Below are 72,089 nucleotides of genomic sequence, written 5' to 3'. Positions count from 1 at the left end.
AAGCGAGAGGAAAAAAAGGTCATCAGACGTTATTATTGAGGGGGGGGGGACACAAGCATATTAAAGCTATGTTTTCTATAGTATTCTAGCTATATATCGGCAAAATTATTGGGGGCGCCCCCCCCCCCCTCCGGTTCCTACGGCCATGATAAAGTGATGTTATCCAGAATAGGCTTAGTTCCTACCCTATCATAACAAAATTTCTGGTTTGAGCTTTCATACCCATTTTAATTCAGTTTTCAGTTTTATTGCCCATTTAAAAATGTTGATAGTTACTTTGCATTCCTTTTTAAAACTTGTTATTTAGTATTAAAGGGTAAGATTGGTCAACTTTGATTTTGTGAAAGAAACCCATTGTCCAAAAATTCTGTAGACAGGCTTTGTTTTGTAGGAACTCAGTTCCATATATTAATTAAACCTTGTACATAGATTAAAGCAACAATAAGTAATAAATTTATGGACAAATATTCAGTAATTATACAGACTAACCCTATTTAAATTAAATATTTCATTGTCTGGTGTAGGAAGGCGGCGCGGTATCCAAAAATTGCAAAGAAAAATCGGTCGATTATGTTTAAAATCCTAATAAAAAGTATTTACTTTAGAAAATTTCGAAAATAAAAATGAAAATTCTTAAATTTGTGTTGACAACAACTTTTTGAGATTTTGTTGTATATACTCTAATTAATATAAATTTTATAAAATGTTTGGTACACACGGGTAAGTTCTCTGGCCCTTAGTGTATGAAAATGACCGAGATGGTTTTTCTAAGTATGTGAAGGAGGGCAACTAACAAGAGAGACCGCCCGAAGATTCGGGCAAGAGTGACACTGCAACTGAAAAGACAAATGAAAAACCCAAAGATACAGAGTTTTTCAAAATATTATTTATATATATATATATATATATATATATATATATATATATATACATACGTACTTTGTTCACACATTTTAATATTAAATAATTTTAGAATGATTAAGATACTTCAAATTTCTTTCTATGATCTTCATGATGAATTATAGAATTTCATTTAAGTAATAAGTGTATTACTTGATAAAAGTAATTGTCATAATCAAAACCGATAAAGATTTTAAAAAGTACGAAAACACTTTTATATTTTCAGTTATATTTCATTTATAAATGTCAAACTGTCGGAAAGACAGACACTAAGATTAATTTGGCTCTATCTTCACGATTGCATCTCTGAGACGATGCTCGATTGACTGTTGTATATTTTCAAGATTGAGATCTGAAAAGGTCATTTTTGATAGATGATGGTTTGATGATGGAATTAGACAGAACACAAGACCTGAATAAAGAGGTATAGGGGCTATATGAATTATGACAAACTACAGTTGAACTTCTGTATCTCGACTTTCGATATCTCGATTACCACGGATATGTTGACGTGAGGAGGAAATCCCAACTTGAGTCCATATTTTTTTTTTGTTTGTTTGTTTTTTAGCTGTTTTTTTTCTGTTGTTTTAACTTCGATATCTTGAACTCTCGGATATCTCGATGTTTTCTCTCGTTTAAATTCGAGATAATGAAGTTTGACTTATCTGGGTAGTACATGTGTACAAATGCCAACTGTAATGTTTCTATAACCCCAGAGAAATTCCAAGGGAGGGACACAGAGTTAAGCAGTGCTCAGACATGATGAAGTATTATTGTTCGCATTAAGAGAACTTGGAAGTCAATAAAACGACAACATTCAAAACTTCCAAATACAGCATTTTGAAAAAAAAAATATGTTTAGGAATCAAACAATTATCTCATCTGATAAACCTTATAAATCATCGTCAATTTTAATCCATACCTCCAATTTTAATAAAGAGCGATGAAAAAAATCTTATTCATTTAACACATTTAAAGATATTTATATGTATAATTCAATATGACCTCAATAAAAAAAACAAATATACAGTACATCAAAAAGGATTAAGAAAGAAAGAGTTCTATAGCTTTAGTTGGTTGATGATAACTCAAGTGCAGAAAAAAGCCATATGGAAAAATACGCTTACAGTTGATGATTAAAGAGTTTTCAGACTTTGCAGCAGCATCTACAACCTTGATATCTAAGAATATTAAAAATTCTATTGGCGAATTCGTCAAAGAATTCATCACGCGCTAAAAAAGCCTCGAAATCGTCCAAGAAGTATGCCATTGTAAAAGGTGTGGGAAAGTGCTTGGCATACATTTTTTTACAATGAGCTTCATCAATATTTGCAAGAATGGCCCAGAACTTAACGAAGTCGCCTTGGTTCATGATAAGATTTTTCTTCCTATATTCTTCTGTCGAGAAAAAGTTGAAAAAGGCGGTGACCATCGGCTTAACTTTTCCAGTTCGTTCATGTGGAGGTGCCATTGCAACTGTTCCTTCGAGGTAGCTGACGTAATCATCAACTGATATGTCTTTTCCGGGACCGCCCTTAAAAATGTTGTCATTCCACCATTTCTTTTGGTCTTCAGCAGACAAGGCTGAATCTTTGGCACGAAAAAGTTTCCTTATCTGTTCCAGGTTGGTGTTAGTTTTTTTCATGTCGTCTGCGCTGATGACGCCATCTTTATCTGCATCAAGGAGTCTGACCCACTGACGCCACTTACGTCTCAGAAACCATTTTTCTGTTTTAAATAAATTCAAAGAAATTTAAATCTAGTTTTCGTAGTTCGACTTCTTTTTATATGATTCAAATTAAAGAAATAAAACTTTAGACAAAAGGTGAATAAAATATTTCGTTTCCTATAATAATAGACTTGTTGGCTGAAAGTGAAAATGAAAGTGACCTAAATATTTAAACCTGATGTTTTTCTTTGTTATTTCTTTTCAATCCAAATTGCAAAGCGTTAAACCAAATGTCAAAATAAACTTGATGTTTTGCATGTAAATGAGACTGAGAAACTACAGTGTTTGGATCTAAAATGAATTATAATCTTAACTTTCCTTTCCTCAGTACTTTACAGATTTGTAACTATCTTTTTAATTTCACTTGACCAAACTCATCTTGTGTAAAAAAAAAAAAAAAAAAAAAAAAAAAAAAAAAAAAAAAAAAAAAAAAAATTAAATCGCCATCTCCCGTACCACTTTACATTTGTAAACTTACAGAACATATAAACAATGATCATGATTAGGAAAAGCATATAAAAAAAACATGTTTAAGATGGAAAAACTTACTTTGGATTGCAGGCATGACAATCAAGGCGATCAAAACGTAAAGGGCGTACGGCATCAGTACAACCAGTTCTCCTACCTTGGCGTAAAAGTAATAGTTCTTAAACTCTGAAGCACAGTTTATTCTATACGTTCCATTGGCTGCAATTTTTTCATCTAAAGGAATAATCCTCGTGGCTCCTGAAATAATTTGAAAAAAAAATTAAAACAATTTAAAAAAAAAAAAAAATAACTTCTAAATCTATGTCTTAAATCTTATTGCTAAAAAAAGAATTAAAAGCTCTCGACCAACTTATGATAATTCCATTTTCTAAAACATCTCCTTTGACTCGTAATATGCAGCCCGTAAGAAGCAATTTCACTTTGTTGAGGCATAACCATGCATTTTCAGTTGGGAGGAGGTGCACTAATCAACTACTAAAATTCCTTGACAAGCAAAAAAATAAAAAAGGTCATCAGTCGTTATTATTGAGGGGGCACAAGCATATAGTAGCTACATTTTCTACGGTATTCTATATATCGGGAAAAATTGGGGTGCAAGCCCCCCCCCCCCCCCCGTTCCTATGGCTATGACATGCAGACATAAAGGCAGACGTACAGGTATAGAAAATAATTTTAAAAAAATTCCATATGCACTTTTGAAATTCCCAATGTGTGCAAAATATTTTAATGATTGATGAACAATATTTGAAATGGGTTGATATCAGGTTCATAATTTACTAATTAGTAAATTGTTCTAATTTTGTAAGGTTTATCATTCCTCACAGGTGTGTGTACTGCTATAAAATGCCTTGATACATACATGTACTTATTCATCAACAAATTTCGTTTTTTTTAGCTTTCAAAGAAGCCGCGATTGATTTATCTGACTCCAGTACCAGATGATTGAACAAATTCTTTTGATAAAACTAATACATTGGGGAAATTATTTATAAAAAATATGTTTAAAAAAACGGCTTTAAAATTTACAATTTTAATACCAATATATCACATGCAATATGCACTTACCTACGACACAAACGGCAAAATTAGCGATGTATAAGGCCAAGCCAATAAAAAACAAATTTGCTCCACATTTCTTCTTTCCCTCGAGTTCGCCTCGAGATTGATGATGTTTTCGACACATATCCAACACGGCGAAAAATCGGCACAGGAAAGCATACAGAACTGTGGCGCACACAAGTCCACCTTCTGCTCGCATAAATGCTGAGAGGTCTTGTTCCTCTTGAACTTTTCCTTTGGAGTCCACTTGCTGCCAAGAACATCTTCCATAGAATTTCAAACCTTTTTAAAGAGGAATAAACAAATTTTTGGTGTTTTTTTTTTTTAACCAAAGCCTTGCATACATTGAAAATTATGGAAGTGGCAATTTGAAAAAAAATCTTTCTTAAGGTATTGTGTAATACATAGCACCCTGCTGTACATGCCAAAATGCAAGATAGCTGTGTCTAAATTTAGCTGCAGAACTAACTGTAGCGTTATGGTTTTATATTTTAGTCTTTGACCATGATAACGCGCGTTACTCAATTCTTTTGCACACACCGTTGCAGTTACATCTTTCAAAAAATAATGATTCAATGCTTATATTAATATCAATTAATATTAAATAAATATAAATAATGATTCAATGCTAAAATATATATATATTATTATAACAGTAACTTGATCCGAAGAGTCGTATCACGTCAAGTTGACAGGCGCGGATCGTCAGATCAAACGAGACGCGAAGCGTCGAGTTTGATCTGATTATCCGCGCCTGTCAAGGAGACGTGATACGACTCTTCGGATCAAGTTACTGTTATAATGATAAATTTATTATATACCCCTTTCCAACTAGCAAAATATAATAAAAAGATACTTTTTGGATCAATTACATAACTTTTATCCATTAAACAATCCATTTTGTCAAGGAACTTTTTGATACGCGAGAATAAAAACGTCATTTATCTGTGTACTACGTCATCAGTTTCAGAGAGGGGTGATATGGATTCAGAAAACCACAGTGTGGTGATCCGGAACGTCGGATCACACCGTCTCATGATTGCATAAATTCAACAGTAAAACTGAGTGACAAACAGTTGGTTATATAATAATAATTAATATTGATTAGTTATTTGGAGATAATGATTTATGAAAATAAAGTGAATTAATTTCACAGATCCCCAGGACTCTGCTTAAACCGACTTTGATGGTCAAAGACTAAAATATAAAACCATAACGGTACAGTTCTGCAGCTAGTCTAAAGTAAACTACTAAACACCTCACCCTGTGACAACTGTGTTCTCTCTTGTGTATATAATAAATGTCGCAAGAGAATGTGTATAATAGATCCAAGGTAAACGAAACAAGGTAGGCATCATAAAAGAGCACAGAATAAATTTTGAAAAATGTCTACATTGTTAAAATTTCTTTTTAACATCTGTAAAATAACGTAGATTTCAACTAACCGTAATATATAAAGGAAACAGAAAAAGCCAGGGCTCCCAGCCATATAATCTGTTGTAAACCTGAAAAATATTAACATATAAAATAAGTTTTAATCTATCGAAAATGTTTTTGCAACATTATGAGGGGTGATTTCAATCAATTGATGAAATACAATCTTAGATTTTTGCAGATTTTTTTTAAATATAGGCAAAGAATTGTTTCCCTGCTTCCAAATTTGTAAATTTATACGTTTGAAATATTACCTGAAAGATTGATCCTTGGCAGTAATAAATAATTTAACAGGAGCAACCTGTGAGTAACACCCACCCACCCCACTTTCTCCCTGGCCAGTAGAAAGAAACGGGTCGAGGTGGTCACTTTTTCTATCTAACGTTAGAAATAAACTTCATGTCAAAATGAAATGAAAAAGGTAAAGATAACGAAAAGTGATCTCAAAAAAATTTACAAGCAATACGAACCCAGTCTGTGAACAGGGCATAAAACACAGACCCCCGTGTAAATATTTAATGTGTAAATATGTAGTCAACAATACAAATCTGTGAACAGGGCATATAACACAGACCCCCGTGTAAATATTTAATGTGTAAATATGTAGTCAGCAATACAAATCTGTGAACAGGGCATATAACACGGACCCCCGTGTAAATAGTTAGTGTGTAAATATGTAGTCAGCAATACAAATCTGTGAACAGGGCATATAACACGGACTCCCGTGTAAATATTTAATGTGTAAATATGTAGTGAGCAATACAAATCTGTGAAAGCAATACAAATCTGTGAACAGGGCATATAACACGGACCCCCGTGTAAATATTTAATGTGTAAATATGTAGTCAGCAATACAAATCTGTGAACAGGGCATAAAACACGGACCCCCGTGTAAATATTTAATGACATTGTGTAAATATGTTGTCAGCAATGCAAATCTGTGAACAAGGCATAAAACACGGACCCCCGTGTAAATATTTGATGTGTAAATATGTAGTCAGAAATTATAATGCTACTACATACATGTACATGTACCTTGTCACAGGCTGCATACTAGCTACCTACATGGTGTTTTCAATATACTACAAAAGCTTTATCACATAGACAAATTTTAGGGGAAAACTTTCGATTTAAATCTTTGATTTGGATTCCCTCAGGATTTTGAACCAAAAAAAAAAAAAAATCCAATAATGTAGAGTTTGAACGCGCGAATATGTCATTTGGTTCAATTCGCAGATTTTTTTCTTTAATATTTCAATTGCCTTCACTCTTATTACACACTTTCGACTAAAATATAAAGGAAGTGTTGCGATAACCAGGAAAATTGCACGCTTTACAATTTTACAGAAATCTACATAATTTGCATGAAACGGAAATTATACAGACGTCACATACATACATGTAAGTATAAGGAAAATGTATAGGGATATCTTTATATCTATACTGCCACTGATAATAATGAGGTGACTTGAGACAAAGGTAGGCCACAATTGACCAAAGTTGGATATATATAAATTTGTAAACAAAAGGAAAGATGGCTGCAGCTGGAACAAATCATGGAGTATTGAACAGCTAAAAAATATATATAATTTATCTAAATATTTCGTATATTAATCGGCAGAAATAAAACCGTTAATACATGTACATGTACGTATAATTAAATACCACAAATTATCATTTCCTTGCAAGAGACAATAAATCATTTACTTTCTACAATAATTCATTAAATTGTTGATGGGATACAAATCGGTCTATATGCTTTATATTTCCAACGGTCGTGGATTATGCAAACTGCATGACTGTAGATTTGAATGATTTTCAAAATGTAAAGGAAAACTTACAGGACATTTCAAAGCATTCGTGAAGTTGTTCCCAAACAGTTCTGTCGTCTTTAACATATGGATTGGATTTTTGTCTCTTAGGAGTCGCTGATATCTTCTTTGCAAAGATTTCATCATAAGAAGGGGGAGCATCTGAAAATGCGTAAAAATATAGATTAGTATTATCATTTCAAAAACAATGTAATTATATAATTTATTTCAACAGCATTGCCTTCTTGTAAATGATAGTAATATTAACAGACTGTGATCCAGGATCCCCCCCCCCCCATTTTTTCCAGGAAGGGTCCACCCCAGTCAAAAAATTTCAAACCCAGAAATTCTTGTGGAGCAAAAAATAAATTTATTTAATAAATAAAATCGTTAAAAAAAACCTCTTTCGTGTTGGTGGTAGAGTTCACCTTTCCTAGGGGGGTCCAAAGTCATTTTTCTATATGCATCATTATTATATAATTTATATAAATCATATATTCATTCAATAACTGCACATTCCAGGGGGGGGGGGGGGTCCCGACACACCCCCTCCCGACTCATGCACGTCTTTAGTAATACAAGAAAGAAGTAATGTTATAGATGAAATAAACCTACTGGTTTCTTGCGCTTCTTCGTTTACAATAGAAACCGATGGTTCAGCAAACGCCATATTAGCTTTGGTTGGATACTGATTAGGTTGGCCAGAATATCCTAATGGCGGTGCTGACGGGGATGGACCATATTCTGGATATCCCATTACTCGCGGAGCGGATGGAGAGGGGCCATAAGAACTCCTCATTGACAAACGGCTTTCCTGTTCCTTGTCCATTGCAGATAACTTATATCAAAGACAGAAATATTTATTTTATGATTGCTCATGAAAGAAAAAAGGTGAAAGGCCAAACTTTTTTGAAATAAAGATACAATACATCATATATATCTAAGTAGCAACTATATCTTTCACCAGCTATCTATTTCAATCTTAATATACATGTATATTAACTTTTTTTTATTTATTCATTTCAATAATATATAGGGATGTCAATTTTGTCAATAATTAATATTCGAATATTCAATGAAAGTATTCGAATATTCGATAAAATAAATAAAATCTGGTTTATTTTAAATATGCATCATCCTACTCTCATGAAAGGTTTAGCGTAGGTATTCTTATAATGGACGTAAAATTATATGAAGACTTTTGTAAATGTACAATAAGGAATTCCATTTGACATTTGTCAATGTTTGAAATAAATAATTGATTCAAATGTAGAAAAGTATAATTTTAACGAATGAAACATGTGTTTTTATAGTAGCTCCGAGACCGTTCACGGTAGCTCAGTCGGTAGAGCGCTCGCTTCGTGATCGGGAGGTCGTGAGTTCGAATCTCGGCCGCGACTGACCTAAGTCGATAAAAAATGGGTAGCAACTGTTCCTTCGCCATGCGCTCGGCACTTTGAAGTGAAAGTTGCGGGTCCTTCGGATGAGACCTTAAAAACCGAGGCCCCGTGTCACGGCAGGCGTTGGCACGATAAAGATCCCTCACTGCTCAATGGCCCTGAGTGCCGAGTAAAGGTCAAAATTTGAAGCCCTTCACTGGTATATGGTGACGTCTCTATATGAGTGAAAAATTCTCGAATGGGACGTAAAACAACATACAATCAATCATATAGTAGCTCCGAGGAACTAGACGTCTTACCAATGGCAGGATAGTCGTATACTGTTCAGATTTCAATACATGTAATTAATTACAATTATCAACCTAATAAGAGATATGATTATAATCTTTGATACAATAGTTTTAAAATATAAACAAATATTACCATAGAAATAATTTTTCTAGGTAATTAACTAATTTCCTGATAATGAATATAAAATTCAGGATTATGTACAACCCGAGATAATCAAGTGATTTACATAATTATTTATTCTGAAATTGAGCCCTTTACAATATTAATTACAGACTAATTCTATCGGAGAATCATTCAATGATGAATTAAATTTATTTTGATAAGTATACTCTTCAGGTCTATTAGACATTCTGCGAAGGTTTTCATTTTGTGTCCTCGATTCTAGATCCGATCGTATTTATTTAATAAAAACTATGAAAATACGTTTTGTATTATACATAAAGCATTGTTGTATAATTCTTTAATACCTTACTCAAAATAATTTAGTAGATATATACGAGAAGAAAGTACTGAGAGAAATCAGGCGATCGAAATTGATCGCTAGTAAATTAAACAGGGATAATCCAAGCACTGTTCTAATCAAAATTTATTAAACACAGTACTTCTTTTTATGAAATCTGAAAAAAAACACCGAATATTCGAATCTTAAATTCATATTCGAATATCAACTCATCGAATGAATATTCGAATGTTCGAATATTCGTTGACATCCCTAATAATATATTATGCGATACTCAGATAATTGCAAAATGTTTATTGTATATCCTTGATCTTTGAACATATCACACTTTATCGTAGACAGGCATTATTTAAATTTAGATTTTTTTCCATACGTGAAACATAGGCTAATACTTGAGACGTTAAAAAAATATTGCTTACGATTTTTTTAGTATTCAATTTCATCTATACTTAGATATGTTTTAGTGACAAGAAAAAACTCGTAGATTAAGAAAAATAAAAAAAAAAAAATTACCTCTTTTGGCTATCTTATTCCAAGATCTTTTTGCTCCGTAATCTTTGCTAAAACATATCCCTGGTTAAATGGTGCAGAGACTGTACAGATACTGACTGTGCTTTTATAACAACTATTTCGCCACTTGATCAATTTCGATGTTGCAATTGATTATTACAAAAACCGGATATGACATCATAGATTATGAACATTACATACACATACATTGACACTTAGCAGCACTGTCTGTACATGTAACCCCATCCTGTTGATTATCATTTCTCTGATTGTTGGGATTATGAAATTTATTTGGATTTCTGTGAAATAATTTGCAATTTTCTTAAATATTTATAAATTTCATTACGACTTACAGACGTAAAATTTGGCAAAATTATTATGAAGCAGAATTTATATTAATGAGGATCATAAGTATTTAGTAATAAAATAAAAAAAACGCGAAAAAATAATTATTATATACCAGAAATATAATGTGAAAATTCTATTAGAATAAAAGAAGGAAAGATTACAGAATTTATAGGTTTCAGGGGAAGCGTAACAATTGTATTGCTTACTCGATCGCAAAGGATAAAAATAGAAAGAAATCAAGGGTTTGAACTTCTCACCTTTTGGGCTCCATGAGTTTTAATGCTTTGTGTGCATGTATTTTAAGTAACTTGTTCATTAAAAGATAAATTTGGTTAATATGAAGGGACAACCAATCGTAGATGTAATAGACCACAGGTCAGTCATTTGCATAAATTATCTACAAGGATTAAAAAGTAAAGATTGTGCAAAAAGTCGATCAAACATGAATTTTTAAGTGCAATTAAAAATGAAAGAGTGTTGAAGGATAGAATAATGTAAATGTAAGCTTAATTTCAAATTAACATTTAAGATCATTGTTGCAAATTCTGAAATATAAAATACTTGTATGGTTAGGATTTTAGAAGCTTGTACACATACGGGGGTATAAATGTGGTGTAGAAAGACGCATTCGTTCAGTGGAGAACCAAATTATTCTATATAATTAAGATCCCCTTTTTGGTATAACGTTAAATTTTCAGATGGCTCATTTTATTTACAGGCTAATACTTTTTATAATATTAAATAAATTTTATTACATTGTCTATTGTGTATCTTTGGTAATTGGGTTGACAAATTTAATAAAGGGTGGCACAATGAATTATGTCTCTTCTGTTCAGTAACAGACCACTATACTCATAATGTTTTTGTCAGGAAGGTCATTAAACACCGAACGTTTAACTTCGAATTTGGAGTGTCATTTCTGATACAAAAATAAAAAGGAACATTGATTAAAATATTTCAAGAATATTAACTAACTTCAGTCACTTGGGCTTGTAAGAGTTGTTCCCCGTTGTCTATAGCCTATCACTAGATCCATATCTTGGACCATATTTGTAAACAATAAGCAAAGCAGGCCGAGAAATATACTCAGACTAACCCATATTCAAATATATACATTTGTGGTATCTCTCTATTATAGAAACATACAGAGAGCAAATATTCATACCTGTATGAAGTTTTTAGGTCATAGGTCATTACGTAACCTAATCACACAGCGCAGTAATATCTACATAAAAAGACTTACTCTACTTAGCAATATAGCATGTTTTTTTCATGCATAAAAATGTACAAAATACGCAAGTAAAACAATAGTCATTTTATTTACAATGTAAACGAGTATTTAATACAGTTCTTGATCGATTTTACAAAGAGAATAGAAAACTACGTATTATAAGTTTCATGTCGGAGCTGCATAGGCTCAACGTTTACCCTTATTTTTCTTGTAGACCTTGAATGCAATATTTTTTTTTCATTAAACTTTACGCACAATAAATTTGAAAATCTGTTGGAAAATATCAATGTAATGCAATCACGCCACAAACAGCTGACAAACACTGCACTTCGGAAGTTCGGTAGGCACACCTCCATCATCGACCATCGAGATTGTTGTCTTAACAATGTAAGCTGTCGCCAGTGTCTCCGTGTCAACATCATAATAAATATGCCTTACTGAAATCGTAGATTTTATGTTTCTTATCAAATTTTACTTGATTTCAAGTTAACTGGTCCGGACAAGTGTCTCCATCCATCCCTTTCCGACCGAAATTCCTCCAACTTTTTATTATCAAACATCGGACGTGTTTCTTGTGTTTTTTAAACATCGAATATGGGTTCTCATGAATACAAAAATTCCCAGACACCAATATGCTCACGATAATTGATCACAAGTAGCCTTTCACAGAATATTCCCTTCAAAACAGAATCCTTTGCCAGATGAATTTGAAGCGTAACCGCTTTTCATGCCGATTTACACCTTGCGTACTTTGTCAAAATCTACGACGAACAGTTAGTGCAATATTTATATTCGATTAATATATTCAATTGTCCGTCTCAAATGTATATATAAGTAATAAATAACAAGTTTAAAAACTTCACTGGGAAATGAAGTGGCTCGGTACGGGATCAAATCTTCTGAGAAGGCCTTCAGCCTTCACAGGATTTGATCACGTGACCGACCCAATTCATTTCCCAGAGAAGTTTTTAAACTTGTTATTTATTTCTTAATTTATAGTAGTATTTGGGAAATTCGGGTACAGATTTCAATGTCCATTATGGTGCTATCTCTCTTACGATACTAGTAATTCCATCCATTACAAATATTGGATAATTATCAAAGAGCCAATCGAATTTTCATAAATTGTAAATTGTTACTAAACATGTTTGTACATGTAAGTGACTTATCTAATACAAAATAGCTGGGCCTATATAATAAATGCCTTTGTCTCCTTTTCAAAAGAAAAGTTCAAATTCCTTTGAAAATCCAAATAAAATTGTCCATTATTTCACGGAAACTTGAAAGAAATCACGAAAAGAACACGGAATTCTGTCTTTCTTTAGATACATATTTAATTTAGGTACATGTAGCTTATCAATTTTTAAATTTTATTTGCTATTTTTTTTTAAATATTATACTTTCTTAAGAATAGGTTCAATCTGATTCGTCGAAAAGCATTAAATTTTCTTAAAAAACAATATATCCCTTCGAATGATGAAACCATGCCCTTCAGAGTGATAGACTAGTGTCAACCTAGTCCGAAATACCTGACGCTTTCCAGGCTTTTTTTTTCACGATTTTGATATTTTACGTGGAAGTAAAACGTCAGAACCAGCGCCATTACGAAAACTGGGTATTCGCCGCCTGCAACCAGAGGCGGCATTCTCGGGTTGATTTTCGATACTTGCAAAGCGAATGAAATGTCAAACTCACAATTTATCAATAGTACAAAGCTTTTAGTACTCACCAACATCGTTTTTAGGGTTTGTTTATAAAATATTCAATCCGATGAAAACATTTTATCTGACTGTCGAGATTTGTTTTCATTTCGTGCATTTTAAAATCTTTCAAGTCCTGTATCGAAATGATGAGTGATGTTTTCTTTTCATCGATATTGGTGAGTACTAGAAGTACTAGAAGCAATGTGCTATTGTAAAAACGGAATTTAATTCGGTTCCCAGGTATCGAAAATCAACTCCGATTGGAGACGGCGCCCGCTCTGACGTTTTCCTGGCATATAAAATACATAAATAGTAAAAAAGCCAGGAAAACGTCAGATATTTCGGACTAGTGTCAACCAAGACGCAGGCGTGTTTTGGAGATTATAACATATAATAATCACACAATATATTTTTGTTCAGTGAAACGTAGGTGAGATGCGACCGCATGTGTGCGTGTTGGTTATATGTTTGTTATAATTTGCAAATTTTTTTATATATATATAAAAAAAAGGAACAGGTTAACTTTTGCCTATATTTCTAATTTTTTTTTTTAATACTAGAGGCACTTTCTCGTCAAAGTGATATTATTCTAGAGAGAGAGAGAGAGAGAACTTTATCGGTGCATGAAAGTGAAAACTCTTCCCAAAATTGTATGTTTCATCAAAATTTGGAAACCTATAAGCTTCTTGCATCATATATATATTCTATATTGCCTATTTTTATAATAATAATACAAATAATTTTAGGGGAAAGGAAACAGTTGGACTTTAGCCATTTTTTATCTAATTTTTATTTTATTTCAATACTTAGGGTATATACACTGTAGCAGAGCATATATAGAAGAGTAAAATACCTTCGAATTCCTAATCATTCAATGCGTGATTCTTCACAGATGGGAAACGTATGCTTTGTGCATCACATATCATCTCGATTTTGCGGAAAAGTATTTAAAAATACAATTTATTTGAATATATACTAAGGTGTGGTGCAATAGCGTACAAGTTGTATATCAACATTGTTAGATGATAATCTTTTTATACTTCACAGCATCGGCATCGAGTGTCTTGATATCGAAGTACATTGAAAACCCTATAGCTGATTTCGTCAAGAAATTCGTCATTTGATAAAAAATTCACAAAATCCTCCAAGAAATATGCCATTGTAAAAGGAGCAGGAAAATACTTAAAAAACAGCTTTTTACATTGAGTTTCATCCACACCAGCAAGAATAGACCAGAATTTAACGAAGTCTTTTTCCCCAATAATGAGGGACTTCTTCCTGTAGTCCCCCGTTGAAAAGAAATCGAAAAAGCCATTGATAGTTGGTTTTACTTTCTTTGCCCTCTCAGTAGGAGCCACCCCTCCAACAGTTCCCTCCAAATAGTGGATGTAATCATTAACCGATATGTCCTTTCCAGGCCCTAGTTTAAAAATGTGGTCATTCCACCATTTCTTCTGTTTTGCAGCCCCCAAGGCTGAACCTCTGACACCAAAGATTTTCCTTATTTGTTCCAGTTTAGCATTGGTTTTCTCCATGTCGTCTGCGCTGATGACGCCATCTTGATCTGCATCAAGAAGTCTAAACCACTGACGCCATTTTCGTCTGAACAGCCACCTCTCTGTTTAAAGAAACGGAATTATAAATATATACTAGCATTAATTTTAACATTACCCACTAGAGCTTTGTAACCCAATGGGGGGTTAAGAGATTTTTTTTTTTTTGCAGATCTGCGATGAAAATAGGTGAATACTGAATAACGAAGACCGAGCTAACTTACTTTGATGCATAGGCATTACAAATAAGGAGATCAGAATATAGGCAGCATACGGCATCAACACAGACAGTTGTACTATTTTGGCATAAAAATAAAAGCTGAAGAAATCTTGATTGCACTTCAATTTATACAAGTCATCATTTTTTCTGGTATATGCAGGGATAACTCTGGCAGCTCCTGGAATAATTTGATACGAGTTTAGTTTTGAAATTATTATTTTTTTTATTACATACATGAAAATGATTGCGATTTTTTACGTGTATCTTTATACAAAAGAAATATATATTTTAAGTTTAATGATAACGAAGCAGTGGAATTAATAAATGTAAATTATGTGCAACTTATGTGTATTCTTTTCATGTCACATAGAACAAAAAAAAAAAAAATTCACAAACTTGTTGCATCCAAAAAAATTCGAATTTTTATAATTTTATGTATAGTTATCATGTACCTGCTATGCACAATGCAAAATTGACAATATACAAGGCAGATCCTATCAAAAACACATGTGCCATACATCTTTGCTTTTCCTGGATATTACTTTTAGACTTGTGCTTGGGCTTTCGATTTTCCAGGAAGGATAGAAATCGGAAGAAAAGTACATAAATGATAGTGGCACACAGGACTCCACCCTCTGCCTGTATAAACGTTGTGAGATCGTGTTCCTCTTCTGTTTTCCCGTCTGAGCCCAATCTCTGCCAAGTACAGTCTCCCTTGAATATTAACCCTTTTAAAAAATTTAAAACGACATTGTTTAATTTCAATTCATTCCTCACGATAGTATATTAAGGAAGTTCTACACACTGCACACTGAAGAGTTCTACATCAATGGTTTTATTCAGTTAAAGCGATCTGTCGTAAGGACTCCCTTTATGTAAGATACATATATAACTAACATCTACAGTGATTGAAAAAAAAAAATACATGTAGTAATCAATTTCATAAATTATTCTCATTATTATATTGGAACATGATAAATTAATCAAATAGATTATTAGGATGCATTTCTCCAATGTCGGTAAACAACAGTAATTTCTTTTCATTGCTTTAGAACATATATTTTTTGAAGTGAAATCTTTGTTGAGAATTCAATTTGTACATCTATATATGACGTAATTCTCTAAAAGTCCAAAAACATTCAAAAAATATTTTTTTCACTAGTGGGTGCATCTACCTTCGGTACACGATGTCTGGGACAAATTCTGAGGTGGGTCACGCTTTAAAATCAGGGACAAGTTTACTTTCTTACATTAAAAAAATGTTTCTGAAATCTAGTTCTTCTATTGCAGTAATCATTTTTCAAAATCAGGAGATTGGAAAAAGGTGTTCAAATTTTTTTCTTAACATTGTAGAAATTATGATTTACATAAACTTTTGAATTAACTTACCAAAAGTGATATAGGATATTGCAAATGCCAAAGCTGTCAACCAGACCATCTGTTGTAATACTGAAAAAAATAATAATTCATCAAAAGGGCTTTTATCGTCATGGTCGTCGTCAAAAGGACCCTTCAAGAATTGATCGCTCATTCTGGAGTGCTATAACTTGCCAGAGGAATGCTGCATTTTAAACTCGACCCAAATGGCCGTTGAGCTATGACACTATTTGGTGTCAGCATCTACTGCGACACGGAATCTCGGATATTTCAAATGTTTATGATGTGGCATATAACATAAAGCCCTAGGTTTACTTTGGGGTTATAAATTATCCAAAACACATAAGTTAAATGAATTTTAAAGGTTTCATTTCAGACATCTTGATAATCTTTTTAAACATTGTAATGCACGATAGTTTGTCTGGTCTCATGTCGAATTATTCTGACCCCTTCCTACTTCCTTTCAACTTGATACAGATTACATTGTTTCCGACTGGTTAAATAAATTTAATTTGAGAATTGACATATCTATCACAGTGTAAATTTTGATAAAAACAATTTTAGTGACATGTTTTACCTGACTTTGAAATATACTTTTAATTATCTGTAATTACTTTAAATATCACGAAAAACTTTAATTATGCTAATTACTATGTTACTCAAAACGCGCCAATTTAATCAATTTACTCAACATGTCATGAGTTATTCTATCTAAGCCATCTGTCACTCATGTTCAGAATTGTGCTAATTGTCATTGTTATACTTTATTATTTATATGTTACATGCATCATTGTTAATCAGTTAAGTCCTAGGCTTCGGATTATTCGGGTGCAATTTTTGGATTTCCAGAATTCGCCCTACCGACCTAAGTTATAATCAAGTGCTATTCCATCGTTAGCATTTTTATGTTTCATTGTTGCCGGAAAGTTTTGACACTTATTTTCCCCGGTGATAATTTGGTGGAGAAATCCTAAGGGTATAACACCCGGGACTGCTGCATATATTTTGTAGCAGTTTGATCCTGAGTACCAGCAACTAAGCGAGTTTCCTCAAGACGGCCAACAACTATAACCTCAACCACACCATGCAAACCCGGAGAAAAGGTTTTACCGCTCCTCCCCAGCATCTTTCCAGCGCCATTGTCTTTCGCGTCCTTGGATCACACCAGGACCAGCACGAATTTTCTCGACACCGGGATCCATTCCACGGTGCTATAGGTGCGGGAAAACTTTCTTCTACGGCCACCTTTTCACGTGTCCAGCTACACGTTCCGAGTGTTTCGTGTGCGGAAAACTTGGTCACCATGCGAAAGTATGTTTCTCTTCTGCAACTACACCTTACCGTTCCTCCCAAAGGAATACATTTCCAGTGGCGTCCATCGATCATTCAACGATCAAAAAGGATCAGGCCAAGGGGTCAGGACGGGCCTGCTTGAAGACAAACCCGGGAAACCCGTCTGTAGGATCGCCTGACAACAAGTCGTCAAAATGCGATTCTACTGCAGGTATGTGTATTTCTCGGACTGCTTCCAAAAGTAGTTCGAAGAGTGTTGCTGTTGCGGAGATGCAAAGGAAGAGTGTACTTTATCTGCAGACTAAGTCCGTAAGCAAACGGCGCAGGGATTCAAAAAGAATAAAGGACTATTACGATAGATTGCAGTTAGTGAAATCTTTACCATTCCAAGACCTAAGTTCCGAAGATATTCGTAATTTATTTAAATCAACAGGCCATACCATCCAACTAACTGCATTACAGAATAAAAATAAGACCTTAAAGACAAAAATTAGTGAACTAATACGGAAATGTGACAATCTTCAGACCGTAACATCCACTCTTCATAAACAAATTTCAAAGTTACAGAACAGACCAAACGAACGAAGACCATACGACTCAACTAGACGTGTCGACAAACAACACCCTTTCCTCCCGCTACCAACACCAACCAAGCGTTACTGGTACCAACAACCTAGTGTTCCACATGCCAGTCCCCGGTGATTCCTGAGACGAGGACGTCTCATTTTTCGAAGCGAGAGGGAATTATCACAGTGTAAATTTTGATAAAAACAATTTTAGTGACATGTTTTACCTGACTTTGAAATATACTTTTAATTATCTGTAATTACTTTAAATATCACGAAAAACTTTAATTATGCTAATTACTATGTTACTCAAAACGCGCCAATTTAATCAATTTACTCAACATGTCATGAGTTATTCTATCTAAGCCATCTGTCACTCATGTTCAGAATTGTGCTAATTGTCATTGTTATACTTTATTATTTATATGTTACATGCATCATTGTTAATCAGTTAAGTCCTAGGCTTCGGATTATTCGGGTGCAATTTTTGGATTTCCAGAATTCGCCCTACCGACCTAAGTTATAATCAAGTGCTATTCCATCGTTAGCATTTTTATGTTTCATTGTTGCCGGAAAGTTTTGACACTTATTTTCCCCGGTGATATATCTTTAATTTCCAGTGATTTTTCTTTTCTTTTTTTTTTTATTCTGGGGACCTTAGAAATTATCCATAATTTCTAAAATTAATATCTTATATATTGTAATTTATTTCATAACAAGTATATTACTTTTTTTATGTTTTCAAACATAAACTTACCCGACATTTCAAAGCATTCATGAAACTTTTCCCATATATTTCTGTCATCCTGGATATAAATATTTGATTTGTTCTTCTTTTTTGGAGCTTTTGAAACTTTTGGTTTAAATATCGCATCATAAGCTGGAGGAGCGTCTGGAATATTGAAGATTGAATTTTGTACATATAGTACTTGTAAATCTCTTTTCTGCTTAAACTTTCAGTAAGGCGTGAAATTCTCCGCAAAATACATAATAAGCGTCTCTCAAATGGTGACCTAGATTCTCATTGGTTTTAGAAATTAATAACATTAGCAACTTTAGATTATTGATAACAAAGGATGAGATGACATACATGTAAGCCACACCTCTTTACCGTAAGAAACGGTGTAACTGGTTCCTTGCGTCACTCGTTGACTCTAACTCATTTTTATCCCATGTGTACACTGTATTTCACCCGTGAATGAAAAGCTTTGTAAATTTCAGCATTGATGAGCTAATCCGGCAGCCAATGAGAACCTAGGTCACTATTTGAGAGACGCTAAGTATGTATCGCCGAGAATGTCACGCCTTACTGAAATTTTAAGCAGAAAGAGATTTGTACTAATATGTATATATTCCCGAAAAGAAAAACCACATCGTCTTTTTTAACGTTGAAGAAAATGAAAAGATGAAATATAATTATAGCTGATTATACATTAGATGTAAGATGCAATATACGGCATTTCTACCGAGAGAGAGAAAGCATGCATCGATTTAAAATGGTCAAAATAACTCGATTATTCTATCATGTTGTAAATTTTGAATTTACTAGGGGAAGGTAAATTCAAAATTTACAACATGATAAGTCTCTTCTAACACTTATACAATACATGTATATGTCACTATTTAAAGGAGAATCGTTGAATTCAAGAAAGGGGACACAACGTGCACCTGATCGATATACAGTTTTCCCAAATCCTATTAACTTCTTAGGGAGACCTGGGAACATTTATAGAATTTCCTATTCAGTAATTTTTATGAACACTTTTGTATTATTCTATAGGCGCGTACATATAAATATGACTGATCATGGCTTCGCTGTTCTTGAGAAGATTTTAACAGATTTTTTCCTATGCATTCCTATGTAAAACTTTGATTGCCCATTGTGGTCCCACCCTAATCCCAGGGGTTTTAATTTTAAAGAAAATGAAAACATAAAGTACCTGAGGATGATTTCACTTAAGTTTCATCTTTCTGGCCCAGTGGTTCTTGAGAAGATTTTTTAAAAGATGTCACAAAATTTTCACGAATTCTTAATTATCTCCCCTTGAAAGAGGGCGTGGCACTTCCTGTGAACAATCTTAAAATTCCCTTCATCCAAGAATGCTTTGTGGCAAGTTTGGTTAAAAATGGCCCAGTGATTCCGTAGAAGAAGATGAAATTGTAAAAAGATTTCGTCGACAATGACGACGACATTAACGACGACGACAGACAAGGACAAGATCAGAAAAAATCACTTAAGCTTCAGTTCAGGTAAGCTAAAAAGGGATCCGGGTCTCTTTGAATCCCCCCTAGCTCCCCCCTCTCGTCAGGATTCACCATTTTTAACCAGTGTGTTGTGACGTCAATTTTTAATTTAGTGAATATTTCAACACTTTTTTTAAAATGTAAACTACCGATAGATTTGTGATAGTACATTTTATTGTAGATACACTGACTTGTTTCCTCTTCCTCGGTTACAACAATTGCAGGTGGACTGTTAGCGAGGTCGGATTTGCTTGGATACCCATCACTGGGTCCTGAATATTCCGGAGGTGAGGAAGGAGATGGACCATTCTCCTTCATTTCTTTTAATAAATTACTACTCTTCTCCATTCTTCAATACCTATATCATGGACCGAAATATTGAAAAGATATTATTATCACGAAATTGATCTAAGAAGAAGCTCTATACATTGTAGTTCAGAATGAGATATAAAGAAATTTCGTTGTAGCAACCATTTATATAAATTTATTTTGTTGTAAAAATAATACATTATCATTCTTCTCTTTTAATGGCACGCAAATCCGCCCTAATGACCTAATTATGACCTTAATTACATGTACCAAACAATTTCTTCGTAAAGATCTCTTATAAAGATACATTTTGTAGAAATATATAGCCCTCTAAAACAGATGCATACAAAGTAGCAATTTTTTTTTTAAATCTTACCTGTACCTTTGTTTAGTTAAAGTATCCAAGGTATATGTAGCAGCAGTGACTCGAACTTAGCTAAACCATCCCATCAGATGTATTTTAACATAAACAAGACAGTAATTGAAATAAAATGATGTTTTACAACTGTCTCTGTTCAGAATAAGTTGACATCAGAGATTTTGTAATTGACCATTATAAACCGGACATTGCAGCGATAATCGTGAGCGTTTGAGTAAATGTTTATCGTATTAATACTGCCTCTATACACAGCCTAGTATTTATACGTTGTAGCTCATTATCCTGTTAGAGAGAGAGAGAGAGAGAGAGAGAGAGAGAGAGAGAGAGACTATAAAATTGACTTTAGAGCCTTACTCCCTATCGGCGAGATAAAGAAAAAAATGAATGAATTTCAAACTGTTACGGGGAATGAGGTTAAGAGCCCCAAATTTTTTGTTGTCCAACATCCATGATATAATTACACAAAAAAAGAATTTTGACATGAAATTTCAAAAGTACATGTAGTTGATGACATTTTTTTGAATAAATAACGGAAATAAATTATTGACAGTATTATAAATACTAGCATTTGTTTAAAAATCAACATTCATCACACTTAGTTTTTAAAGGGGGTGGGTCTTAATGAAAACTATGTGAATTTTTGTTAGACATTGAGCTTTTAATGTCGCTCCTAATATACGTATACGTTTCAACTATTTCACTAGTTTTGTCAGGCAGGTAGTAGACCTTTTTTCAAATGGGGAAGGAGCAGGGGTGGGGGAGGGGGGGAGCTTATTGATACATGTAACCATGTAATACACCTGGAAGGAGCGGGGTGGAAGAGGGGCGGGGGGGGGTCATCATTGATACATGTAACCATGTAACACACCTTTACTTAAATCGACAAGCAGCTATTTTTTATTATTTTTTTTATTAATTATCGTCTTACATTAACGAAGGAGGATTTCACTAAACTGCAACAAACAGTGTGTGTGGGGGGGGGGGGGGTCAACCGGCTTCTCCGTGAATATTTCCCTATTGAATTAACAGCAAAACATAGTTACATATATTCTCCGAAGAAAATAGGGGCCGGCCGGGTTGGTCACCCCCTCTCCCCCATATCCTTAGTGACGTTATGTGCCTTTTTGTTTCAATATAATTTATTGCAATATATTTTTGTATTAAATGCATGTCTGGCATTTTTTTTTTTCAAAAATTTTAAATGTTTGATTAAAATTCTTAAACATACATATTTCTCATACTGGCCGATTCTATTTAATGATGTTTTTCTTCAGAATACATGTATTTCCATTTCTTATCAATTACTTAAATAAAAGCACATGTATTATTGTAGCATATCCAGAAATAAAAGGAAGAATATAATTTAATCAATAACAAATTCCTTTTTTTCTAAATCATGGATTTATTAATCTAAACACAACGTATGATAAAGTACATTTTACATATTTAACAATAGTTCACACACATACACAACAGTAAATTATCTCCTTACACTAAAGGTAGGGAATTCCCAGCACAAAGAGGGATACAGCATCAAATCATTTAAAAAAAACTTTAATTTTTACCTTTAAACGGAAATATACGAAATTTAAAAAGGACGGACACCTGTATAACACAGCAGAGAAATTCTCCTACTTACAGTCATTCTAAAAATAATGATCTAAATTTTATAATTATGATCAATGTATACAGATATTTTCTATTCACGTTAATTCAACTTATCTCCGGAATTAAAGAAAGTCAGTAAAAAAGAATAAGATATAAATCATTTTCAAGTGACAATCATTCATTATTTTAAAAAAAAGGACAACATTCTCAATATAATATGAACAAAAATTATTAATAAAAGAACACAAATATTTGGTCCAATGATAATAAGAGGTAAGTACAATACAATTAACATTAGTCCATTTATAAATATAACATGAATGTATATCAACAATAACAACATGAATCTATTCTAAAATTAACACCTTGACCTACTTTTTCATATAGGTAAAATATACACAATTTTCTCAGAAGATTACAGACCCCATCATTATTTCAAGTTCGATGTAGATCTTTAAGATTTTCTCCATAAATAGTTCAGGTACCTAAATTATACTGATGTATATACACTGAATTGTAGTACAATATGGTATTTTATATTCCTTTTTTCTCGGGGAGGGGTCCAAGATATTGAGTAATTTTTGCGCCTTATAATTTACTGGAGATTCGCACTATTAAAACAATAAATACTTCAGTCACATTTTGATTTATATCCAGTAGAAACATGTCATTGTAGTAGTTAGTTTAGTTGAAGCTTTGTAAAAGATGTAAGATGTAGATTGTTCAGTTTTAATGTCAAAAACACATAAAAAAATATATTGCAACTTCCAATTAATACTAAAAACATATTATGCTAAGTTACTTTAACATTTGCAAGATCTTTACACTTTAATTTTTAAGGTTAATGACCCCCCGATAACGGAGATAACTCTTAATGTGATAATTGACTAAAATTTCTTTATAATAAATTTTCAGGTTATTTATTAAGTCAAACTTATGTCAAACTTCTGCCCCGTAAGGTATTCAAAATCGTGTGAATTTCAATTATAAAATAAAATTTATTTTGGAAAGTCATTAGCATTAAAGCAAAATTTTATACCAGCTAACAGGGGGTCAAGGAACCTTAATGTGCGACACAGTCCATGTCCTTTCTACGCTTTGCAGCATCTATCGGATCTTTCACCTTTAAGGACGTTGAATATTCTGTTGCCGTATTCATTCCAAAATTCATCGTGCGAAGTAAAGGCCACAAAATCCTCCATGAAATACGCCATAGTTAACGGTGTCGGTATGTGTTTGACGAACTTTTCTCTGCAGTGACGTTCATCAACATCAGCAAGAATTGTCCAAAATTTGACGAAGTCTTCCTCTCCAAGAATAAGGTTCTTCTTCCGATAGTCTTCCGTCGAAAAGAAGTTGAAAAATCCAGTGATGAATGGCTTAACTTTATTTGCCCTTTCATGGGGAGGTGCCGCGCCAACAGTTCCTTCAAGGTAACTGATGTAATCCTCAATTGATATATCTTTACCGGCTCCACATTTAAATATGTGGTCATTCCACCATTTCTTTTGGTTTGCGCCCGACAATGCTGTATTTCTGGCACCAACAAGTATCCGAATCCGTTCCAGCTTCGCGTTTGTTTTCTCCATGTCGTCTGCACTGATGACGCCATCTTGGTCTGCATCAAGAAGCCTGACCCACTGACGCCACTTATGTCGTAGGAACCACTTCTCTATTTAAAGATATTTATGATATAACATGCTTTTAACTACATTTTGTCAATTATAAGTGCAGTAAAAAGCACTGAAATGGTCTTGGACCATTTTTTTAAAAAAGAAAAAAAAATCAAAATAGGTACTTAATCACATTGCTCAGGTAAGTTGAATTGTTTTTACTGTCAAAATGAATCTGACTTTATACTCTTCATCGAGGTTCAATCTAAGCTGATGAATATGGCATAAAAAAAATACTTCCAGTATTTGAAAATAAGCAAAAAATCTTATACAAATACTACAAATGATGCCAAATCTGCCAAATACAGACACAATTATATAAAGACCACGTTTTTCTTCGTTTTCCATGCCTTATCAAAGTCTTGGATCTCGTTTAAGCACCGGGCGCAGGATTGATGATTTTAAGGCAAATCATTACTTCCAATTTGCTTGATAATGTGACTATATACAGCACTGTTTTCCTCATGATTTAAAGAAACATTAAGCTATAAATCATTAATGCTGAATTTGCACAGAAAGTGTAGAGAGAACAGTTACAGAAAAAAATAGGCTCCAATATTAAACTTCAGTTAAATGCATTTTCGACACATCTATATATGATTTATGTAATGAGAATCCGTTTCCTCCGTTGCTTTCGATTAATTGTGCTAGGTCATTCGATGATGGGAAAAACACACATTTATCAAAAAATACATTAGAGATGAGACGAAATATATAGACCATTTCTATGCCCAATGGAAGCGACTCAAGTTCTATTCTGCACAAAATTTTAACATCCCTTGATGCTTATATACATTAAACATTTTCAAATTTTTGTCGCAAAGGCCCTAGCATTTGCGATTAATGTGAGATAACTAGGACGTTTTGGTGTACTGCATGTTTACAATCAACAGAGATGGAAATATATAAGCTAGATCTCAGCTGCAATCGGTGTTCACGGAAAAGTATAGCTATTGATTAAAGAACGTGGGCGAATAAGGATTGGGAAATATCTATCACTTAAAGTGTATAAAATCAAATTCAGTGTGTAAGGCAAGAAATTAACAAATAAAACTTTTAAAACCTTTATGGAGAAAATTATCTCAACTAATACGAATTGTTACAAAGGCGGTTTCATGGCGTTTTAACACAAGCGATCAAATCTTGAGTATCAGCTTTTTCTTATATACATATACTTTTATCACTAGACCACAAAACTTATAATAGCTAGTGCTGCCACTTAAATCTACATTGTGATATTATCTTTGAATTGCTGGACTTCAAATATTTATGTGAAAGATACGAATGTTGCGTAATAAAATTGTATTTTAAAGATATGATCATGAGTCCCTCCATGTTCTAAAATTATTTCTTATAACCGAAAAATGTATATTTTACCAATACTTTAAAAATAAAGGGGGGGGGGGTCGAAAACCCATACTCATGTGGAAAAAAAGTGTAATAGTATGAAGAAATGATCATTTCTGCCCTCTGATGTGTGCATGCTTTTTCATAAACGAATAACGTCAATACTTTTGAGATTGTAGCAAATTGGGGAAATTTCACATAAAGTGTAAAATGATGTTTAATGAAATATGAAAAGAAAATTTTGTTTTAATTTATTTAATAAATATATTTTTTTTCACTTTCCTATTTGTTGAACGATGAGCATTTTTCTCGCCTTATTCGCCCATCATCTAAATAAATGTTAACTGTGTATCTCACAAAAGCTCAACATGGCGAGTGTCAGAGAGAGAGAGAGAGAGAGAGAGAGAGAGAGAGAGAGAGAGAGATTTCCAAAATTATTCTCATACAATATTATCTCTAATTATGCATGTCAAACGGAACCTTGTACACGTGCAGGGGTTTTTACCTAGTGTCAAAAAAATCATTACAAATCCAGGGTACATTAATATTGCGGTATTAAAGTTGGAGTATTACACCATCTAGAAAAGTTCTGATCAGAAACAAAAATTAGATCTTGGGAGAACACTGACTTATAACAGAGAACATGATCAATGCTTACTTTGTAGGTTAGGCACAAAAAACAAGGCAAGGATGACGTAAAGCGCATAGGGCATCAAGATGACCAGCTCCATGATCTTGGCGTAGTAGTAAAAGCTATAGAACTCTTGATCACACTTGAAGGTTGTATTTGAGCCCTTGTCCTTATAAAATGGAATAATCTTGGAGGCTCCTGCAAAAGGGTTCAGTAACAATATATTCAAATTTTATACCATGTTATATTTTTCCAAGACCTTGGTTTTTAATTTAGAATACATAAATGTAAAAATGTCTAAAAAAAAAAAAAAAAAAAAAAAAAAAAAAAACATTTTTCTTTTTCCAATCTTTAAACGAACGAATATACCTAGAGGTAATTAAATATCATATACAATTCTATTTATCCCAATGATTGAATTTTGTTTCATTTTGTTTTGAAATAAAGTCAAACTTGTGACTTAAAAAAATTCAGTGTATAAGGATGTAGGCCTAGTTGCTGAATATGATGAGGTGCGAACCATTTTTACGGAACTCCTCTGGATTTATCCATCAAAATAACCATATTTTGGTACCCACTAACCCTCATTATCTATTCGCATTTTGATTCTTTGTAGTTTTGATAGTCTTCTGAAAATATTTATAAAAAATCAATCCCAGATCATAAGTATTCAGAGAAAGAAATTTTTCGTACATTGTCTATGAAAAATCCCAAGAATTCCTGGTTTCCTGCCATACATGTATTTTCAATGCCTATATTTTTACTAACTCATATTTTTTCTGCTTCGTACTTTGTTTCAAACAAAGAATTAAAGTGCTAAAATTGAAAAAAATAATGCAAGTTTTCTTAGCAAAAAACATCGTTAATTAATGATATTTTGATTTTCAAATTTCATAGAAATTTTCCTGGGCGTTGGGATAATTATCGTGATACACATCGAAAATCTCTCATAGTATAGATGGCTTAACAACAGAAACAACTAAAACATTTGGTTAAATTACATGTATCTAAAGATCTGAGCGCATAATTGAATTTCATATATACCTAAAATGTAATATACATTTACATGCATCTAAGGTTTGCATTGCCCCAAACAAAATGAAATTATGTTCGTATTGTCCAAACACCTACCTGCAATACACAGTCCAAAATTAGCAATATACAACCCAAGGCCAAGGAAAAACAAATGTCCACCACATTTTTTATAGCCCTCAAGGTCGCTCCGGGAGTGGCGCTTCGTCCGGTATCTGTCCAGCACGGCTAGCAATCGACACAAGAGGACAAACACGATAGTACCACACATGACTCCTCCCTCGACTCGCATAAACCCGGTAAGATCCTCTTGTTGTTCAACTTTTCCCTTCTTATTATACCTTTTCCAGTTGCATTGCCCATCATACATCAAGCCTAGCAAAATTAATAGAAAAATAATTTATTCCTTGATCTTCCAAAATTTTAAAATGTAAATATTATGTAGAATAAACTATCAAGCACAAACTGCAAATGTCTTGATATCATTGCATTCATTATCAGCATTTACGAAAAGCAGATCGCCTGGAGAAGCACTTAATTCTATTTCAAGATCAAAGGTCAAGGTCAAAGAAACTAGCTAGAGGTCAATGATATTTTGACTTACCGTAAACAATGAAGGAAATCGAGAAGGCCAACCATGCCAACCATATTATCAGTTGTAGAACTGAAATAAAAAATATCGAAATATCAGCATATTTTTTTTTATTTTGACTAGAATATTTTTTTCAGTAGGATTATCATCCATATACGGGAAAGTCTTATTAGGACACCTGGACGAAATTTGTGGAGAACAATTTATATTCATATATTATACAAAGTACGTTTTAGTAATCCGGATGCTTCTTTAATCCGGAAAAAAATTCTCTGAAACATAAGAGTCCGGATGAATGAGGCTGAACTGCAAGGGGTGTAAGTTAATCCAGAAGCCTTAATCCGGATGTTTCGATCAACTTCCGGAAAATTCGTTGAGAACATATATCTCTATCAATTATTAAAAAAACCGTTTCAGTAATCTGCATGCTTCATTAATCCGGACGATTTGCTTGGAAACACAAGAAACACAAGTGTCTGACTCGACTGTATTTAGCTGATTTATTTGACAAACTGTGTGGGTTGTCGGCAGTTCTTCCAAGGTTTTTATATAAATTACTGAAACCTGTACACAGAGCGTTTCAGAATCAATATTCTATCATTATTTCATACATTATAAATGTACACAAGTACTTACAAACAGAAATCAAGATTTCCAATTAGGTTTTTAAAGATGCATATTCATAATCCACGATTGTTTTCTTGTATTACCAACTGAGAAAATACTATAATTGATATATTACATGAGAAAATAGATTTTAAAAACTAGAGGGGGAATAATAACTTTTACACCCCGAGCGGAAAAAGGACACGTCGTAAATATATAAGCCTTCAAAGATCATTTTTCATTCATCACTCCACTAGCCTTCAGATCACTTAAATACTGGGGGTATAGTCATTATTATTTCTGAAACAAAAAAAATCATTCTTCATCTGTTTAAAGTAATACTGCTAGATTTTGTTCACTTAATTTTTCATAATATCAAGTACCCACGAAAATGGTACCCAATTATAAAATGGCTTAGGAGAGGATATGTTAGTCGGATTTAAGCAATCTGAAGGCATACATGTGGCAATCGTGTTTTTCTGAGTTACTTTGGAAAGGCCCGAGAAGATGTGATTGGAACTGTAGATACCCCAAGATCAGGATACACATTATAAAAATCGCTAACATGCGCTTCAATTTGTATTCTATGCGTAGTTTATGAGCTGCAGTCAATGCCATTAAAAATAACCCCCCCCCCCCCAAAGGAATCAAATTAATCAACTAAAATGTGTATATATAAAGAAGATGGGTGAACAAGGCGTGCAGAATGCCTATAGCTTCAGATATTAAAAAAATCAAATTCAATTTGTGAATAAGTATTTAAAGTAAAGTTCTCATTATTGAAATTTATGAAATTAAGTTCAACAAAACATTTCTGAGAAAAAAAGATCTCGGAAAAAATTATTCTTTTATTAAAAAATAAAATGGTATTCGTGGTATTCGAACCCTAGCAATAAAAATCCGCAGTATCATATTGCTTTGAGACTAACACGCTAACCACTACGCTACACAGCTCCTGGCGAATTGTGGCATTTAAATATTGTTTGTGATATGACCCTTGACTTAATGGACTTCAAGTATTTCTCAGAAAGATGCGAATGCTTTGTCATAAAAGTATACTTTAAAGGTATAGTGGGCCTTTGCTCCATGTTTTTGTAAAGTAAAAAATGTTTATTTTAATGCAAACTTTCAGGACTCATTTTCAAAAAAATGGAGTGAAGACCCACTCATATCGAACAATTTTGTTAAAGTATGAGAAAATGGTCCTTTTTGTCCTCTTTCGTGTGTATATGCTATTTCTTGGGCAAATAATTTCAGTCTTTGTGAGATTTTTGTTAATTGTAGGGATTTTACATAAAATATACTTTATTATTAGATGAAAAATAAAATTATGATATAATTGAGATTTTATTTTTCACTTCATGTTTGTCGCACTATAGGCACTTCGCCCGCCTTGTTCACCCATCTTCTTTATGCAAAAGGTCAAATTGCCCTTAATTAAGGAACTGATGTGATGTAAATCACACATACATATGCATGTACTTCACATTTTCCTCTTTAACACATTTACAATATCTTTAATAATAGTTACTTACTTGATAATTCAAACCATTCATGAACTTTTTCCCAGAGATTCCGATCATCTTCTTTGTAATTGTTCGATTTGTGTGGTCTAGGGGGCTCTGTAGTTCTTCGTGTAAAGATGGCGTCATATGCCGGCGGAGGACCTGCATGTAAAAGAAAATATATTATATATATATGAGAATATTGAAATAACAACAACAACAACAAAAAAAAAATCTCAGAAACACCCACGTATATCACCAGCAAAAAGTAGATAACATTATGTGCATAGGTTTATATTTATTTCATATTGAATTATTGAAAAAAAAAATAGATATGATCTTGTTTATTCTCAACATATCACAATAAAACAACGAAATAAAAAAAAAATAAAAAACAAACAAAACAAAACACACACACACACACCCTCTCACACAAAACAAAATAATATAAAAACACACACACACATTGTTCTAATGTATAATGTACCAAAAACAATAATAAGTAGTCATGTAATTTATGAAAATACAAAAAAAAAAAAAAAAAAAAAAAATCACTTACTTAGTTCATGTACCTGGTCGGGTGTAACAATACCTGCCGCTCCAATTACAGAAATTCTTGAATTTCCCTGCAACTCATTACTAGTGTTCGGTCCTGAATATGCTGGGGGCGATGTCGGAAGTAGACCGCTTTTCTCCATTCCAGTAAACGAATTCTGTGTTATATCACCCACAGACATTGATCATGTTAATACATACTTTCACATAAAAAATCAGATATTTATAAAATAAAAAATAAAAATGTTTGACGTTCTTTTATAAATATCCAGATATCTAAGAATCAAACAGTAAAGGTATTTCGCAACGGCAGCGTCCGCGATTGTTGCTGCTAAAATATTGCAAAATAGATTTCCTCTCATTGGCATGCGCAGAAGTATTATAGATCATAGGTAATGCACAGGTAAGTAGATCAAAGTGACGAAGCGGGTATGTATATATGTAGGTTCAATTAGCGCATGCTAGCAATATCAACTATTACTCGACCTACGCTGTAATGTATTGGTTTCTTAAACTTCTTAATTATAAAACACATACACTGAGAGTGATCTAGCGCTATAGTTAGTATACGAGTATCGTATTAGGGGTTTAAATGTGTCAGGAGTTAACCAGCTGAGTCCATTTATTATTATTGCTAATTATAAGGTCGAAAAGCGAGAGGGAGAGAGAGAGAGAGCAGGAGTGCACGGCGCTGGTGCGTAGCATTTTCCCAAGGTGTAATGTGAGTGAGGAGTAATGAATGATATAATTATGTTAAATCTTGAATGGACAGAGTTAATTTACAGATGAAAGCCAGAGTTTATAAATTTATGGAGTTTGAGAATTAATATATGCAGACGTTATATATTGTGGACTATGTTATATATACCGTATTCTTTTTGTGTATTTTGTACACATGCATGGCCGTAGGAACCGGGGGGGGGGGGGCACGGGGGGCCGTGCCCCCCCCCCCAATAATTTTGCCGATATATACTTTACTATAGAAAACATAGCTAATACATGTATATGCTTGTGCCCCATCAATAAAAATGTCTGATGACCTTTTTTTTTCTTTTTTTTTTTTTTTGCTTGTCAAGGAATTTTTGGTACATATAGTTGATAGTGCCCCCTCAACTGAAAATGTATAGATGTGCCGTGCCCCCCCCCCCCCCCAACTGAAATTGCTTCCTACGGGCCTGGTACACTGTTCATTAATCACTGCAAAGTGGAAATAAAGTATGAATGAATAAATAAATGAATATATAATATTCAGTGTCTTATGTCAGTGTTTGCAATTAAACTTCAGTTAGTGGCGGACCTAGGATTCTTGAAAAGGGGGGTCCAACGGTGAAAGGGGGGGGGGCAACGGGTTAAGAGTCTGTGGGATGTAAAATAAATGTAATAATTTACAACGCTAAAGATTTCTTAATCTTAAAATGTTTATTTTTGGTCACAAAAACTGGACCCAGACTACCCCTCTTAATCTGCAGGTAAACTATTGTAAATAAGTAATATTAACTGCATAATTATTATAACAGTGTCCTAAAGACTGGAAACCCCTCATCACAAATTTCAAACGTAGAAGTGTCAATGATGCATCCCATATAGTAAAAATGCTTAAATTACGTAAATGAATTAAAAATTAATTAAGTTCTTACATTATACAAATGTCATATACATTATTTTATCATATACTTAGTAGTAAATACACCGATTCTGCACTCTGCGATACGGATGATATCATAATACCCCATATCAAGGACCTGTCCGAAAATTCATATCACGTATTGGACCGGCGTGCAAAAATCCATGTCAAACCGGAAGAACGTCGTATAACGTTTAAAAGTTTAATTTGATTTTATTTAAATATACATGGAAAATAATTCTTAACTAACATTTGTGGAGTTGATTTGTTTTCAAAGACCTAAAATTGGCTCTACATGTATTAGATTTTAAAGAAAAAGGTCATAAACATGCACGAATCATTCTTCAATGACTTTACGTGAACTCGCATATTAAGTACTTTAAATATATGATAAATAGAATACTACATACTGAAATCTATATCATATCAGCCCTCGGACCTTCGGCCCTCGGGCTGATATGGGGCCACTCGGGCTGATATGACATATGATATGGATTTTAGTATGTAATATTCTCTATATATCAATTTATAAAACCTTTTTATTTATAAAACCTTTTTATGCTTTTCGTACGACATTAGTGGGGTTGGGAAGAATTTTTAAAATTTTGCTAGTCTGTAGTCTGAAAGGCCAAAAAATATATTTTTTATTAGAAAAACCATCTTTGGCAACGTCTTCTTCGTCAGAAGAAATGTCACTTAAATCTTTTGCATTAGACGGTCCAGGTTGATTACTTTCAGTTTCTGCTTTGCGCTTTTTCCCTCTTTGCTGTAGGGACAACACTGAGGATGTTAGTGAGACGATCTGAAGAGGAATATCCCCTTTCCCTAGTAGCTTTCTTAAGTGATGAAGAAATTGTTGTGAGACGGATGTAAAATATTAGAAACTTTGACTGCATATTACGTATTTGACCTGGACTACCCAGTAATTTACGGACAGGTTTTAGGTATTTTGCAACTGGTGGTTGGTGATATTTTTACACAAAACAAAACTACAAACTGGAACAATTTAGTGAGCAATTTGGACATGCATATGTTAAAAAATAAATTATTCTCGTAAAATGTGTATTTATCTTTGTTTTTCCCCACAGAACAACAGACAAAAGGAAAATAATGAGGATTTTATTTTTTTAAAAAAATGTGTTAACTGGTTAACATCAGCTTTGGAATTAACATGTTAAAGTGTGAATTAAGTGTTTCCAGGGGTTTTAACGTTTAATGTGTTAATTTTATGAAACATCTCTACATGTTAATAGATCAACACACACGTTAATGTATTTACACTTTAACGTTTGAATTAAGTGTTTCCAGAAAAGAGTTAATAATTGTGTTAAATTATTTACATGATGCTTGAGACATCATGAAGTAAAAGGAAATACCTACGGATACCTTATATATTCCTATTATGTTTTAAATTCATGTGATAGCGGAAAGGAGGAAAGAAGTTTTGCATATGAATTGTCCCCGTCCAAACAATGCATATAATAAACATATGGATTTATCTTTGGAGAAGAATCTTGGCTACATCCTGTATATCATGGCTATATCCTGTATATCTTGGCTACTTTCTGTATATCTTGGCTATATCCTGTATATTTTGTCTACATCCTGTATATCTTGGCTTTATACTGTATATTTTGTCTACATCCTGTATATATTGTGTATATCCTGTATATATCGGCTACATGTATATCCTGTATATCTTGGCTATATCCTGTATATCCTGTCTATATCCTGTATATCTTGGCGACATTTTGTATATATTGGCTACATCCTGTATATCTTGGCTATATCATGTATATCATAAGAAACCCATTACTTACTAATATCGACATGAATATATCAGTATTGATAAATGTAAGACTTTTAAGAAATTATATGACCCCATTTATTATACAAAAATAAAATAAAAAAAATAAAAATAAAAAAAAATTATGAGAACGCATGCTGATTAGCATATAATATAACATGTCATTCTGGTTATGTCATGGCCGTAGGAACCGGGGGGCACGTAGGGCCGTGCCCACCCCCCCCCCCCCTTCCAATGATTTTGGCGATATATGGATTACTATACATGTAGTAAACATAGATAATATAGGCTTGTGCCCCCTCAATAAAAACGTCTGATGACCTTTTTTTTTTCCTTTTTTTTGTCAGGAAATTTTTAGTGGTGCCCCCTCAACTGTCAACTGAAAAATGTATGACTGTCCCCCCCCCCCCCCCCCAACTGAAATAGCTTCCTACGGGCCTGTATGTAGATTCATTAAAACTCTCACAGAACTAAAGAGGTCGGAAAATCGAAGGAGAAAAGTTTTAGTAATAAACCTGTTTAGTTTATCTTTAATACATTTTTGTATTTTCCTAATTACATGTATTATAAAATTATGTTTAACTATTACCATACTAAAAGCGGGAATTTTTAGCGGGGTGCGATCTTTGGCTTATTTAAGGTTTGAAAGTAGCCCGCTAAAATTTTAATAGCTAAATTTACAACTTTGTACATATATGAAAAAAATGAAATACGGATAATTCATAAAAAATTTATTTTTTTGTTCATATTAATATCAAAAACATTTTTATAGAGGAAATCAACTGTTTATAAGTACTGAACAAAAACAATTAGCTTTGATCATTCTTTAACCAGACATTATACTTTTCTGAGCTCTGGTGTAAATTGTCTTGTTTACTGATTTTTGTTTGAAAATTAAAATAAGTGAACGACTATTTAGTCGTGTACTTATTTAAATTTTCAGATAAAAATAAGTAAACGACAATTGTTAGACTTCAACACAGCATTCGTATTTTACTCATAAACAATTTAGAAGAATGCCGGAGAATTTTTCTGAGAAATGAAATATCTATTTCAAATGAAATATCATTTCTAATGATACAAAGATCTGTACCCCATGGCATTCGCTTTTTTTTTTTAAATTGCTACTCTTAATTATAAATGCATTAGATGAATGCCGAAGTATTTTTATGGTATTGATATGAAATGATAGAGAATTATGTCTTATGAGAGAAATACGAAATTCTAAGAACGAACGACCGAAAATACAAGAAAACAGGGTGTTTATTGTATTTACGAATGCATACTTCTCTGATGTCATGACCGTTCACGGTAGGTCAGTCGATAGAGCGCTCGCTCCGTGATCGGGAGGTCGTGAGTTCGAATCTCGGCCGCGACTGACCTAAGGTCGATAAAAAAAATGGGTAGCAACTGTTTCTTCGCCATGCGCTCGGCACTTTGAAGTGAAAGTTGCGGGTCCTTCGGATGAGACCTTAAAAACCGAGGCCCCGTGTCACAGCAGGCGTTGGCACGATAAAGTTCCCTCATTGCTCAAAGGTCCGAAGTGCCGAGTAAAGGTCAAAATTTGAAGCCCTTCACCGTTATATGGTGGCGTCTCTATATGAGTGAAATATTATCGAATGGGACGTAAAACAATATAGTTACAATCAATCATTCAATCTTCGATGTTATGGAGACTTCAACAGATAAAGAAACCCACAAGAAACCTCAAAATTTTGTTGCTACCATGACGCTACAATACAACTCAATTGAATTTAAATGACTGAAGGGGTTTCCACAAGGTTTATAAGAATACCTCATTTTGAAGTACCGGTATACAGTCATTAAAAGGAAGGAAAGGGAGAGGTCGAAATGGACTTCATTTCACACTACTGTCATCACTTGGTAAGTGTAAATATAATTAAAATTAAACAATTAATTTATTATTAAATGATTATGATTGTATGGTGCAAAATTTGCATATATTTCAAAAAATCATATTATCATACAGAGAATGAATGCATGACAGCCGGCAGATAAATTTAGTAGTAAATACAATTTAATATATTATCCAAGAAGATTAATTATTGAATATATTTTGGAAATGACATTTTATACAAAACAGGCTGGTACGTAGCATCCTTTTGGATGGGGATGGGGGGGGGGGTTGCAAAAAGATAAAACAATCTACCTGAAAAATGGGAAAACAGTAAAAAAAAATGTCCCTACTCGAAAATCCTATTTCAGGGTGTGTGTGTGTGTGTGTTTGGGGAGGGGGAGTTGGGGTCCTTTATGAAAAAATCTTGATACGTGAACATAATTGGGTCTAACTTTACTGCAACAAATAGGAGGGGGAGGTAGCAACCGACCTATCAATAAACTTTTTCATACCAAATTAACAATAAAACTTAAGTTTGGGAAAAAGTGTGGGGAGGGGTACATGTAGTCCTACCGCTAATATTATTTACCATATAGGGGACCTACCCAGCCCACATGTTTCAGGCAACTTCATGAAAAATCTTTCAATATACATAATACGGAAAAAATTGATTATTCTTCGGCCCAGTGCATAAAAATTGCACTGTCACATTTTTAACTACTACTTGATGTTCTTAAATTGATTAAGTATAGTGTAATGAAATAAAAACGGAACTTTTAGATAATTTCAGCCTTGCCCATCCCCGCCCCCACACCTGTGCACTTCAGAAATATTACGTTTCCAAAACACTGTGTAACCCCTATTTTGTTTGTCTAGTTTGTTTTCAGGTATGCCCTTCGAAAGTACACAAGAACCCAACAGTACTCATTTTTAGCAACAATTCCTGGCTTAAATTGATTTCCTTTTAACGAAGGAAGATATTAAGTCACAATTTGGCATATGAAATTATATTTCTCACTTTGAACATTTTTGTTTTTGTGCCATTTTACAGAAATACAACCAAGACATAATTAAGTGCATTAATTGTAAACTACTAAATTTTGATCTGCTCTGTTATCCTATTTAGCAATTGCCTTTTGAAATTTTGAATAAGTTTGAAATATATCGAAATATAATTGAAATTTTAAACTGGCGAAAGTACATATTTGACAAGCATTTCCTTTGCAGTGGCGTTCATCGACGTCTGCAAGAATAGTCCAGAACTTAACAAAGTCTGTCTCTCCAATTATCAAGTTTTGCTTCCGATATTCTTCAGTTGAGAAGAACTCAAAAAAACTCGTTATGATTGGCCTTATTTTGTTAGCCCTTTCATGAGGTGGTGTCTCACTTCAAATAAACCCCTCCAAGTAAATCCTGTAATCGTCAATGAATATATCTTTCCCCGGACCACATTTAAATATGTTATCATTCCACCATATCTTTTGTTCATCTTCTGATAGCGCTGAATCTCTGCCATTTACAAGTGTGCGGATCTGTTCGAGTTTAGCGTTAGTTTTTTTCCATGTCGTCTGCACTAATGATGCCATCTTGGTCCGCATCAAGAAGTCTAACCCACTGGCGCCATTTATGCTCACTGAACCAGCGCTCTGTTCAAAACAATAGTGAACCATCATAAAGGATTAATTGCATACATAATTAAAAACAATTACATGTTGTCAAGTCAATATACATAAGCTTACTTTGTAATGTAAAGTATATGGTCCAAGCAATTTACTCATATGTAAAAGAGAATATTCACCTAGTCTGACTATATGTAAATTCTTCACTAGAAGTCAATGTACACGTGTGCAAATCTTGCTTGTCTCCTTTTTACATGCATTAAAATACAACCAGTTGCAAAATTATTAAAATTTGCACACAGTTTATAAATAAGCAAAGGTAAAGGGGACTTTTAAAAGCTACATGTAACATATCATGTTTACACAGTGAGATTTACGCATATGCATTTTTTTGTATATATGTAAAAATACTAAATATACCCAATGACCTGTAAGCATATCTCGGTGTAAACTAAATAACATAAATGCCCCCCTCCCCCCCCCCCCCAAAAAAAAAAAAAAAAAACTCCAGTAGGCATATTTACTCCTTACCAAGGCAGTTGTAAATATATTTTTACCTATATGCAAAAGCAAATATTGCTTGCTGCATATTGTGAATGGCTTATATAGGGTGGTTTTTGAGGTAGAAAACTTCTATGGATGAAACGATCAGTCTCTTTCGTATTCTAATCTCATTTTCCGAATGCTTAAAACATACATGTATGAAAGGATTCTTTTTTTCCAGTGTGAGGTCATTTTCGTGGAAATCGTGATATAAAAATTAATAGAATTGTAGATAGAGATGTATTCACTAGAATGCATAAAATTACACGACAACGCATAGTAAATTTACTTTTTTCACATGGGAGCAAATCTGCTCATAAGTAAATGTACACATGCGTACATTTCTCGCCTTAAGGATACTAGTAAATAACACAAACAAACTTTTTTTCAGAAATCAACAATATTTCTCATAGATTTATATTCAAATAATTAACCTGAATAATGTTTACCAGGTAAAGTTGGATAACTTTGTAAGATTTTGTCGCAATGTTAAAATTATATGCAAAATTTTGTATAGAATTATATAGAAAACAAAACAAAGTCTCATATTTAAGCATCAAAGAAAACTTACGATTTCTTTATATTTTAGGGATTTATTATTTATGTCATTTCTATTCAAAATCAGTCAAAAAATATATATATCAATCCAGGCATCAGATTTTTGTTTGTGTTATGTATCCTTAGATACAGAATATTATAATTAGCTAACATAATTAAAAACATGATTGCATGCATATTGAATGCATTTTGATGAAAATCTTTTCCAGTAAAGAAAAATATCATTCTTATATAGTTACAAATTTACATTGTTTAAGAGAGAGTGTTAGTGAAAAAAACTTGGCTGTAAATGCTATGCAAGTTGTTTTTTTTTAATTTTTTTTTAAGACTTTATAGCATCTGTTCTGTTTTTCTTTTAGAACAGCAAACACTCTATAACTGTTATGATTGAATATATCCTCGTTTGACACTAAAGCTACAAAATCCTCTAACAAAGAAGCAATAGTTAATGGTGAAGGTACATGTACATGCTTGACAAGCATTTTCTTGTAGTGATGCTCATCGACGTCTGCAATAATAGTTCAAAATTTGACTCTCTCTTCAAGTAGCAAATTTTTCTTCCGATATTCTTCAGTTGAGAAGAAATCAAAGAACCCTGTTATGATTGGCCTAAATTTGTTTTGCCTTTCATGGGGTGGTGCGCTTCCAGAAAAGCCCTTCCAAGTAGCTAATGTAATCCTCAAGAGATATATCCTTTCCTGGGCCACGCTTAAACACGTGGTTGTTCCACCATTTCTTTTGTTCATCTTCTGATAGCGCTGAATCTCTGCCATTTAAAAGTGTGCGGATCTGTTCGAGTTTAGCGTTAGTTTTTTCCATGTCGTCTGCACTAATGATGCCATCTTGTTCCGCGTCAAGAAGTCTAACCCACTGGCGCCATTTATGATGTATGAACCAACGTTCTGTTTAAGAAGATATATGTGTGTATAGTTGAGCCATAATAAATGATGAATTGCATGCATGCATACTTAATAACAAAAACATGTACATGAAGTCATGATACCTAGCCGGAAACGTTTGAAAAATTTCAGCTAATATGAAATTTTATTGAGCTTTAATAAAGACTTAGAAAATCAAACAACCCACTTTCACAAAAACATTGCATCTCATTGCTACTTATGTTGGGAATAAAAACTCTTTAGAAAAGATCTCTCTATGTACATGTAAGAGGTAACCATTGGTACATTTGGAATACATTTTAAATACTGAAAAATAAAAAAAAATCTCGACATTCACTAATAATAAGTTTTCTATGATCAAACTGATCTCAAAAACTATATTATCAATTCCAGTGAAGTGTGCCGTTTCGCATTACGTCACGATCTTTTACGATAGATGCGCCCAGCGTAAACAATTCACGACGCCGCTGTCTGATTGGTCAACTCATTTTATCAACATTGACATGGAAATAGTCTGTTGCACGAGCAACCAATCAAGGATAAGAAGAAACTACCAGTCATAAAGTTTGCGGTTAGGAGGCGTGTATTATATACCTTGATCGCAGCTGTCATCATAGGTTGTGACGTAATGCAAAACGGCACACTTAACTGGAATTAATAATATTAAAAAAATTGACCTTACGTAAGAAGGCATGATGTTATCATTTTAAAACTAACTTTCTTGGTTGCCTTGGTAACACAATGTAGCCACAAAAAACTAAGTTTTGATAAATGCTGGTATATGAAGGAAAGACAATGGAAATTCAAGACTGGCAATTATATATTGTTAGGACCTTGTAACACAGATAGCATAAGAAAAATCTAGATTGCCTGCTACATTGTAGTTTAACCATGGAAACAATGTACCGGTGGTTTTAAAGTGATATTTTTGTTGGGTTAGGAATTAACTTGCCTTTTATTAAGAAACATATTATTTGACTCACATTGAATGTACTTATCTGATAGAACTAAAGTTGATTATCATATATTGATAATGTTTAATGAAGAAAATCATACACTGTTGCTATGGTTATCAAGAAGAGAACATTTTCAATTTTGGTAACTTCCTGGCAATATTGAATCCTATGTGTTTGCATCTAGTTAGAGATTCTGTGCTAGTCAAAATTGAAAATCAGTTCAGTGTTTATAAATATCTATCATGAAAGTTTTGGGCATCTACATGCAAGAGAACGTATCCAAGGAAACAAAATATTTTTAGCTTTTTATTCATATTTTTCTATAATTCCATAGCAACACTCTATCTTAAGAATTAAATTTGTTTTTTTTTAAATGTGGAAATTAAGGCCACGTCGTTGCATTTAAAAATCTACCTCCAATTAAACTAAAATGTGTTCTTAAAAAATTAGGGTAAGATTAAACATATATGTAGTAAATTTGAAACCCCTTTGAGGTATTAAAACAATAGCAACCATAGCCAACCGATAAGAAATATCACATTTCTTCCTTGGACTCTGTTACAAAGATCTTTTTTTATTATTTGGTTGCATTTCATCCTATAAATTTCTTTTATTTTTGAGTATATGACTTAATAAAAATGAAAGAGTAAAATTATTACTTTTGAACAATTTGTTTCCATAGTAACATGTGTAATAGATGGTTTCCCAAACATGTTTATCATGCATTTAAAACATCAAGTCTTCTTCAACTTTTGGAAACAGCCAATGTCACTTTTCTTCATTTCGCTAAAGTAAACATGGGACTTTAAACATTTTCAGAACTGGTATTTTTAAACTATAGGGCATGATGCGATAGTAATCATGAAACATAGCAACCAATCTTTACCTGATTTGAGTTAATCTTACTTTGTAATGTGAAGTATAAGGTCCAGGCAATCAAGATATAACCAGCGTATGGCATTAACACTAATAGCTGTCCTATTTTGGCATTGTAGTAAAAGTCGTAGAACTCAGGATGACAGACAGATGTGTAGTTACTGTAGTCTTTGTTATACAAGCTAAAAATCTTTGTAGCTCCTGAAAGTATTAATTTCATTGTTATTAGTCAATTGATGTCAGAGAAAAGGTATCTTTCGTTTGGTCGGAACATTATATTTTGTACTAAAATTACAAATGCTTTAAGTATAAGTTTGAAAACTAACATGTATATTATCTTTACGCTTAAGAATAAATATACAGATTATAAGATTTACAAATTTACAAATATTTTATTTTATTTTATTTGGTGAGATAGATTATCTTTTCATTATTTGAAATGTATATCATTGAAGAAAAATGTGATCTGAAAAAAAATTATATGTGAGGTACATACCAGCAATACATATGCCAAAATTACATATGCGACATATAACAAGCCAGTACTAAGAAAAATGACTCCAAGCAAATTTCTTCCATCCATATCAGGTCTGGTTAATTTTTACGGCAAAGGACATGGAGCCTCGTCAGAAAGACCCACAGTATCGTGGCACACAGGACACTGCCCTCTGCTTTTATAAACGATTTAAGGCTCTCCTCGTCTTCCGTGTCCCCTTCTTTATTAAACTTCCTCCAGTAACACTGGACACTTTATTTCACTCCTTTGGAAAGAAGAGAAAAGGGTTTTGTCTTAGAATTCTTCTATGTCTATATCTCATTGAATTTTTGAATTTTAACATACGAAAATTAGCTCATGATTTTTGAAACTATCAAAGGAAAATTGCAATAAAGATGGAAAACTGAGTTTTGATTTGTTTTGAAAAAAAATATATCTAAGCAGTGTAACATAGATAATATATTGATAATAACAGTATTAAAAATATCTTATAATGTATATCTATACATTTACAGAAGTGATAAAAAGGATATTTAACACGAAAGAAGTAGCAAGGGTGAATTTGTTGTAATTAGAGACCTTTCGAATGGGAATACATGTAAGATTTGACTCACCGTAAAAAATATAGGAAATAGAAATTGCCAACATTATTAGCCAGATAATCTGCTGTGGAACTGAAATAAGATATATTTTTTTAAAATTTATACATCGCCTTGTCTATATGGTTAAACATTCTAAATATTGTCATACGGACAGCACTAATCAGGGAAAAAAGTTTTACATGTATGTATAGAGAGTTTTTGTCTATATAGAATAATATTTCACAGAATATTGTCATTGTAAATATATTTACTTTGGGCCGAAGGCCCTTGGGCTGATATTGGAGTCTCGGGTTGATATGGGTGTGATACAGAATCTGTCATGTATTATTCTCTATATAATTCATTTGTTGAAAAACCTTGTATCGTTGTGTTCAATTTTAACGTTTGGCAGGAGAACAAATATCAACATAAAGAAAATGTCAGTTATCTTTCATTGGTGAAAAAAATCAAACAAATAAGCAAAACACCCCACTCCCCCCCCCCCCAAAAAAAAGAATCAAACACAAAATTAAAAGAAAAGCAAAGAGATCTTATAGTTCCCCAATAGTATACCCTTTGAAAATTTCAGTCAAGAACAATTGTGTCTTGAATTATGATGTCACTGAACAGATTATGGTGGAAAACCCTGTATAAATAAATTGATCAAGTAAAAAAAATATTATCATACGTTCTCCTTAATTAATTAATTTATTCGACAAAATTCATTGTATAGTAAGTGGCACAATGTTTACTAGGGCCACATGAAAAGTGTGACAATTTTCAAAAATTTACTTCTAGAACTTAAAAAGAAAAAAATAAATTTCTTTTAAATGTAGATATACATTTCATAACGTAAACTGATTGATTGTATATTGTTTTACGTCCCATTCGATAATCTTTCACTCATATAAAGACGTCACCATATACCGGTTAAGGGCTTCAAATTTTGACCTTTACTCGGCACTCAGGGCCATTGAGCAGTGAGGGATCTTTATCGTGCCAACGCCTGTTGTGAAACGGGGCCTCGGTTTTTAAGGTCTCATCCGAAAGACCCGACCTTTCACTTCAGTGTGCCGAGCGCATGGCGAAGGAACAGTTGCTACCCATTTTTTATCGACTTAGGTCACTCGCGGCCGAGATTCGAACTCACGACCTCCCGATAACGGAGCGAGCGCTCTACCGACTGAGCTACCGTGAACGGTTATAAGGTAAATTATGAAGCCATATAATACATTTCTTTTCATTAAAGAAATGATTAAAACCTTACTGGACATTTCAAAGCATTCATGAACTTTTTCCCACAAATTTCTGTTATCTTCTTTGTATGGATTAGATTTTTGTGACCTCCGGGGGGCTATTGTGAGCACTGTATCATAAGAGGGAGGGAGATCTTTAAAAAAAAAAAACAATAAAACAACTGTTTGTTAGTTATCCATACCGTGTGACAATCAATTAAAGAATAAAATGCTTTCTTTGGCTGTTTGTATAAAAATCAATATATTGCAGCTGTTGGAGAAAAAAATACATACCCCGCTTATGCTGGTTATATATATATATATATATATATATATATATATATATATATATTATATATATTATATATATTATATATATATATATATTATATATATATATATATATATATATATATATATATATATATATATATATATATATATATATATTCTGCAAAAGCTGCAATATTTATTCTCATGAAATACAAAGAAAAACATTTATTGTGTACATTTATATGTCTATAAATAATCATATACAATAGTTTTCCATTGTAAGTACGTTTAATATTGTGTTATTGATATGCACGTCATTCTATGTTTCATTGATGGAAGAGCCACCTCTCAAGAAATCTCAATACAGGTAGCTTGATTAGCGGTGTTAAAGTATTAATATACGAACGTGGTTTTCATAAGAAATAAAGGAGGTAATATTCATTTGATCGTGTGGATGTAAATACTGAATATTTACTGCATCATGAGGTATCAGTAAGCGGAAATGCCTTCTCAGGATATGTCATACAATTTTAAAATTCATTTGATGAAAAAAGAAAGAAAATTCTGCATATTAGCGACTGTTTGTGAACCCTACCAAATACACATGGATATCTTTGGGGAAAATCCCGGATCAAAGCCGTTCTTATGGATGCATTTGATGAGACCTCTCCCCTTTCAGATTTTTTTCAAAATTAAATTTATAACTAGTCTGTTTTACATAAATTTGCTATTTTTTTTATTGAATACTTGCAAAATGACTCTCAGAATGCACCGATCCTTCAAATTAAAAAAAGTGTCTTAATGGAGTATTTCCAGACACCCCTCCTCCTTCCAGAACCGGTCCTTCAGATTCGCTCGATCCTCTGTATGTTTGCAGTACAATAAAAGAGAATGATGATCACTTACTTATTTCTTGCATGTGGGCTGCTTCTACATAAGCTGATCCTCCTATCAAATCATAAGTACCCGATGCTGAATACCCTGCAGGTGCCGATGGTGTTATATCGCTTTTTTCCATTCCTTTGAATTAATTGTTCACGGACTTCTTACTCTCTAGTATAGGTAGAAATTTGTTTTTAAAAAAATAAAAAAATAAAAAAGAGTGTCAGTACGACTTGCTTCAGTCTACATGTAAATATAATGAGCAATCATTCATGGGCTATTGTTATCCTGTATTGTTGTCAAACGCGGATGTATTTATATATTAAAGCAATTACACAGAGGTGACGACGCGATTATACAAAAGTCTGATGATACCCAAGCAGATTATATACACATAAAACTTAACAAGCCATTCTGGTTGTTCAGAAGGATCAATTATGACTAAAAACTACATTTAACTATTACATAAACTTATATCACAATTAATTGGCTGGGCTTAAAACAAAATATATAGTACATACAAATTGACTTGATAAACATGCTGACTAGTCACATGACAAATTGACTAGTTAAAAAATGCTGACTAGTCACATGACATAATTCTTGCTAAACACATGACAAAAATAGCCCAGCCAATAGTATAACTGGTAAAAACACTTAAGAAGCACAAAGGTGGTGCACAAAAAAGCCAGTGCACAAAAGGACATAAATGTTAAAACATACAAATAATAACCAACATCAAATCTATACATTTTTCATAATCAAAAATATACAAGTTAAATGAGGTAGATAGCAAGTATTACACAAAAGGGTGGTGGAGGGGAAGAGGAGGTTGTTGGAAAATTCCGTGGCTTCTTCTCCGATTGAAAATGGCTAGAGTGAATTAACCACGTGATATGCATAACCTCATCTGATTGGTCAATATCGTAAAGACCAAGTAGTAAGTGCAAGGGGCACCCAACAGGATGATTAAATAATAAATTACATAAGTTATTGGTAATACAAAAATTTTGCATATAAAACAATTTATTGTACCAATAAATGTTTATTCCTTAAATAGTTTCGTGCTTATATATTCTGAATTGTCCAAATTTGCATTTTGAATCAAGAATTGTTAATTGACAATTTCAAAATTACCTTTCAAAGTTTGATTAAATTTTGGCCTAGAAGTCATTCAGAGCATGAAAATGTGATTTTTTTTTTTTTTTTACATAGTTTTTGATCCATAAAATAATTTATTAATGGGTTTACTTTCGAGGCACCCTGCCTTGGGATGTCGAAATTTACAAAAAACCTTCAAAAAATGAGGAAATCTATTTTTGACGACCTGGTTATATTCATTCGATTTATTCTTATAGCTCAATTAGTTAGTTACGCTTAGTCTACCAACGACGTTTTAGAGTCGCCGTTTTAATTCACCTATTTCCATACACTTTTTAAAAGGCTTACGATTTTTCCTACAATTATCTTTCTTTATTGCATTTTCATTCTTCATTTTAAAAAATACATTTGAAACTAAAGCTTAATAATATTAAAACAAATCAGTCAAAGATAATGATGAAGGTATGTGCTTAGAACAGGCCCGTAGGAATCAATTTCAATTTTTTTTTGGTGGGGGGGGGGGGGGCACAGCCATACATTTTCAGTTAAGGGGGCACTATCAACTACCAAAAATTCCTTGACAGGCCAAAAAAATAATAATGACGTTTTGAATTGAGGGGGCACAAGCATATAGTGTCTATGTATATACTATCTATGTATAGTACTCTATATATCGGCAAAATTATTGGGGGGGGGGCTCGGCCCCTTATGCCCCCCTCCCGGTTCCTACGGCCATGTAGTATTCAGTCTGTTGCAGTGAGGTTCATCGATGTCTGCATGAATGGCCAAGAACTAAAATTATAGTCTTCTTCTCCAATCAGAATTTTTTGATTCCGATATTCTTTAAACAAGAAGTTAAAGGGTTTTTATCACGTATCTAATTTAAAAAAAAAAAAAAAAAAATGAAACACTACTATATTCTTTAAACATATAAATATCGTTTAATTATGAAATAACTTTGAAAACAGTCATAATTAGGCGATAAAACGCCCGTAATATAGAGTTCTCGAAGTAAAAATCTCCACTAATTAGATAGGGGTCACGTGGTACTGAAACGTCATAGGTGACAAAGGGCAATTAGAACTCGTAAAGCTTATCTTAAGAAACAGGGTTGGCAAAAAACTGGGAATTACTCATATTTCCCAGGACGGTGGGAAATTCTGGTAATTACCGGGAATTACTGGTATTTCCCGGGAAATACTGGGAAATAAGAAATAGCTACTAACATATTTCATTCATATTGACAAGTAGTACACGTTATTGGCTAAGATATCTACCTGGTATCATTGTCCCTGATTTAAAAAATTCTGGTTTCCAAGTAATTCATTTTGTATAATCATAACACAGTATATTCATATACCAGTCATGAGTGTCATTTGTTTCATGCTTGAGACAGACGTAGTCTATAAAGGTCCATGAAATGAACCCCAAGATCCCAAATGGGTTTTTATCTAAGAAAATTCTTAAATGTAGAGTATGGTATTAATATCAAAACTAAGAAGAAGCCTTTCAGTTCTACTCAAGGTAATTATATCTTAAAACAGGAGCACAAAACTGTCCAGAGCAATTTGTTAAAACAACATGATTGTTTGTAATAACTACAGTGTTTATAGAAGGATTAAAACAAGTTTGGGTTTTTTTTTTTGTTCTTAGATTTATAATTAACAAATTTAATAATTTTACAAAACTGATAAGAAACTTGAATTGGAAAACTTCAGTTTTACACAGAATGCTTATGGGAATGGGACCTGGAGTAGTGATACATTCTGAATATGTTCAATTGCAATTTGAGACATATTCCATATTATTCATCTTTGTTTTATGTTTATTTTATTTTTGAATTTTATATAAGATTGAATGAATTAAAGATAGAAAAAAACTTTATCTTTGTATTTCCCAGTATTTCCCACTTTAGAGAAATTTGTAGTATTTCCCGGGACGGGAAATACCGGTATTTACCACTGGTAATTCCCACCACTGGTATTTCCCGGCCAACCCTGTTAAGAAAAATATATCAAATAGATTTTGACGTTAAATAATATACACTTCACAAGAAGGTCGGTGGAAATTTTGACATCGACGATATTCTTTTAGTTATGGACGGTCAATCTTTTATTTATGAACGTCTAGCAGAGAGAAATAACCAAGAAAATGCGGGCAATAGGAGAGGACACCGCAGACAAAGCCGTTGACAACTCAGGACTTCTGACTAAATAGAAAGTTGGACTTCGTAAATATTTATAAAGATGAGAAAATTCAACTTCTTCCTTATTCTAATAAATTCAACTTCTTCCTTATTTTAATAAACTATATATATATATATATATATATATATATATATATATATATATATATATATATATATATATATATATATATATATATATATAAAATCCTGTACATCTTATATCTGTCCAGTGAATAACATGTAATAGAAATGACATTTCTTCAACAGTGTTCAATGGCGCCGTACGCCATTACGAAGTTCACAACATTCCTACTAGCTTATACTAGATTCTGTGCGACTTTAAAAATACGTATTGGGTATTTTTTTTTCGTTTTAAAAAGGTACCATGTCCTTAAAAAAATTTATGGTACAGAAAAAAATCGTGATCGGGCATAAACGAATGTTCTGAATGGAGACAAAGCCCTCGCGTTTGCAGAAAAAAGGACCCATTTTCGTTTGTCGACCAAGTCCAGGAAATGTGAAAAAAGTCTTCCTAAAACCTTTCTCGTGCGCATTTGTGCATCCTAAACCAACAAATTAAACCTTACTAGCTTTCAATTATCCAATTATCACTTATTTATTTACTAACAGGTTAAATAGACATAACAAATGAGCCGTTTTGTATACTCAATAAGTATTTTGCTTGAATAGGATTTACACCTATGACGTCAGAGCAATGGCGCAAAGCATCGTCGATCAAAATATGCATATTGAGAAATTCAAACTTTGAATCGCTGAAACATCAACAATATTAATTTTCTATCAAAGATTTTTAAATATATGATTTTAATAACAGTCATGTAAACTTTCTCTTATAAAAAATTTTGAGACGTGATAAAAACCCTTTAAAGAACCCTTAATGACTGGCCTAACTTTATTTGCCCATATAAGGTTATGCACTTTCAACAACTACCGCCTGCAACGCACGTAATCTTTAATTGATATATTTTTTCCGGATCACATTTGAATAAGTGTGGTCATTGCAAAGATTTCTGTTCATCAAATAATAGTAAGGATTCTTAGCTCACAACAGATGACTTAAAAAAAAAGGGAAAAAAACCCATAGATTATCAGAAATTTTGTAGGCCATATCATATTTTCAATTCAATTCAATCTTAAAATTTTCCCTTTGAGAAAGAAACAGTAACACACAACATTTAAGTTATACTCAAACATTCATAGGATAAAATATCTTATCAAGAGGTACTTTTATTATGTTCTAAGTATTGTATATTGCAATACTATAAACACAAGTTTATTTTCACCAGCACTCCAATTTTGTGCAGTATTCTCTATTTTAGACACTTAAAACTGTAAATATTATACAGTCATTTGATATTTGTCTTTATCTGGAAAGTTTTTCATTCAATATACCCGTAATTGTGTTTTGATTCTTGCCTATTGACCCAGCACACATTTTATTTTTCTAATTGCATGTAATCATCTTTATTGTTCCATTGCTCGTAAGTTGAATTTAAGTGCATACCAAGATGTTGAAAAGTGATATACTAGCTTATTTCGAACTTTGAATGAACGATTAAATTGGGAATCATATTGGCTCATTATATAACTTTTTCAGACTTTGCAGCACTTACGTGTGTTAGGTTTCTGTTTTAAAACAGCAAACAATCTATAATTGTACATATTCAAATAATCATCGTTTGACACTAAAGCTACAAAATCCTCTAACAAAGAAGCAATTGTTATTGGTGAAGGTACATGCTTGACAAGCATGTTTTTGCAGTGATGCTCATCGACTTCTGCAAGAATAGTCCAGAACTTAACAAAGTCACTCTCTCCAAGTAACAAGTTTTTCTTCCGATATTCTTCAGATGAAAAGAAATTAAAGAATCCTATTATCACCGGCCTTAATTTGTTTGGCCTTTCATGGGGTGGTGCACTTCCAAAAAACCCGTCCAAGTAGCCTAAATAATCTTCAAGGGATATATCTTTTCCTGGGCCACATCTGAACACGTTGTCGTTCCACCATTTCTTCTGTTCATCAGCTGAAGGCGCTGAATCTCTGCCATTTACAAGTGTGCGGATCTGTTCGAGTTTAGCGTTAGTTTTTTCCATGTCGTCCGCACTAATGATGCCATCCTGGTCCGCGTCAAGAAGTCTCACCCACTGGCGCCATTTATGCATTAGGAACCAATGTTCTGTTAAGAAAGATTTATATTTGACCCATCATAAATGATGAATTGCACACATGCCTAATTAATAAACATTTATTGACTGGGTTTGAGGGCAACTTGCGTATTGTCGGACCCAAGAACTAAACTGTTTGCCTGAGGCCGTTAGGCCGAAGGCAAACAGTTTGGTTCGAGGGATCGACAAAACGCATTTGCCCGTCAGAACAGTCAATTAATGTTTTGTTATACCTTTTATTTTCCATTCTGTCAATGTCGAACACCAAAAAATAAACTAATGAGATGACATTAGCTTTTCCATTGTCAACTTTCCTTATAAGATAAGATTTAGCTGTCCCCGCCCACAGTGTGACGTAAGCGGTCCAATATCTCTCTCAGCGGTCAAACATAGACTTTTAATGACCGCTCAGTAAAACATTGGAAATGTTTGACTTTTTTTAGTATATGTTTAATAGAAATGTAAAAGGTTAAGATAACGAACAGTGATCGATCTCAAAAAATCCACAAACAATACAAATATGTGAAGAGGGCATAAAACATGGACTCCTGAAAATTCCAGAGGTGGGATCACGTGCCTAGGAGGAGTAAGCATCCCCTGTTGACCGGTCACACCCGCCGTGAGTCCTGTGTATTGACCAGGCAACGGAACTATCTGTAGTCAAGTACAAAAAGTACGAAAACAAAGGCTTAACAATTGGCGTGAAACCACTCAGCCAAAATACGACCCAGTAATTGGTTATTTTTGCTAACAAGGTCATAATAACGACCATGAAATTTGCGAAATGCTGACTTTAAATGAAGCTGTTGAAATCCCTGTAACATTAACTTATCAGTGAATAGCTGCCTCGCTTTAAAAATTGATCCTACCCAGATCAAGCTCTTGGGTGGCGAATAAGTTTGGACACATAAACACCATAAGCAGGTGATAGTGGAATATTACTACATAAATAAGGAAAGTTGACAATGAAAAAGCTAAAGTCATCTCTTTTGTCATACAATTAAGTTGTTAATTGGCCTTTATCGTTTATAGTCAGTAAAATATCTTAGTATGAAACAGATGTGGCAGACTCTGTGGTGTCTTCTATTTCAAGTTCATTGGGATATATCGAGTCGACATACGAATGGAAATAACTATTTTTAATTGATAATTGACAAGAGTAATATCTGTTCACGAATACATCATTGCCTTGAAAAGTTTTTCCCTCGGGAAATATATATATATATATATATATATATATATATATATATATATATATATATATATATATATATATATATATATATATATATATATATATATATAAGCTTACTTTGTAGTATAAGTAATAAGGTCCAGGCAATCAAGATGTAAGCAGCGTATGGCATTAACACAGCTAGCTGTCCTATTTTGGCATTGTAGTAAAAGTCGTAGAACTCAGGATGACAGACAGATGTGTAGTTAGTGAAATCTTTGTTATACAAACTAAAAATCTTTGTAGCCCCTGAAAGTTTTAATTTCATTTTTATTTGTCAAATGTGCAATTTGTAAAAAAAAAATAAAAAATAAAAAAAATAGTATTATTTTTGTCCTATTGGAAAAATTGTTTTAAAAATACACGGGATTGGGGTACTAGTTTACATGTACTAATTATCCTTGTACATTGTTTTGTGTTTTGAGCAAATTAAGAGACCATATTACTTGAAATATTAATCATTCATTTTATGGGTGGGTAATTATCTCTTGATTATTTGACAAGTGTTTCATAAGTGAATAAAGTGATTAAAAAGAATTTTTAGAAATACATACCACCAATACACATGCCAAAATTAGCAACATATAACCCCATGCAAGTGTAAAGGAAAATATATCCAATCGAATTTCTTCAATCCATATCAGATTTGGATAAACGTTTCTTACGGCGATTTTCACAAAGGACAATAACCCTCCACAAAAAGACCCACAGTATTGTGGCACACAGGACCCCGCCCTCTGCTTTTATAAACGATGTAAGGCTTTCCTCGCCTTCCTTGTCTCCGTCTTCATTAAACTTCCTCCAGTAACACTGGCCGCTGTATTTCAATCCTTTTCAAAAAGGAAACAATTTCCATCGGGTTAGAAATGTTATGCTCTTTTAATTGTGTACAGAAGGTATTGATAAATTTTTGAATTTTCAAAAGTTAGTTCATGATCATAAATCAATAAGACATTGCGTTGAAAATGGAAGACAAGGGCTCTGATTTGTTTTTAAATTACAGTCATGGAAGCATTTTTCTTTAGAAATGTATCTTTTTTCTGTGGTCTCTAACAACTTATACTATCACTATATTTCTGTAGACTTTTACAATTTATAATGTCACTTTATGCTCAGTTGTGTTGGTCTGTTTCCCAGCAATTTAGTCATTACTTGATCTATGAAACTTTGGGATTGTATAGAATCTATCTTTTTATTGCATTTATGAAACTTTGGGATCGTACAATATCTATCTTCAAATGCTTACAGTTGCAACATGTAGGGTATAAATATGAAGAAAGGAAATTGAAACATTTTGTATTCAATTGAAATGTAACATCTAGATTTTTACAAAGCAATCATTGAATAATACAGGCATCGGATTGGTAGTAATTTCAATATTAAGTGATGAAAAATATTCATAACATTCATTATCATCCAGAAGTTGACTTTGCCTGAATCAAGGTTGAATGATGATATTGTTTAATTTTAAAACTTGAATACCTGTGCCATTTGACTCACCGTAAAAAATATAGGAAATAGAAAATGCCAACATTATCAGCCAAATAATCTGCTGTGGAACTGAAATAAAAATAATACAATTGTGTACAGATTAAAGCTAAACACTTGTTATGCTATACAGACATTACTTATATGTAGAATCAGGATACATGTAATATGTTATACAAGTCTCAAGTATATATGCAGTAAATTTGTTTTATTAGAAAACTAACGTCTAAGCAAATATACAAATATTAAAATTAATGAACTTATTTGTTTAATATTACTCTTTTGAAAGATAACAATCTCTCTCTCTCTCTCTCTCTCTCTCTCTCTCTCTCTTAAAGAAGAAGAAATCAAAAGAAATAAAAAATCAAAAACAAAGAAAGAAACCACAAAGAAAATAATGCTATCTCTACCCTTAAGATATTTCAATTAAGAACAAACTTACCTGGAAATATGCCTTTTTACATGTAATTACATGTCATTGAACAGTTACTTTGATTTTCAGAGTTTTGAGGAAATATGAATAACTTTTTAGAAAAAAAAAAAAACCCATCACAAAACGTACTGGACATTTCAAAGCATTCTTGAGCTTTTTCCCACAAATTCCTGTCATCCTCTGTGTATGGATTAGATTTTTGTGATCTCCGAGGGGCTATTGTGAATACTGTGTCATAAGAAGGAGGGAGATCTTAAAAAAAGAATGAAACGTCTCATTAATTATGCAGTTGACAATCATGCTTAAGATATCAGTAAGCGAAAACAACCAGAAAATATTGGAATGTATATTTAATTCATTGATTTGAAATTGTTATATACAAATTTTCAACGGTGTGTACAAATTACATGAATTAGGAGACATTAAAAGAAGTGGAAAACCAATGTTTATACTGATGACGCAAGTATATAATCGTGAATTCTTTTGAATTTTAATAGATTGGCTCATATACTATGCTTATACATGTACCAAATCATGGTCTTTATTAAGATATTATAGCACACATTTGTCTGTGTGCTCATTGTTAAAAAAATTATAGCATTTGTCCACAAAATTTATAGACAACCACCCTATATATACCCCTCACAAAATACTCATGGAACTGCCCGCATCAAACCGTCCTAATGGGTACGTTGGATGCGATCCCTCCCCCTAAAAATCATTTTTTAAGGAAAAAATTATAACTCGACTTTTTAAATACAAGTTTTAATTTTATATTTGTAAAATGACTTTCAGAAGGTTTGTCTTAAAATGGAGGATGTACTTCTCCGAGACATCCCCTCCCCCTTCCACAACCTGTCCCGCGTATTCGCCCTGACCTCGGTATGTTTAGAATACAATGTAAGAGACCTATTACTTACTAATTTCTTGCATGTTGTCTGCTTCTACATAAGCTGATCCTCCCATTACGCCAGAAGTTCCCGGCGCTGAATACCCTGCGGGTGCCGATGGAGATTCGCCTTTCTTTTCCATTCCTAATGCGTTCCCGAACTTCTCAGTCTCTAATATGAATTTATTTTAAGAAAGAGTGTCACCATGACTTTACTCTGTCTGCAGATTAGTAAGTGTATTAAATATATTGAGCAATCATTCATAGGTTACTGATATCCTGTATTGTTGTCTTAAAACGCGGATGTATTTAAATCGAAGCGGTAAAGCACAAAGAAGTGGGTCAAAATAAACCATGCACATACTTACAACTCAACACACCATTCTGGTTCATGCGCGGATCTAGAAAGGGGGGGGGGGTTCGGGGGGTTCAATACCCCCCCCCCCCCCTGGAATTTGCAGAGTTATTAAAAGTATATATTGAAACAAATAAAAAATGACTTTGCCCCCCCCCCCCCCAAGAAAACGTGGACCACACCATCACCACCTCGAAACAGGTGTTTTTCACGTGTGGGGAATGCATTTTTCGTTTTTTTTTTATCGCTTAATTGTCAAGAAATTTTCTGGGTTTAATACGTTTGGGAAGGCAATTTAGGTTTTTTTTCTTCCGTGTCAAAGAATTTTTGGGTTGGAATTTTTTTTTTTTTTTTGGACTGGTGTGGACTCCCCCCACCCCTCCCCCCCCCCCCCACCCCCACCCCCGGAAAAAATTCCTGGATCCGCGCCTGTGGTCAATCACAAATTCTCGGTATTCCCAAAAATATATTGGGGAAAATTTACCCGAATATATCATTCCTGGCGAAATACATGTACTTATATGCAATTATTCCTCGGTATTTATGAAATATTATTTTTATAAAAGATACGCATTTGAAAATTTTGACAATTGAAATATTCCGTATGTGGGTGAATATGTGTTTTATTTTATTGTTGGACAATATATATTTCATGTTTGCTATCAAGGACAGATTTAAACTTCAAGGTTACAATGGGCATGCTTATTAAAAACTGTTACTTTTTAAACCCATACTTAGTCACTGCAGGCCTTAATTTTAGAATGTGCTGTTTTCAAAAGAGAACGAAAAAAACTTGTTCCAAATATTTTTTTTTTTTCTGCTAACCCTAAGGTTATCAAATTTCATGACCTGTTAAATTGTCAGGACGCTTAAGTCATTTTGCCAAATTTTGCAAAATTTAATTGTCAATAATAAATTGATAATAACAAAACTACTGTGTAACATATGTTGTAATACATATAGATTTATTTAATACCAGCAAAGGCCTTCTATACTTTGATGTTTTTGAACTATACTTGTATGTGATGTTTTTGAACTATACATGTATGTATATAGTAATTGACGTCAGGGCCACTCATTCATGCTTAAATATATGTTATTTTGCTGTATCATTTGTATTCATATATACACCAGTTTGGGTCTTTGATTAAAAACTTGAAACTAGGATACTAGATATACCAATCGAGATTAATTTTCCGCTTACCGCCATTGCAATACTATAGCTGGCGGTTGGTGTATATCTTCGGAATAAAAATTATTATTTGACAGTTTATTTACTTGTAAAATGCTTTTTATGCCCCCGTAATCGAAGATTGGTGGTACTTATTTTTGCCCTGTACGTTCGTCTTTATGTCTGTCTAGCTGAATGTACAGAAAATTATTCGGACATAGGCACCCCACTATGGATTTAATTACTGAAAGTAACCCCATACTGTTATCTTTTACACAATGTATCTCTCAATTGTATAGCTGTCTTTCTGTTTGTCCGCAAAAACTTTAACCTTGTCCATAACTTTTGATTGGTTGGAGCTATGGCTTTTATTTTTCACAGGTGTATTCCTCGTGACAAGACCTTTCTTTAGGTACCAACAAGTTTGACCTCTTGGCCTTGCAGTTTGACCAATTTTTGCAAAAAAATTACAAACTCTAATCTTGGTCATAACATCTGAACGGTTTATGTTAAGGCTTTCATATTTCACCTGTATATTCCGTTTGAAAAGGTCTTTCCTTGAGCACAATTTTTTTTTTACCTTTCGTCCTTGGATTTTGACCTACTTTTGAAAAGCTCTAACCTTGGCCATAATTTTTGAATGGTTAGTGCTAGGGCTTTCGTATTTCACACGTGTATTCCCTGCGTAAAGATCTTCCCTTGGGCACCAACAACGTTGACCTGTTGTCCTTGGAAGTTGACCTTCTTTTGACCTTGAACACTGTTGAAGTTTGACTTGCAAGAAACTTTAACCTTTACCATTAGCTGCCATACGGGGGCATCAGTGTTTCACAAACACATCTTGTTTTATATATAAAAAGAACAACTAAATTGTCTTTTTTTTTTTTAATTCTCAGGAAAAGTTTATTTGAAATTTAATGTAATCAGGTAATGCAATTAAGTAATGCAGTTTTACAAACATGGTAGGCCAGAATATCAATTTTATTTTCAATTTTTATTTCTTGCTTCAGATGAAAATTTTATAGCTTTCCATCCGGGAAGGAAAATTCACAAACAAGAAATTATACAAAAGGGACTCAAGATTAAACAAAAACAAATATACTGTATATCTATTATAAAATTTGATTAAAAAAAAATCCTATCCTTCGGCTGCTATCACAATATCTAGGATAATCCATAAAGCATGTATTTTCAAAATGTTGAAATCGTTTGAGATGCTTCGTTCCTTTTTTCCATCAAGTCGGAAAACCACAGTTTACAATGCTTCGTTTTTCTCTCCATAACGTCGGAAACTCACACTTGATAATGCTTAACAGTCCTGGCACAAAGTTTATTCAGGACATCTAGCCATTTCAGTAGTTGCTGACGCCATGTTTTTTTATATATGAATTACCAAAATCATGTTGCAAATTTGAATTTACTGGGTGTAATGGTGGCAAGAAGATTCAAAGAGGAAAATGTTCATTAAAATAGATATACGTAGGTCACATTTTTTTGCTGTGTGGATTTTATATTTTGGAGATCTTAACACAATAGGACTTGGTATTCCCCTTTCATATCAACAAGAGTTTTCCTTCTTTTCGAATCTTGAGTCTTCAGAACGAGGTAATTTAAAAGTTGCGACAATATTTGGCATTCAAGATCATTTATGAAACAAAAAGTTTGCACTATTTTTTTTTTTACTTCAATTACATCACAATGGAAAAATTCTTGCTCATCCCACAGTAGTTCATGAGAACCTGAACTTTTTTCCTATTTGCAAAAGAATCTTAATGAAAAATATTTGGAAATGTAAATATTTTGTTAAATATTTTGTGACAATACTATTAAATCTCAACTCTGATTAACAAAAACAAATTTTGTAATCAAAACAGTTTACTGTACAATAAATTATTCTCAACACAAACATTCAACAACATAGTATATGTACTAATAAAACCAACTCATTTGGTGTGCCCAAATTTGGCTTTGTCAACCCAGTTGTGCGAAATTTGGAAAAAATGAAAATTACTAGTGGTGGAACATCAAAACAGAATACTTAATTTCAACTCATCTTTGTTTCTACAACAAAACTCTGCAAATGTGCCTCCTTAAATATTGTGTGGCTAGCAAGTTGCAAAATAAAAATCAAAGTAACAAATTTATTTTTTTTTCATAGATATTTACAGGACATGTATTTTGTACATGATAAAATATGTGGGTGTAAAATAAGCTACAAATTCCTCTTTTTAATTTTTTTAAATTTATTTCATACCTTAAAAAGAAAACTCTATACCAGAGATGGAATTACCGTATATACTCGCCTATAAGTCGGTCCGCCTATAAGTCGGTTGTATTTTTTTTAGGCTATTTTGGAGGGATTCACCATTGACCCGCTTATAAGTCGGTACAACTTTTTGCCAGAATCAGATGACAATTTCAAATAAATGCTCTGATGTTTTAACCTAGTTTCAATTAATATTTTAGAAATGAAGTAAATATCTAATTTTAAGTCATTAGAAAAATAAGTAATGCCTTCTTAAGATAAAATTTAAAATTATTAAATATATAAATTCTTGTACTTTATGTATAATCTTAGAATAACAAATGATATAATAATCCAGACTTTGTTCAATGATAATTGTCGGAAATGTTTATAAAATACAAAGTTTCGCATGTCAAGAAAAATACCAATCTTTTTATGACTTGCCTTTAAGTCGGACAAAGAGTTTTGGACTAAAATTCAACTTCAAAGAAAACGACTTATAGGCAAGTATATATGGTACTCAGTAAACTACTACATGTTCACATGTTTTTCATTACAGCTGTATAGTACAGAAGTCCTACTTTGTAGTTATATATAATTTATGATAACCACAATTACAGAATGCTGTGTTACCCTATAATGAATATATCTTTAACAAGCAGTACCCAAAACAGATAAGTAATGTACACCTTCTATTTAAAAGGACCAAGGATGTGCTTGCAAAACTATGATATTGTAGAACTCTAAGTACTCATGAAATATACATGTAAATAAACAAGTACAGTGTACTTAACATGATTGTATTTTTTTGTTCATGTTTTCACCGGATATATATTATACCCATTCCAAATAAAGTGTTCTGCATATAGAGTATAGAGGCTTCAAATTTTGCCTCCCAAAGTCATTAAAAACATTTCACACATATTCAAAAAGATTATTTTTAGAAACTGTTCAGAAATTCTTACATGGGAATAAAGCCAAGTGATTACTTGTAGAGAAATTCTGTATCAAATGTTAATTAATATGGGATTTTAAACAAACGTGTTGACTTTTGATAATTTTCTTCCCTTACAGAAATAATTATTAACCCAGCAACAGATTGCGTTTGCAAACAAAGTCAATGTATTAACCATAGAATTTGCAAAACGTTAACTTTAGACAAAATTGTTAATATCCTAGGAACAATCAATAAGGGTTCTCAAGGATTTTTATCTAGGATTTATAAAATTTACATTGTACTCACATAGGATCATGGGTAAATTTCTCATTACATACATGTACGAAAGGTGGAATGAATACTTCATTACCACTGTTCTAGCATTAAGTCTGTTAACACAAGTTTTACTTCTGCATGTTCAATAATCTAACCTAGCACTATGACCACTTACTTTTTTATATATATATAGAATGCACAATAAACATTTTCCGATAAACCAAAAATGACTATCAGCAAACATTACTACATTGTATAGCTTACATCCACACAGACATACAAACAATTAAATATTCAATTTTACATGCCCTATTTCTACATATGTACACTTTCTTCTCTCTACTGACCGTGTTGTATTTCTCAGATACACAAAAAAGCACACCAAACACAAGATATTTTTCCACACACAGTCTAACAAGCTTGGAAATTTGATGTAGCACCTGAAAAAAATATATTACTAGAATATTACATGGCTATAGACATTTGATTTAGTTCTTTGCTGGCTTTCAAGACTTCTTTGTCCTTGACATTTGACTCTTTGTTTGTTGACCCTGAACTGTCGTTAACTTCTGAGGATGAGGCAGAATTTCCACTTGTTTTGTTTGGGGGCTCTCTTGCTCCAAATATGGTGGATCCCACTCGTACATTTGTACTTCCTAGTTCAATCTGTGTAAATACAAATAAGAGGGGTTATGTCAAATATGTGTTTTTCAGTTTATTTTCCAATTTCTTTGATCTGAGATACATACAAGAAGTAAGAATCCTATGAAACTTAAACTTGATCTTCAACTGTACTATTTTTACAAAAGTGAAAGAGCTAAGACCTTATAATTCAAATAATTTGCAAAATTAAAGTGACAGATGCTCAATCAGTTTGGAACAAACTTACTGCATGTTTAAAAGGATAGACAATTTCTTTCATATAATCATACAAATAATTTTACTCCACCATAAGATATATTATTTTGAGTATTTATAAATTATGTGTGTTTGTTAAAAGCCACAAATGATAAATTGGTTTGATGCAAATTATTCTATGTTTAAAAATGACATTTCATATTATTGTTTGATATACACTTACTGCATGTTTCATATATTATTTGATATACACTTACTGCATGTTCAAAGTCAGCTGACATCCCCATGCTCAGTTCCACTTCCTGTTTATTTAGTTTTAATTCCTCGCATAGTTTATTTCGACATTCTGATAATTTCTGTCAAAAGATGATAAATCTCTCTTCAACTAATAAAATACAAATATCCTGCACAAATATAAAGATTGAATATAAGTATCTTTCTTAAATAATGTTTACCACATTAAAAAGTTGCCCAGTGAGGAATATATGAACAAAACACAAAAAGACTATAATGTACATAGCCAGAGAGCTCCAAAATGAGGTCACCATGACCTGTTTTGGGGTTGTCTAAAAACTCTCATCCAAAGACACATCAACTGACAATTAAGGTTTAATGTTTTAAGGCCTCACAGTGTGCAACTCATGGACTGAAAAGAATTGGATAATGCGACCTACTTTTGGTCTATGAAACACACTCTTCAGAATGCAGACTTTTGATGATACTAAAAATACTGGAAGTTTTACAGTTCTCATAAAAAGAGCATTTCTCGCCACTGATCTTAATGTCGAATTGTATTAGTGTGACTGCACAATGTGTACATATGATTTTAAAGTTTGCATTTTAATGTTGGCTGAAAAATCACCTCTCTATTTACATACATGTAACTATCAAGACTTGAAGAGATTTAGTTCAGATATAGAAGGATGCTTGTACATTCATGTGGCCTCTTGATTGGATGAGAGTTTCAAGAAGCAAGGACAGACATTCAACCATGACATTTGTAGGAAAATAACATAAGTATTTAAATATGTAATTAAAAATGCAATACCAAAAAATCTGGGTTAGGTCCTTGTGATAGGTCATGATCAAAAGATCCAATAGTCATCAAGCCTGCAAACTCTAGGTTGGGGCATTTCTCTTTGATGTTTTTCACGATGTTCACAACTTCATCTGTATTGCACCCAGACTTGCCTGCAAATATCAAATAAGATTATTGTATATGTTATGGACTGTATAGAGATCATGCAAGTCCAGCTTAATTATTGCCATTAACTAAAAATAACATCAGATGCACATACACCAGATATACATGTAGATTAATAGCAGAGCTGCTGACATTTCCTCAATGATTTTTGTAGAATACAAAATAGAATTAGTTGTGAGAACCAAAGATGCCAAATCACTTAAATCAATGTCCTGGATGATTGTTACTCAAAAAGCTTAACCCTATTCCAAAGGATGATATAATCACATTTTTCATACTTATGTAGTAAATGTCAGGACTGCCTATTTTTTATACTGTATCACAATGAAATTATTCTTAAAATAATTTCATAACCTCCTAAGTTGTTTTCATAACGGACGTCTTGCACTGGTACCTGAATTAAATCTAGTCAATTATTGCTTGCAAAGACTTGAAATAAAAGATAAATTACCATCTTAGTGTCTTCATTACTTATGTTGACCTGAATTATTACTGACTTGTTTCCTCTACCTCTGTTGACATGAATTATGACTGATGAATGACTGACTTATGTCTTTATTACTTGTCTTGACCTAAATTATAACTGATGAATGACTAACTTACTGTCTTCATTACTTGTTTTGACCTGAATTATAATTGATGAATGACTAACTTACATGTATGTCTTTATTACTTGTATTGACCTGAATTATAACTGATGACTGATTCACTGTCTTAATTACTTGTGTTGACCTGAATTATAACTGATGAATGACTGACTTATTTCTTCATTACTTGTGTTGACCTGAATTGTAACTGATGAATGATTGACTTACTGTCTTCACTATGTTTATTGATCTGAATTATAACTGATGAATGCCTGACTTTTATCTTTATTGTGTTGACTTGAATTATAACTGATGAATGACAAATTTACTGTCTTAATTACTTGTGTTGACCTGAATTATAACTGATGAATGACTGACTTTCTGTTTCCTCTATTTGTGTTGACCTGAATTTTAACTGATGAATGACTGACTTACTTTCTTCATTATTTGTGTTGACCTGAATTATGACTGATGAATGACTGACTTTTGTCTTCATTACTCGTGTTGACCTAAATTATAACTGATGAATGACTAACTTACTGTCTTCATTCCTTGTTTTGACCTGAATTATAATTGATGAATGACTAACTTACATGTATGTCTTTATTACTTGTATTGACCTGAATTTTAACTGATGAATGACTGACTTACTGTCTTCATTACTTGTGTTGACTTGTACCATCACTTTCAGTTTCCCTTCTTTATTTTTGGACTCCCACTGTCTGTTCAGTGCATTGGCAATTTTGTCTGAATGCACGGTCTCCACCATAAAGAGATTAGGACATGCTACAAACACACAAAATATACAGGAAATACAGGAAACCGTATTTATGGCCAGCATGGAAATGGCAAATCCATGTAAATTAAAGCTACAGTAAATATCCAAAAATAAGAGCTCTCAAAATTCAGCACAAGTTCTTCCACTTCAACAGTTTAGCACTACTATATATAGCACACTTGAGTCTAATAAATGACATGTATAAGTTTAAAATTACTTATAAGCAATGTACATGAATTAGCGGACAAACAAAAAGCAGTGCAAAAGATGCTAAAATATGATTACTATTAAAATAAGTAAGTGTAGTACAGTATCCATATTTTAATTTCACAGTTGAACTTGCTATTGACTGGATATTGATCTTCACATTTTTCATTCATATAATGAATTGCAGATTTTATGAATATATCTACCTTTGGTGATTTGCTTAAATTACCATATATACTCGCCTAAAAGTCAGTTTTTTTAGGGGGCGTTAAATTTTGGTCCAAAACTCTATGTCCGACTTATAGGTGAGTATATGTGGTATGTAATTGACTGTAAACATTTTAAACAACTCATAGTTATAATACTAATTAAAGCTTTTCCAAACTGGAAAATGTATCTGGAACTTTTAATGCAGTTTAGTTCTTCAATTTAATTTTGGTATCTCATTAATATTATGAATATTGTATCTCTTACAATTTTATAAACAAATAGCAGAAATTACATATATATAATATCAATGAAGTACATGAAAACAATCATTTTTTAACTCTTGTTCTTTATTTCTTCAACATGATAATTTTTTTTCTTTAACCTTTTGACCCATAAGTAAAACATGGACCTTACAAGTCCAGAGTTACATACTATGAGTAAGCTTGCAAAATGATACCCCCTCTGCTTTTTATAAAGTATTGCATCTAATATTTCTCTCTTAAAAAGTTATGGACCATGCATTGCACAAATTTTACACTTTTTAAGCCAACTGACCTTGAACTTACCCAAATGACTTTGCATCAAGGTCATGACACTCCCTCAGGTCATAAGAAATTCTGTGCCAAGTATGACCTTCCAAGTTTCTCAATTACAAAACTTGGCCAAAGACTAATACACTTTTTTCAGTAACAACCTTGAAAGTGCCCAAATGATTATGGATCAAGATTACGACACAACCTTGGGTAGGAGTATTCTCTATGTGAAGCATGATCTTCTAATGCTGAGTGCTTCTCTCTTAGAAAAATATTTATCAGTCATTAATTCAAACTTTTCCTGCCAGTAACCTTGGACTTGCCTAAATGACCTTACATCAAGATCAAGAAAACACGCTGGGCTCATAAGTAATTGTGTGAAGTATTAACTTAAAAACTTCCAATGTTTCTCCGATGGAGAATTATAGAGCAGACACAAATCATATGACTTTTCTGTAAGTGACATTGAACTTGCCCAAATGACCTTGTGTGAAGGTCACAACAGACCCTCAAGTCAATAGCAATCTATGTGTCAAATTTAAATAACCTTGGGTCAAAGACCCTACACACCTACTGGTCATTAGCAGCCTTTGTGACAAATATGAGCTTTTATTATAAATAAATGTAAATTCATGGCCCATACAGGATTGTTAAAATAGAGGATGAAGAGACAGATAAGGTGACTCCTACATACCCCCCATCCCAAATTTAAATTGGAGGGGGATATAAAAATGTTGGAGGCAGATAAAATATAGAGATTTTGATTATCTTGATATATGTTCATATCAAGAAGCACTTAATCAGAGCTTTCCTCTTACATGTATACTTACAGACTAATGTCCCAGCTTTGTTACTCTGGAGACGTCCAATAAAGTGCCATCTTATATCCTTGCATTCTGATTGGATCTAAAATATTGATAACAAGATATAGCTACTAAAACATCTTCCTTAATTAGTAAACGTAAACTTTATATTAATATTAAATAGTTCCAAACACTACATGTTATTAATTCTACAGATGTAAATGTTCCTATACAGAATTCATTCACTTAAACTTCCCAAAATTCCCAAAGTTCTTTAACCTACCTCTGGGTCAATGGACTTCTCAGATAATTCATTAACCTGCAAAGATCAAATATGATTTATTCAAATAACAACTTAGACCCTTTATCATCATAATAAATATAATCTACAAAATATGTTTACCTACTACAATGTGAATATTCATCAATTTAAAAAAAAGAAAAGATAGACACCTCCCTACATCTAGACATTTTCATCTAAATAAGTACAATGTATATAAAAAACAAAACTGTAAACCATAAATTAAAAAGGCCTGCAACTCTTGCCATTTTATCTGAGCTGAAAACAGTTACATATCAACTTATACTTGTTAAACATATTTATGGACAAAATAACTTCATGGTCCAAGAATGTAAAAAGTTTTCAATTTAAATATGAAAACTTCATAAACTTTAGGCACTTCTGGTCGAGATCAGGGGACTAAAATGGTGGTGACTGAGTGGAAGAATTGTTGATTATATAGTGGGGGGAGGGGGGGTCACTTTATATTTTTTCAATTTTAATTCCTATTGATTTAGATGATAAGAAACTATGGACAACTATGAAAGCTCTAAACACCTCTCCCTGAAGAGTTCTAATGTTCTGTGATCATACTTTTAAATGCAGCTGGAGTGATCTACCCTTTGATGTAAAATGGAATAAACAGAAATCTACAGTAAATGAAACAAATTTTATAAGATCATAGTATTCTTATCATTACACTAGAGTTCCACCAAGATAAAGTAATTGAAAACATTACTGTAAAAGTGGTTACCCCCAGTATATTGAAGGGTTGTAAAATTGACAAATTTGGTATATAATAAAAATGGTGAGTGGAAACTTTGACAATCTTCTAGTATTTAACAGTGCCCTTTAACAGGAATATGAAAGTTGATGAGTGGAAACTTTGAAGACTATTAGAAATTCCCCAATATCGTCAACTTTTCCACATCGCCAAAGTTTCCACTTTATAGTATAAGACAATGCAAGTAAAATCTTCACTAGTAAGTACTTCACTACTCCATCTTTGAATATTTTTCCTGGAGAAATATGGCAGGTCCCCTATGTTGAAAATGAACTAGATAAAATTCTGTACATGCACTCTTATATTAAACAATTTTCTGAAATCCCCCCCCCCCCACCAAATATTTTCATTAGTGTTTAGAGCTTCCTTCAAAAAGAAAATAACACTGCATCAATTCAGAGATGCCTCTTACAGCATAATAAATATTATATTAGTGAAACAACCTGCAGGTCTTCCACCTGGCTCCAGGTCTATTACACAAGATTAGGTTAAATATTTAAACAAAAGAATCAAGGCAAACATATTGATTGAAAAGACCACCAAAATGAAAATGAAAACCAATAAATTAGAAAATCAAAAATTAGCTTATAGATATTCCAATCAAAACTTACATAATTTTCCCCAAAGTGCTTCTGTCCACACCTGTAGGCCTCCACTATAGAGGTGGGGGGCTTTGTCTTGGACACTGCCACAAGTCTGGACGTCACCGGCATCTCCCCATTATCTGTCTGTCACAAAAAATGAAAAATATGTTACTCTAGTCCGTACTGCATACTGTATATGTTAACTAAATGATGGCACATCCCACTTAATGATTTATGTACAGTACCTATAATTTGAGTATTTGCAGATTTCATTTACAGTGCAGTTGCAATAATGTGACAATGACCCTACATGTAAATGTATACAGTAAAACTTGGTTATAGCGAAGTCCTGGGGACCTCTGAATTTACTTCGCTATATCCGTAATTCGTTATATCCATATAACGAATTCGTTAAAGTATATATAACGAGTTGGCAATATGCATCTTTTCCTTCAAGTACGACTACTAAGTATGTTCTAGCAGGTATTAAATACAAAATTTTACTTGGGGTACTAAATATTTCTGATGAATGGAATTTCAAATCTAAATACTTATAAAGAATAATCATGAATAATGTTGTTTAATATTTTGAACTTTAAGATATTGAAAATTCGTTATAAAAGATGTGTAATTTTTGTTATTTTTAACCTCTACGGGACAGAAAATCAGTTTGCTATCCATAAATTTCTTATATTAAAGTTCATTATAACCGTAATATTTTCCTAGGATATGTTAAGAATTCAGCCAGGGATTAAAAAAAACATCGCTATATATATCCATGAATTTGCTATATCTGTGTTCGTACTAATTTATAAAATGAGTTTTACTGTACTTTATTTTGTTTTTGCAAGACTCAACACAGATATACGATTCCTTAAAACCTAGCCAAAAATGGTCTCTGTAAGACAGTAATCAAAGCTTACAGAGTTTGCCTTAATTAATGTTATCTTTAAACAAGCCAAAGTCCCACACTAAACTAATAATTTAGTAGTTTGCATCCCTAGATGCAACATTCATACAATTTCGGTCCAGATGGAGCTTGCAGTTACTTGAGAACATGGAGAATGGACTTAATTGTTCTAAAAACTTTAAACTGGTCACTGAAAATGCAGGTCAGAACTAGCATACAAAGCAAGTCTGTTAGTTGTGCATATCCTTTGATGCATCCATATGTGTTTGGTCCATATAGGCCTATTTACTTGGAATGGAACAGCTCAAAAAGCTTTGTCTTTGTGATCACTCATCCAGAAAGAAGATCCAACATCAGAAGTTAGTCTGGCAGTGTGCATTTCTAGACTATCATGATCAATGCAAGTTTGTTTTATGAAGGGCTTAAAATGAACCAGAAATGTTAGTCAAATCCATCATCTGACATAAATCTGGTAGTGTGCATCCCTAGATGCATCATCCTTCAAAGTTTGGTCCATGTAAGGCTTGAAGTTGCACTCATGACTGGAATGAGCCTGCTCCAAAAACTTTAACCAGGTCACTCATCTGAAAAATGTAGGTCAAATCCAGCATTCAAAGCTACTCTTGTAGTGTGTATCCCTTGATGCATCAACCTTGCAAGTTGCAACTTGCAGAGAAATTTGCTCCAAAAACTTTCATCTGAGACACCGACACCAATGCTAACACTGATGCCAACGGTATTACATAAGCTCGCCAAACCTTGTTGAGGAGCCAAAATGGAATTATTCTGAATTTATACAAACATGCAGTATATTGAGAAATGAATAATTAAACATCAACAGTGTGGAAGCATTAGGCACTTCTTGATGACAAATGTCCTTAATTAAGAACTGTGCAATAAAAATAAAAAACAACTCAAGGCCGGTGCTCTCTATTTCAGATCCGTCTAAAATAGCAGTACTAGTGCAATTCTCTGTTTTACTGCATGGTAATAAATTGTAGATTCCTTTATTTGGCATGATAGTCTATTATATGCACAGTCACATATTTCAACAAACATGATTGATATTCAGTAAGAAACATCTGCTCTTTGTTACATTATAGGGCTTAAACCACTGTATCAGATCTTCAATTTAAACTCAGGATGTTTTCATAACCTACAATGATCAAAAACAAAGGTTATATTTATATGCTCAACTTTTTAAATACATGACTGTAAATCTATTCGAGCAAAAGAGCTATAAGGAATTGATTACCTACTACTGACCCACTGACCCACTTTTTGAACTATTCAGTCCGAAGGATATAATTCAATTTGCTGGTAAAAAAAAAGAAGTTCTATATTGTGTTCTAACCTGTGACATTTTCTCTGGAAGAGTTTAAATAAGAGTTTAAATAATAGTGCATCCATTATCATGCTTATGAATCAAATCAAGGCTTTCTCATCACTTTTTTGGAATGGGGTTGGGGTTGTAAAGATTGGGAAAATACTAGTGACATTTTGAGGAAATTTTGGGATAACCATTATACTTTTAAATCATGATATATTGGGTTTCTGGTCCTTGTTATCAACTAAATTTTTGTTTTGCAATACAGAGGAATATGAATAGCAAGTTTAGTTATTATATATCCAAATATATTTTCTTTAATTTGGGGAGAAATAACTATTGGGAAAATTAACACATCCGTTTGGGAAAAAAGGTAGCTTTTTTTGAATTGGGAATGGGGCCCTTGAACGGCCCCATTTATAGACAATTGAGAGCCCTGTAAATAGTTTGACTTAACCATGTTTTGATATGACAATCCCTCTGGTAAATAGATTTTTTTGATGAAAGGAAGAGATAGTCATGGCCGGGTTTATAAAAGCACAGTAACATTTTTTTTTTCAAGTGGATTAAAGGTAAAACAAGTAGAATACTTTCCTGGTCATGACATGGATCATCATATTAATACACAATGTTTTTCACCTTCCCAGGATTTAAACAGCTTAATTAATATCAACCAAGACCATGTTTCATGTCAGAGTGGACTATAAGTCTACAACATTTAAATTAATAATTGCCCGAGGCTTTCCATTATGAAAAACATGCAATTTTAAACTGGTCCTTGACTCACATGGCAAATAATTACTTTGCACTCTCGTGTGCATACCTCTAACTAAGAAGGGGATCCTGGAAGGTTCATCAGCAAAAATATTCTCTATCGAGAAGTTGATGGCTCGTTTTAATACTCCCCCTCAACTTCTCTACGAAAGACCTACTAAAAGCAGTTCAGAAATTGACTAAATGAAGAACCAAACCGGGTCCCACTTCGATCGATGTTTTAGGATCGATGCATTATCATAGACATATTTTGGATGCACAGGTGTTGTTTTGCAATGGAAATGCAATTAAAAATACACATTCTGCTGACTTAAAAACATTTATCACAGTAGAACACTTACTTGCGATATCTGTGTCACTGGATTCGTTTATTCATTAAAAACTGTGTTTGAACCCGGTTGACCTTTAAAAAAGTCTTAAACTTTTTCTCTGGATAAATTGGATTAAATGTTCCAGTGTTAAATAGATATCCGGAGGAATAGTTTTAGACCTTTTTTAGAGGTCAACCCGGGTTCAAACACAGTTTTGAATGAATAAACGAATCTGGCGACACAGATATCGCAAGTAAGTGTTCTAATGTGATAAATGTTTTTAAGACAGCAGAATGCGTATTTTTAATCGCATTTCCATTGCAAAACAACATCTGTGCATCCAAAATCTGTCTATGATAATGCATCAATGCTAAAACATCGATTGAAGTGGGACCCGGTTTGGTTCTTCATTTAGTCAATTTCTGAACTGCTTTTATTAGGCCTTTCGTAGAGAAGTTGAGGGGGAGTATTAAAACGAGCCATCAACTTCTCGATAGAGAATACAGCAATGCATGATGTGGAATATACAAAAACTTCTTACTTGAATGCACAACTGACCAGGTGCATGTATCATAGCCAAAATCAGTTTAGGGATTGTAGATTAATATATGCATAATAGGTTTAGTAGGGAGAGTCATGTGAATGAAAATATATATAAGGCTGCCAAAGGCATGAATAGTCATACAAAACTTATTAAGGAATATGAAAATGCTATTGTTTTCGTCACAGAGTGGCAAAAATTATTTTAGCTCCAGTGGAAATCCTGCATACAGTGCATAGCGTTGTTAAAGGTTATGTTGTGTATACCTCTGAAAAATCACTAAACACACAGCTATCTATTGCATACTCTTTGCACATGGTATTACTGAAGCTTTTGTTTAAATGTACGTCTTGGTTCATGTCTGTTATACAATAACACGTGCTTGATAATGCTTACATAAGCCATGAATGGTGATGGTAGTCTTTGTAAACATCAAAAACATAATGCATGCGTATTCAAGATCGAGTAATGGTTCCCTGTAGTGTATAAGTGCTACATAACCATTTTTTTACTATGGAACAAAGAGATGATTCTTACCTTTCTCTTCTCTTTGGCAGTTTCTATTTTGTCCAAAACACTGCGTAATGCAGACGATATTGAGGACATTTTCCTTCTGCTGGTCACTTTACGGATCATTACGCCTTTATGTTTAGGATCGGACTTTTGGTAATGTCGAGCCCGACACGTTTCTGGGTTACCAAGACCAGGATTCGGGCCCCTTGATCAAAAAACTCAGAAATCTAAGGCATGAGAAATCCTCATAGCATCGTTGTTATAATTAAGTGCATAAGTTTGATCATTTCAAGGATACACCTGAAATACAGGACGTTAACGATTTGAAGAGAGTCACGAGACAAAGCAAGAACGAGAGGTTAAAATAAATAGAGCGTCAAGCGCGTTCACCTATACTAGCCTATAGGTCATGACCACTCAGCTCTACGACCAGTTTGTAACAGGTGGCAGATTTCTGAACTTATTTCGAATAAACTACAACAAACTTAATAATTTGCACTTAAACCACTTTACGAAATTTAATAAGGCTTATCACAATATTTCCAGTGGATTTGAATGTGTTTTAAAATAAAATTGATCGATCTATTTTAGACCACGGGTAGATTCTACATTGTACGTTACAATTATGCTGCAAATAATTATCGGATCGGTTGGATTTGCCATGTAATACAATCCAGACGTACATCTGTATATGCATAAACTGGTTTTGGCTCTGAAGATTTTAAAATCTTTCATAAATAATGAAAACGATCTACTAACAGGAAGTCAGTCCGTGATGCACAGACGAGAAAAAATATGAAAATACTATATCTGTTGTGAATACTTGATCCTTCTTTCTTCCTTTCGAAGAAATAACACTGAATAAAGAGGTTGATAAAGCTGTTTTACTACTACATTTGTATATGGCTGTGAAAACCCTTTTTTTAAATTTTAATATTAAAAATTTATTTAAGGACTTGATCAGTTGATACAAACAAACTTTTATCAAAATTGTTGAAAATAACAACTTAAGTCATGTTTAGATAAGTAAAATGAATATTAAGTGTAACCGCATATATTTTAACTTTTCATTAATCGCAAAAAAGTGATTTAACATGACAAAAAAATGTATAGATTAATAAGGATGGTTGCAGAAATGTAGAATTTTGAACATCATAAAAAGTTTATAATCTCTTAATACGCATATTTTAGAAATGCATTATTTGCATCATTTACAACTAAAATATGTCCAGAAATATATACCAATCCAGGCATCGTTTTTTTTTTTTTTTTTTTTTTTTTTTTTTTTTTTTTTTATATATATTTATCATATGTCCTTA

General features: G+C 32.9%; 3 protein-coding genes across 3 annotated transcripts; all 3 read right to left on the bottom strand.

Annotated features, from left to right (window-relative positions):
* Positions 1-23,678: 23,678 nt before the first annotated feature.
* On the bottom strand, positions 23,679-31,043 carry LOC133203906 (uncharacterized). The gene is made up of 6 exons (XM_061339704.1): positions 30,860-31,043; positions 30,331-30,462; positions 28,202-28,261; positions 27,697-27,972; positions 26,593-26,763; positions 23,679-24,586 (listed from the first exon to the last, which is right to left on the bottom strand). Exons 1-6 carry the CDS (start codon positions 31,035-31,037, stop codon positions 24,006-24,008), a joined length of 1,398 nt encoding a protein of 465 aa, XP_061195688.1. The 5' UTR covers positions 31,038-31,043; the 3' UTR covers positions 23,679-24,005.
* Positions 31,044-39,491: 8,448 nt separating this feature from the next.
* LOC133204223 (uncharacterized) lies at positions 39,492-54,725 on the bottom strand. The gene is made up of 5 exons (XM_061339967.1): positions 54,614-54,725; positions 53,823-53,945; positions 53,273-53,332; positions 51,851-52,021; positions 39,492-39,766 (listed from the first exon to the last, which is right to left on the bottom strand). Exons 1-5 carry the CDS (start codon positions 54,723-54,725, stop codon positions 39,492-39,494), a joined length of 741 nt encoding a protein of 246 aa, XP_061195951.1.
* A 3,240-nt stretch (positions 54,726-57,965) lies between these two features.
* On the bottom strand, positions 57,966-70,971 carry LOC133204196 (pyridoxal phosphate homeostasis protein-like). The gene is made up of 8 exons (XM_061339944.1): positions 70,795-70,971; positions 66,422-66,538; positions 65,030-65,065; positions 64,774-64,849; positions 62,867-63,001; positions 61,473-61,615; positions 60,682-60,780; positions 57,966-60,232 (listed from the first exon to the last, which is right to left on the bottom strand). The coding sequence occupies exons 1-8, from the start codon at positions 70,891-70,893 to the stop codon at positions 60,032-60,034; spliced, it is 906 nt and encodes a 301-aa protein (XP_061195928.1). The 5' UTR covers positions 70,894-70,971; the 3' UTR covers positions 57,966-60,031.
* Between the last annotated feature and the right edge of the window lie 1,118 nt (positions 70,972-72,089).

The sequence above is a fragment of the Saccostrea echinata genome, unplaced genomic scaffold (assembly GCF_033153115.1).
Source record: "Saccostrea echinata isolate AGI-Se365-2 ecotype Australia unplaced genomic scaffold, CSIRO_AGI_Sech_v1 ptg000052l, whole genome shotgun sequence".
NCBI lineage: Eukaryota > Metazoa > Mollusca > Bivalvia > Ostreida > Ostreidae > Saccostrea > Saccostrea echinata.
Note: the sequence above shows the minus strand (reverse complement) of the source record. Positions and strands in the feature narration are given on the sequence as shown.

What these genes read in the sequence shown, in the direction of transcription:
- LOC133203906 (XM_061339704.1), bottom strand. Translation starts at nt 31,037, where the DNA reads ATGTCTGTGGGTGATATAACACAGAATTCGTTTACTGGAATGGAGAAA. An exon ending in CGACCAGGTACATGAACTAA is followed by an intron (nt 30,463 to 30,859) that starts GTAAGTGATTTT and finishes TTTTACATGCAG; the next exon opens with GTCCTCCGCCGGCATATGAC. An exon ending in TGAATGGTTTGAATTATCAA is followed by an intron (nt 28,262 to 30,330) that starts GTAAGTAACTAT and finishes TTTTTATTTCAG; the next exon opens with TTCTACAACTGATAATATGG.
- LOC133204223 (XM_061339967.1), bottom strand. Translation starts at nt 54,725, where the DNA reads ATGGAAAAGAAAGGCGAATCTCCATCGGCACCCGCAGGGTATTCAGCG. An exon ending in AGAATGCTTTGAAATGTCCA is followed by an intron (nt 53,333 to 53,822) that starts GTACGTTTTGTG and finishes TTTTTATTTCAG; the next exon opens with TTCCACAGCAGATTATTTGG. An exon ending in TATTTCCTATATTTTTTACG is followed by an intron (nt 52,022 to 53,272) that starts GTGAGTCAAATG and finishes TAAAACTTTCAG; the next exon opens with GGGCTACAAAGATTTTTAGT.
- LOC133204196 (XM_061339944.1), bottom strand. Translation starts at nt 70,893, where the DNA reads ATGATCCGTAAAGTGACCAGCAGAAGGAAAATGTCCTCAATATCGTCT. An exon ending in CTGCCAAAGAGAAGAGAAAG is followed by an intron (nt 66,539 to 70,794) that starts GTAAGAATCATC and finishes TTTTTGTGACAG; the next exon opens with ACAGATAATGGGGAGATGCC. An exon ending in AGAAGTCCATTGACCCAGAG is followed by an intron (nt 64,850 to 65,029) that starts GTAGGTTAAAGA and finishes TCAATATTTTAG; the next exon opens with ATCCAATCAGAATGCAAGGA.